Source organism: Enoplosus armatus, chromosome 4, assembly GCF_043641665.1.
Source record: "Enoplosus armatus isolate fEnoArm2 chromosome 4, fEnoArm2.hap1, whole genome shotgun sequence".
Classification (NCBI taxonomy): Eukaryota; Metazoa; Chordata; class Actinopteri; order Centrarchiformes; family Enoplosidae; genus Enoplosus; species Enoplosus armatus.
Genome location: NC_092183.1, coordinates 26,335,148 through 26,386,173, shown reverse-complemented (window position 1 = coordinate 26,386,173; position 51,026 = coordinate 26,335,148). Strand labels below are relative to the sequence as shown.

Below are 51,026 nucleotides of genomic sequence, written 5' to 3'. Positions count from 1 at the left end.
CTTATATGCGACTCTTTACCATATAGCCACGACCCCTGCGGCATCTGCCCCACCTGCCACTTGCAGTCCGAGCTGAGGGCCGTCAGTGTCATCATCAGCTGCCTGCCACCGACAGCCTCGTTCACCTTCATCGTGTTTCCTTTAGCCAGCTAAATTAAACAAAAGCACCACTACATTTGTATGAGGAGAAAGAAAAAAAAAGGTGGATTTTCTCTACAAATGAAGGGAAAGGACAGTAGACTTGCAGATAAGTATTAAACTCTGACAGGCGAGATGGATAATAAATTTGTCGACAAATGAATCAATCAAAGGGGGGGGGGATAATTCATATTCCCAAAAAAATTATATATAGCGGCAATTTAAACTCTACATTTTTCATTCCCAAAGATGCACTTCCTCATGGAGAAGCTGCAGCACTCCTCCTAACCAGCAACAGAAAACACCACCCACCCTCCCAACACATTTGTATATACAGTTTGTCTGAGCTCCGAGTTGCCATTATTGCCGTGCTGTGACACTGCAGTGAATTCAAGAGAATGAAAAAGGGCTTGAATGGTTTGTGGTACATTTCGTCTTGTCAAGGTGGGATAAGTGGAGAGTAATGAGAGTAAGGAAAGGGGCGGAAGAGAGGGGGGAGTGGAAAGCATTCACCTGCCGTGTGAAATGTGGGGTTGGTCTTAAAATTCAAATAGAAGCAGTTTTTCCTCGAGACGTTCCCGTGTAACGAGCCGTCGTTCAGGAATGAGCTGGTAGAGCTTCGGGTCTATGATGAAATCTTTCACTTACAGGACTCCCCAACTTTTATATGTAAAAATCATATAGCACCGTAAAAGTTGGACTGGCTGTTGACTCCAAGATCTGTGCGTTTATCTTAAAGTCTGAGTGTGCTGACAAAATTGTTACTTTCAAGGTTTTGATTGCTCTTACTGTGAGTATAGATCATCAACGGCACATTCACTGTTGCTCGTATGAGGAGACACCATCCCAAGCGTCAAACTCAAGGAAACTCTGTGACATCATGCTAGCTTTCTGCGCGTCTCTCTGCACTTGCGTGATGTACAATCATGACGACTCCTCTGCCATTGTGATAAATCTATTCCCTTCTAAAGCTCCTTCTTCGTCTAATAAAGGTTGTACCAATCACAGTAGGTGTGAGGCGTCTGGAGTGTGTGGAAGTGTGTGTGTTTGTGTGTGACAGAGATGACGTGAACAGGGACCAGAGCCAAATGTGACTGGTGGGATGAGGAATGTGTTATTGATAATGATGAAGATGATGATGTTGACACAAGCAGTTTAGCTCTTGCTGTTCTTGCCGGCGGGGCTCTCCTTCTTCTTCTCCTTCTCCTCCTTCTCTTTCGGCTTCTCCTCCTCTTCCTCCTCCTCCTCCTCTTCCTCCTCCTCTCCCTCACCCTCGCCCTCACCCTCGCCCTCCTCCTGGTCATCTCCCTCCTCTCCCTCTTCTCCCTCCTCTCCCTCGCCCTCGTTCTCCTCTCCCTCGTCCTCCTCCTCTTCTTCCGCCTCCTCTTCCTCCTCCTCGGGCTTGGCTCCGTACTTCCTGTAGGCTCCGAGGGTGTAGGTGCGGGCTGACATGTAGGAGAAGCCCGGGTAGCCGGACTGGACCATGGCCCCTCCAACGGAGCTGAGGCGGCACTCCTCGCCTTCCAGCAGCTTCCTGCACAGACAGGGAGAGAGGCAGACAAGAGATGACGTCGCCTCTAGTCTGGTTTCGTTGCTATTATTATCTCAGTGTATCTCTCCTGAGGGATCTAATGTCACCGGAGTATCAGTGGCAACACCTCTGCTGTCTGTTTTGGTATATTTGCCCAGAACATTATCACAGTTGCTGAGTTACATTATTTTAATGTTTCACATTGTGTCTCTTCCGTTCGTCTATCTCATTACAGTGGAAAAACAACTGAGCCATTTGCACGAAAGAGGGACTAACAGATTGTTAATGCAAGCATTTTAAACCACAGTTTCCAAGAGGAAAAGAGTTTGGTTAAATGAGACAGGAACTGTGGGGAAAGAGAGAGGGCTATGACATGCAACAATGGTCCCTTGCAGGAATCAAACCGGGAACATTGCGGTTATCGTGCACCTTAAAAACTAGGCCACCAGACGCCCCAGAAGAGTTTAACTCTAAAAATGCTTCGGAGGTGGCGCTCGTTGCAATATTGACAGTGTAAAAGCTAACACTTAAATTCAGGTGAGTTCAATCTCCCAAACTGATTCCTGCTGTCGTGTTTGTAACGTAGCCAACCTGTAGGCAGCGATCTCGATGTCCAGCGCCATCTTGACGTTCAGCAGGTCCTGGTATTCACGCAGGTGACGGGACATTTCTCCTTTGGTGCTGCGCAGGGCAGCCTCCAGCTGCTGAACGGTATCCTATACACACACACACACACACAGTCATATTATGAAATACTAATCATTTTCTCATGCTCTCTAGAATAGATAGATTGAAGATGTGCTGATGAAGATTTTCACTTTTGTCTTGTCACACTGAACAAGGAGTGTGCTCGATATTAATATTAGTGATTCACAAAAGACGCTCCTCTAATTGTCCTTCATCAGTGTCCACCATGCAGAGTGTCCTTGAGACTTTAATTGATGAGTCTGATATCTGTGTCACAATTCAACACCATTGTAATTTCTGTTGTAAATGACTCCATTGTAAATTGTCTCTGTTATTAGCTTTAGCCTTATGGCTTGTGTTATTTACTGTTTTTAGTATTGTTTTATCTGTTGCCTGATTTTGTTTTGTTTTGTCTGAAACTCTTTATGCTGCCATCTTGCTCAGGTCTCCCTAGCAAAGTAAATAAAGGTTAATCAAATCATAAAACAAAATTTAAAAAACGAAACAAAATCTCGCTACCCTGTGTCGTTTACGTACCTGCATCTCTCCCATTTCATTGTTATGGCGATCCTCCATCTCGGCAATCTGCCTCTCCAGGGCCTCGTTGTGGCCCCTGAGGGACTCGATCTCCAGGGTGCGGGCCTGCACCTGCCTGCGGTACTCACTCAGCTCCTCCTTTGAGTGCTTGATGGAGTCCTGGTTGCGGGCAGCCGCCTCGGTCACGCTGGCAAACTTGGAGCGGTACCAATCCTCTGCCTGGGCCTGGTTCCTGGCTGACAGGTTCTCATACTGAGCCCGGATGTCCTTCAGGGCAGCAGTCAGGTCCGGTTTGCTCATGTCCATCTCCACTGACACCTGGACGTGGGAGAGGGGAATAACGTACGGACGTATGGAAGTCAGATCTGAAACTAACTGCAGTACCATTTAAAACTTTAGTAATACACACTATATGTATACATTTACAGAACTGCACAATTGTTCACATTTTGTTTGAAATGCTTTATTGTCATTTCTTTCTTACTGCTTATACATTCTTTTGAGTTATGTAAGTAGATTTTAGCCCTGATAAGCGTTCATTTTGATTATGGAGCAATCGCATTTGCCAAGAAGAGCCAAGTGGCCTATGTAACGGGCAGGAAAAGTCACCAGTTTGAATCCCTGCTTCAGGTGGGAAAACTTTGTGCCCTGAATACATCTGTTCTACTGGGCTGTTGACTCTCGTAGTGTCTGTTCTTTGAACAGCGGTGTCTGTAATTTGAAGATACTTTAAGATACTGGTTTGCATTTCACCATGGGTGACAAAAAAGCTGGAAATGTTATTTTACTTATTTTTAAACGCTATTTTCTCTGTTGCTCACAGCTGGTTTCAATGCACATGACTGCATTTCTCCTGGTATACATATACATATATGTATAAGGTGAGCCGTGTGTTGACGAGCTGCTGCAGGGCTGATGAATCGACTGCTGACTCAGGACGCTCTGCTGGAGAGAGCTGTGCTGTCAATAGCTTACATGGCGATAATGTTCCCTGCAGGAAAGAGGAGAGCCCCTGGAGAAATCTACCCAGCAACCATCACTCCACTGCCTGACTTAACACCACTTCACATTCGATGGATTGATTTCTAGTTGCAGTGAAAGTTGCTGCAGCCCTTATTCACTTCAATGTCTTCGCTTTGCATCTTCTTTCGTTTAGCTCCATCTGCAACATGACGAGCTCTAACGCTGTTCCATACATCGTGACTCAGAGAGTCGATATTGGGCTATTGATGCATTTGAACCACAGCGTCTTCTGTTCTGTCCTAAACTTTTCTTTTTTTTTGTCAAACTGTGACTGCTGCTGCTGTTACAGCAGTCCAGCTTGAAATGCACACAAAAACAATTGTGTATCTCACGGGGTTGGCCCTGTCTGCCGCCCCCTGGGACGACCACACCCCTGGATTATGCGCTATTTCTCCGCATTTTACCTCCCTCCCCCCCTCCCCCTCTACTCGCCTCCTTTGATGGAAACATCGCCATTACCCCCCAAAATATTAGCTAGCTAATGGCGGGGTTTTGCTAAACTAAGCGTATTTATATTTTGAGGAGACACCCCTGTAACATGACACTCACATAACACCCCCACAGAGAATAACGTTACACTTCTACGACGCACTTTGTACAAATTGGCATCGACGGCCGGACCGGCACCGAGTGCTTCCGGGGAAAACACAGATACCGTCTTTTAGCCGTGACAGCTTAAAGTTTGCACGGGGGCGTGACGGAGCGCGTGGGACGCTGCGGGGGCGCTCGAGACCCCGAGAGGCGGAGGGAGGGGACAGCGCGCGGTGCCTGAAACGGAACTGCAGTGCCATCAATTACCCAGTGCCATCAATTACCCGGTGCCATCAATTATCCAGTGCGCAGTGAGAGGAGGACACAGCAGGCCACTGAACCACTGCAATATTGCCGGAAACTTGCGAATACACACACAGTTGTGGCGGAGCTGCGTGTGCGACTAACTTTGAATATCGCGTAGTGCGTATTTGACTTGGAGTACGTACTTGTATTATCATCGGTGTATGAGTAACCTGATACTATTATATTATAGGAAGGTTCTGGTCTAGTGAAGCCATGAAGGAATACAGTTTGATACGGTCACTGTAAAGTTAGTCAGTCCACACGCCTCAGTCCCTGTAGTTATATTATATATATATATATATAGTGATGACATTGAACACTGCAGGCTATGAGCACTGGGGGATATTAGAGTGTTAGTGGCAGTGTGACATTGAAACTAGTGGTAGATAATAAATCTGACAAGCGGACCTAAGTACCCCCTGTCAGTGCGTGGACCCACAGGTCGTCAGAACACAGTGGGGGGGGGGGGGGGGGGGGGGGTTTACCTGTGAAGCCTGCAGAGACGCCTGCAGCTCCTGCAGCTCCTCCTCGTGAACTTTCCTGAGGAAGGCGATCTCGTCCAGCAGAGACTCCACCTTCTTCTCCAGCTCCAGGCGCGCCAAGGTGGCGTCGTCCACGTCCTTACGGTAGCCCTTCAGGGTGTTCTCCGCCTCCTCGCGCAGCCTGCTCTCCTCCTCCAGCTTCTCCCTCACGCGCTCCAGCGTGTCGTTCATCTGCACGCAGTCCAGGTGCATCTGGCTCTTCTCGTGCGTCAGCTCTTCCACGCGCGCCCGCAGCTCGCGGATCTCCTGCTCGTACAGCTCGTGCAGGCGCGAGGGCTCGTTGTGGCGCTGCCGCAGCAGCGTGACCTCTGCCTCCAGGACCTTGTTCTGCTGCTCCAGGTTGTGCACTTTCTCAATGAAGGACACGAAGCGGTCGTTGAGGCCCTGCAGCTGCTCCTTCTCGTTGGTGCGGATGATCTTGAGCTCGTTGGTGACCGCGGTGGACTGGGTCAGGTCCATCATGGAGTCCGGCATGGAGGAGAAGACGCGGCCGGGCGCCGCTGTCCTGCGGTAGGTGGTGGAGGACATCACGGAGGGGGAACCATAGGTGCGGTGGGTGCTGCGGTATCCCGCAGAGTGCATGCGGGACGGGCTGCTGCTGCCCAGACCCACGCGGCCGGACCGGGGGGCATCTCCGAAGATCTTCCGATAGGAGCTGCTGCTGTAAATCTCGTTGGAGTAACTCATGTTTCCTTCACGTTGGTGGTGTCCGGTCCTGCTGCTCTGTACGGGGGAGAGAGAGAGAGTGTGTGTGTGTGGAGTTCAGGAGTGTGTGAGGGTGAGTGTGTGTGAGAGAGAGAGAGAAAGTGAGATGCGAGTGATGTCTGGCCAGAGCAGGTGCTTTTATAGTGAAGGCGCCGGCGCATCATTTGACGCAGGGACAACAGAAGACGGGGGGAAACCTGCAAGCTTTTGCAGAAAGCCTCCACCCCCCCTGGGGAGACACGAATTCACTCATGCAGCTCCTCTTTTCTGCCTTTTCTGCTCAGGCGTCAACACACAGCAACTCTCAGTGAAGATCAGGTTTTGTATAAGGGCTCTATAGTCGAGAGCGTCCGCATCTATTGAACTTGTCATTAAGTTATGAACTCATTAAGATGTCCTTTCATGTTCTGACTTGAAATAAACGTGTAATCCCATTCCCCCCCCCGTACATTTATTATCCCACTGGACTCTCTCACGTTACCCCGGTGCATCCTGCCCGCTGTCATTGCAGTTTTTCTTTGCTGTCCCAGCAGAATGGCAAATGGGATCGATGTGTAGAGCTGTGCGCCGGAGTGTGTTTTTGGTGCTGCAGTCTGCATCCAGCCGCCCACACACACACACACACACACACCTCCGCAATATCGGAATGCGGGATGAGGCTCATTATAGTGGCCCTGATTCTTGCACTCACACATCACATCATCGCAGTCTCACCTACGCTCCAGCGGTGGATTGTAAGTTAGTTATAACAATATTAAGTTATGATGTGTTTATTTTTCTCCACGCATAAACACTGCAGTCCTCATCATAAGTCAGCACAACCACCAAAGCCCCCCCCAATATAAACTCTACACAAACGCGTGTGACCCTGGTCTCCCAGATGTTTTGGTGCATTAACATCGTATCCATAATGTGTGCAGTTGTCCTGAGCCAGAGTGAGCTATCACCGCACGGTAGAAGAAAAAAGGCGTGTGCGGCCTGTGTGGCGTTTCGGTGCTGCGCAGAGCTGTCGCTGGCCTTGGTCCTGATCCAGACAGGAGGAGGAGGAGGAGGAGGAGGGCCACGCCCCTGCACACGAGAGAACAGCCGCCCACGGGACTGCAGCCTCACCACCTCCTAACACCACACAAGGCGCCCCCAGTGCTCCTTTTCTCACTGGCCGTCTGGAAAACAGCCCAAACAGTGGAAAGCCACTGCCAAGTCATTCTAAATCACATTAGACCATTTCGGATGGTGCTATTCTTGCAATGAGAATGAATCATAACAACATAATGCTTTTTTTTTTAGCGCAAAAGTGGAAAATAATCTTTACACTGCAAGTTAAATAGTTTTCTTCACACCAGCAGTCACCTACTTGACTTGGCCTTAAGTCAATAAACATAAAGCTCAGCAACAACATATCCTCAATGAATCTCTGGATCTGTTTTGAGTTCTTGTCTTTAAACACAGGCTTTTTAAAATCTTCTTTCATCAAGTGGGAGACGGTGTGTTTGCAGCTGCGTTTAATGTGTATTTATTTTATGTTGTGATAGACAGATAGACCACTAGGGGGTGCTAAAGCACCAGTGGTGCATCACATGTCCAGCAGACCATGGCTGATGCTGAGCACGTGTAAACAAAAAGCACATCATCACTCTTTTCACAGCACCTCTTGTCATCTTGTGACGTCTTCACACTGAGGTCACTGCCTTCCCTTGCATACACGCTCAGTTACCAGTTTATTAGGTGCGCCTATCTAAAAGTAATGCAGTCTATCACGACAATCTAAGTTAGGTTAAATACCTCTCTGTGTAACCTCAAACTGCGTCCTCCGAAAATGACTACGCAGTTGAACCAGCACCTCGCTGGAACTGTTATAACCTTCATGAAGGGGGGATTTATCGCAGGACTGTTGGATTAGACTGCATCAGTTTAAGATAGGTGTACCTAATAAACTGGCAACTGAGTGTCATACAATACAATGCGTTTAAGCCTCCCAGGCAGTGGCCAAGAAGACTGTGGGGTATTGGTCACTCAACTGGTCAGTTTCCAGGATGTAAAGCTGCAGGGCGGCGCTGAAGATACACAAACACACCCCATAATGACCGCTAGCTCCTCACAGCTCATATTTCAGCTTCACAGCGAGGTCGAAAGAACTCAGTGGACCACACGCAAGATTACAGGTCAGTTCATCTGACTGAGGACTCATCATTGAATACAGGCAGACATACTGTATGTCGTGTGTGTGTGTGTGTGTGTGTGTGTGTGTGTGAGAGAGAGAGACTGCAGCACTTTACCTTGGCCGCCCAGCCATTTTGACCGTCTTCGGCAACAAAAGGGCCCGTTGGAGAGGGGGGATGCCAGTGACTCAGCAGGAAATGACAGGTAGCCAGAAATGTCTGATTGTGATCATCATGTGTCTTGCAACCAAACAGCACAGCAATAGAACAGACGGCACCTTTATCTAATTTACTGAGAGCATCATATCACGCATGCCATCAGATCCACATTCACTCAGTCAACTGGTGTATCCCCTCAGCTGGAACACAAAACTGCAGTATCACGAAGCGGCTTACAGTTCAGCATACAGGTGCGACGTGCAGGGTTAGTCTGCATCGATAAACAACTGCCACATTAATACCAAGACAACAGCGCAATCGCTGCAAACAAACAAGACCACAGTTGGCAGCCTTGAGCGGCCTTCTGCATGCAGACGGTGCCACTGGTCAGATTTCACAGTAAACGTGCCGTGGTGTTTTACTGCAAAAGAACAGGAAGAGGGCGCTCTTGCTCCAGCCGGAGCAGAAAGAAAGCTTTCAGGGTTTGTGGCGACGGCAAATGGTGGAACAAGTGGAAGGCTGATGGAAAAAGCGCCTCTAAAAAGTATATTCGCTTGAGCGTAAAGAGGCAGAAAAAACAAAAACACAAAGACACATAGAGCAATGCAAGGTGATGAACCTTTGTGAGAAAAGCACAGGCTGATAATGTTGGCTGCAGTCCATTTATTTCAGTCAGATCCAGGGTCCCTTTTATTGTGCATACTGGTTCACTAGCATGGCTTACTGGGACAACAGAGCCATCATTAAAGTTACTTAGTACACCAGTGAAAAAGGCCTCCAGGGCGAGTAACAATGTCACTGTTGCACTGTGCTGCTGTAAATGAGAGAAGCACTACAGTATGAACCCTGGTGTGAGATAGTGACATCCAGTCATTTCCACTCTGGTCTCACGTCCACAGTTCTTATGTAAAAGAAGCACAGCTCATTTTACAGCCGCATTTGAGATCTTAAAAGGATAATTTGACGTTTTGGGAAGTACGCTTTTTTGCTTTCTTGCCTAGAGTAGAGAACACTGAACCAGCAGCCAGTTAGCTTAGCTTAGCATAAAGACTGGGAGGAGACGGCTTGACTGGCTCCGTCTAAAGGCAACAAAGTCCACCTACGAGCACTGCTAAAGACTGCTCAGAACGTTACATCTTGAACTTGTGGTTTTATGAGGGGGGCGGGGGGGTTCATTCAATGAGATGTGTTAATAAGTGAACTTTAAAGGTGCTGGTAGGTGAATGACAGAGCCCAGCTAGCTGTTTCCCCCACTACACAGTCTTTATGCTAAGCTAAGCGGTTGCTGGCTGTAGCTTCGTAATTTGCTTACAAACACGAGAATGGCATCAATCTTCTCATCTGACTCTCGGCAAGAATGCAAATACGTCTACGTCCCAAAATGTCAAAGCATTGCTTTAAAGTACTATATATAGCATCTGTTGGCGGGGGGGCACGCCGCATGCTGTAATTCCTTGTGCTGAAGGTGGGGGGGGAAGAATATTGTTTATTTACCCTGTCTCCCCACCTCCCCTGGTGGGATTCAAACATAGTAACCCCCCTCCTCCTCCCTCGACCAGCCTGCTACTCTAACCTTTCTCCCTCTGCTGCCCCAACCACTGCTGCTGCCAACACAGCCACGCGATCCTCACTGCGGCTTCATCTGATAGACCTGTAAACACTGTAAACACTGTAAACGCAGTTCCACAGGGCGGCTAGTACAGTTCAGCTGTTCAACCGCCAGACTTACTCTGCAGTGGGTTTTAAAACAGTTTGACTGATTGCATATTTGTTGCATTCAGTGCTGCAAGGGCCATCTGAGTATTTACTGACGCTATGGCGACGGACTGGAGATGTTATCTGAACACATGCGCTGTGTATTGTATCATCGAGTGGGATCATTTCTTACATACAGAATGGCATCCAGTAACTCAGACATTCCCAGATCTCCATGGAGGGCCCCCACCCCCCCCGACACAAACCGCTCTCCAGCAGCCCTGCTCCTTTGAAACTCCTTTCCCTTCGGTGCTTTGATATTCCAGGTGTTGCTCACGGGCTCTAAGCGAGGGAAGAGCTTTACTACGTGTCACGTACAGGCCACTCAGCTCCCTCGCTTTTTGTTCTACCTTGGATGCACTGATCTCGTCTGATGTGCACTCTTCACTCCAGTTCCCCCCGGGGACCCCTCCCTCTCCCCCGCACGCAGAAGATCTCTGTTTGCACATACACACACACACACATGCAAAGCACACGTATACACACTCAAATCTCAGCCTCTTGATCTGAGCTGTCAGCTGGGATGGAGGATGATGGTGTCACTTCCTGCACTGGCGTTAGGATCAGACATGGAGCCCTACTGTATCTGGCTTCTGCAGGATTTCTACTCAGGGGATGAAATCCAGGGAGGCTCAGACAAATTCATTCACTTTGGATGGAAACTGTCTTACTGAATGGTGACAGCGGATATGTAACGCGATATGTCCCATCTGCTATTCATTGATCAGTTTCCAGAGAGTCACCGTGGTCCACCGTCAAAAATGATGGATGATACAGTTTGACTGATTACGTATTTATTGCGTGATACATCACATTTGATTGTTATACAACTACCTTTTCACTTAATTGGAGGGTTTTTGTGTCCCATAGTCTAAAACCAGATTACAAATCTGACCAGTAAAACCTTAGAATACAGTCATGTGATGATCCAGAGCTACAAGAGACATTCACATGGTGGTAGTAAACCTTTTCCACAGCGCACTTTTTGACAATCTCCGAGCAATCTCGGACTGGCAATGGCAATGCAGCATTTCACTACACGTTGCTGCTGTTGATGATGCATGTGACAAATGAATAATAATAATGAGAATGTTTAAGCAAGCGTGTCAGCCAGATACAAAAATATACGGTCATCGTAGCAGGTGAGCCTTGTGTCTTTAGTCTGTAAAACCTCTTCATATTTTCCATTTGCACGACAGAAGGCAGTGGGAATCGTTGGTTACATCAAATACGGTCCATGTTCACGATGTTATTTCAAATGAAAGAGAATTAAAGCAGCGCTAGTTGATTTGTTGGGGGCAGCAGAAGCACGACATCCAGCAAACACTGAGCAGCGTTAGCATTCATTCAGCGTTGCAGTGTCCATGTCACTCTTCCTTTAACTCTGTTTTCGGTCCTCACCGAGAGGCGCATCTGACTCTGTAGCTGCTGAATGCTCTGCTATGTTCACCAGCTACTTGCTAACTTTGTCTGCCTGTCGCGTGGTGCTGGGCAGGTAGCATGCAGTCCCTTTTTTTCCAGTTAAAAACAGCTGCAAACGGGCGATGAGAGCCGCGAGTGTAAACCAACACTGTAAAACCAAAACAATGAGCTGAAAGATACTAAAACTACACTGTTCACTGACAACAGGTGGGAACTCATCATCACTAGGAGCGGCCCTCTCACATTACATCAAGCCATTCAATCCATTGCTAATGTAAAATGAACGATTGGTTCAGCTTTAAGCGCTGGCCGGATGGTGAGAAAACGTTTGCGCTTTCAATTGGGAGATGCAATTTTAAAAAGTTTGGGATCCACGGGGTGAACACAGTGAAAGTAATACAATACTGGGTATGAAAAAATCTATTCAACTGCAATTCAGACCTGCAAAAATAGTCATGCGATGATCCAGAGCGTCATTATGTGCTCTCCGTTGGTTACTTGATGCCTATAAGTGATTGAATCGCTGTGTACTCACTTAATTGTTCCCCAGGGCTTAGTGTTGGTGTGTGTTGCCATGGCACACCACATTTGTTGGTTTGATTGTGATGCTTTGGTGTGTGTCATGCGGGTGTGTTCCCTGCATTAGGTGTCTTTGCATGGAGTTTGAATGTGTGTGTGTGTGTGTGTGTAGATGTGTGTGTGCATGATTGGTCAGGGCAGTCCTGGGAGGCGAAGGTCAAAGTAAGCAGGGCGTGCAGGTCCCGGATAAGCCGCTGGATTTGACTAATCTGACAAGCGAGGGTGCGGAGAGGTGGGTCAGTAGGCCTGCCACTCTGACACACGCCCGCAAACAAACACGCTGGCTTACACAACTCTGTCAATAACATTTCTATACACACACACCTGCAGGTAGCTTATGTCAATACACTCAGCTGGAGCGCGTCGGGCTTGGCTCGGGCTAAACTGCATTGCGGCGTGTGTCTCCTGTTTCATGTGCAGATTAAACGTAAGGTGTGTCTTTTGGTGGATGCTTTTTAAGTGCTTTACACGGGACTGAAGGCTCATCTTATACAAAACACAGAGATAGATAGATAGATAGATAGATAGATAGATAGATAGGCCTGTCGCACCAACCGTTCAGAAGTTCAAACTAGTTATTAAAACTGGAAAACATGTTGTAACCCCTTTGTGGGCCCTGAGCCCCAGGTTGGGACCCACCGCTGTAAACAGCCAGAGTCGTGTTGCTCACTGAACGCTACACTGAATGTGAGATCAAAAATTGTGTTTATTGTTTGTTTATCACTTTAAAGTGGGGAACCCTGCCTGGCCGATATGTGATTTGTCAAAGACCAATAACCCGATACGTTGGCTTCCTTTACAGTGAAACGCTAGACTCCAAATGTGAAGACGTGAGCTTTCTACATGTCACCTACTGGAGCTCAGTCCTCAGGAAAGATTACCCGTCCAACCTACAGTATACTGAAATGGCTTTGGAGTCACAGGGCTGCCCATGGTGGGGAAAAAAATAAAATTAAATAAAAAAGTCTTTTCCTATGGCTCCCCTCCCCCTCCGCAGTCAGACAGCTCCAGAAGGGATGCAGGATGCTTTTCAAGATGCTCATCCCCTCCTCCTCCTCGTCCTTCTCCTCCTCCTCCTCTGCGCTTTGTGTGTGTGTGTGTTTTGCTTATGGAGCAGCAGTCAGAAGGCTGTGATCATACAAACCTGGGATCTGGCCAGCAGATTACTCCGAAACACAACTGGACGGCCTTGCGAGGATCGAGCCCCCGCGGAGGCTCCCTTTCATCTGCTGTGCGAAAACCTCCTCATTACTGTCTATTCATGCCTCCACGTGAAGTTTACTCATTGTATGAGAAACTGGTGGGCTGGCTTCCTCGGTTAAAGCCTTCATTTGTTCTTTGAATATAATTACTGGACAGGCTTTTGCGTCTTGAACCACAAATAAAGACACTGACAAGGTGATAGGTAGGTAAACAAGGGTCTCAAATGTTTTATTCCTTTAATATCAATGGCAAATATAAATTGCTGCTCCACAATTCATTTTCAAAGGTTTCTTTTTTTTTTTTCGCTTTTTTTTTCCCCCGCCCACATTTGAAGTGATTTCTTTAGAAGACAGTGTCCAAATTCTCCAATTCTTAAAAAGTAAGTGCACAAAACGCCCTCCTTTAAGTTATTGTTCAATACACACACATCTGAGCCTTTCTGAGGAGAAAGGCGGCGACGACGACGCTCATGAAGCTATGACGGGGTGTGTCTGTGTGTGTGTGTGTGTGTGAGTTGTGTAATGCATGAAAGCACCACGCTTGAGACCGTCACAATGAAAAGGAATGGCCTTTGTGATACAATATATATATATATAGTTCCTATTGTTTTTCGACATCATATACATATCAGATTACTTCTGTCAGGTCGTACATTTGTGTCTGTTTTAAGGCATTCTCAGCCACTTTGTATGCAGGGACAAAATGTGCAAAAACCAAAGTACACACATGGACATGAGTTTCCCCTGATGCTGAAACCTGTAGCTTAAACAACTGGTCTGACTGTATCGTCTTGTTCTTTGAGAGATTCCACACCTGCTTCTTAAGGCAGATGCTGAGAGCACCAGGGTCTTTTTAGAGGGGAGGAAAAAGAGGAGGGGGGCGGGCAATATTCGCATTGTGATCATTGACACATTAAAACTGCCCTACCACACACCCCTGCCTCGCCCACAACCACAGTGGTGCCAACGCAGCATGTGGGGGAGGGAGTCACACGCACACGCACACACACACACACACACACACACACACACACACACACACACACACACACACACACACACACACACACACACACACACACACACACACACAGATTGGCGAAAGACAGACAACGGGCCATGGATGGAGAAAAAAGAAAGAAAGGAGGAAGCAGGAGACTCCCGTAGACAGACATTAATGCTGAGGTTAATACATGAAGTCTTTGTCAAGTGGACTTTTTTTTCTTTCTTTTTTTTTTTGCATTTTACTGGTAAACAAATGAACAGAAAACCAGAACAGAAACATAGCCTTACAATTTTAGTTTTTTTAAATCCACCCACCCTCTACCACCCCAAAAATGTCTCTCTGAAGACAGTGACGAAATAAACACACACACACACACACACTCACATATTGTACACACATGCACGCACCAACAGACATTTCAGTGAACACACCTGCCCACTCACACCTAATTTTCAATACATTTCCCTGTTAGCCCCCCCCCACCCCCCGTAGCGTGGCTACATAGTCCCTCTCCGTTTGAAAAGGTTTCAATTTGACAAAAAAAGAGAAAAAAGCAGCATTCCACACTCAAAAAGACTAAACAATCCTATATCTAATTTTTCTGATTCATCTTCGTGCTTTGACTGAGATTTGCAAGTGGTGGTGGATGCAGGAGCAGGGAGGTTTCCTTTGGCACTGTGCTGCTACACTGCAGGGCAGAGGACATGTTACATTCAATAAAAAAAAAAAGCTGCAGTGTTCCTCTCCCTGCCCGGGATGATTTTGAACCAAAAAAACAATGGCTAAAATCTCACCAGGCGTGAGCAGCCATTTTGTTTGAGGTTCACAGGCATGGAGATGGGCGAACAGGCAACACAGCATGACCAGAGGAATCACCAGCACCACCACTCAACCTGGCCACCAGCGCCTCTCACTTTTATGCTTTTTCATTCACATTTTTATCAATTATTCTGATTTTTTTTGTCCTTTTATTCCCCCTGTTAAAGGGCAACGTGGCTTTGAAAAACAGCTAAAAAATATATATATATTGACGATCAACCACAAAGAAAACATTTCATTTTCTAGGAGCACCGTGTCGAATTCTGAACAGACACAAAAGCCTCGAGGCACAAGAAACATTTCTAAATATTCTATGGATTGACTAGGCTGTGCAAACAAACTACACATAGGAAACTCTCAATAAACCTCACAAGAAGAACATAGGCTATGACTAATTAAATAGATTTATATATATATTCATCTATATATTTAGTATATCTAATAAATACATTTGCTGATAGACATAGAGATCTTTCTGTAAACTATTTACATTAAAAGGTGTACATTTTTGCAGAAACAATAAATCGCTATGAAGGCAAGGCGAAGGAGAGAAAGTCTGTGGTTTTAACATTTTGGTGCTTTCCACATGTGAACACAGAGAAAGACTTTCTCAGCGTGTTCCCACTGCAAAGTTAAAGCCAGCCCTTCGGTTTCAGGGCGACTCGGCCCGTCTCAAACTGAACTCTCCCTTCATAAATAATTGGCAGGAACATCCACTCTCAAAAAAGAATGCTCTCAATCTCACCTGCCCGTCCTCTCTACATAATGGAATGTGCTCCAGTCTCTCGACTGCTCTCAGTGGATAGGCTCTTCCCTTCCTATTAATACCTGCTGAGTGGGGGCAGTGAAAGAGTAGTCTACCAAAAGAAAAAAGAAAAAAAGAATTGTACCAGCACCTGCCAAAATATACCAGCATTCGGCCTGGTGGCTGGTGTTTAAAGTTTCCAAACCTGCTAGTGACCCCTGTCGTCGCCAGGCTCAGACGTGACATACACACATTATGATAAAAGGATGCTGTAAAAACGCCACCGTCATCAGAGAGAGGCAGAAAACATCAAACCCACCCCCCAAAACCCTCCCTTATGCCCCGGCCCCTTCACAATCTCATGCTGCACGATTGTTTTTGTTTTTTGTTTGTTTGTTTTTGTGTTCCTCCTCTGAATGGCAGGTGTGGACAGAAAATTACAGGATAGTTATGAGGCTGCCTGCCAAAGCCCGGGTACTAAGGGACGTATTGCTGTCGGCCCCGACAGTTAAACGCCACACACGGCCTAGTTTATTGTCCACAAACTCCGCTGCGCCGTGCCGCGCAGGCAGACAACTGGCATGGTTTTCAAACACTTCATCTGACAAAATTACCGCAACAGCTGCAGTGGGGGGGCTTTAAGTTTTTAAAGAGACAGCATCTTTGTCTACAAAAGCAATTTTAAGTGCAAAACACCATGCACAGATGGTTGACTGGTGAGCAGGGCAGGAAAAAAAAAAGCCCCACATTATGTCAGTGTCACACCTTTGGGAGGACTCGGTCTCACTGGACAACTAGGAGTGATGGAGGGGTGTGTGTACGTGTGTCTAAGTACGTGTGAAGTAAAGGTGAAATCTCATAAGTGCTTCCCATGGCTCTTGAGGCATAGAAAAAGAGGCAGTGGGATATTGTGTGGTAACATTCTCTGGCTGAAAGTTGTGTTTCTGACGGACGGACGGACGGACGGACGGACGGACGGATGGAGGGGTGGAGTGTCTTTAAAATCCTCATTTGACTGGTGCAGAGCAGAGCAGATGGCACCCTAAAGACTGACCGCTGATGATGTGCTGGATGTGGGCGGCTGTCTCGGAGGTGTTGCAGTCTGAATGGAAGTCTCCGTGGGGACAGGAAGTCCGCGGAGGCCTGGCAGGCGGAGAGGCCTCAGACTTGGCCAGTCCTGGGAGGGAGGGAGAGAGGGAGGGAAGGGGGTGAGGTCTGAGCAGGGCCAGGGAGTGGTGGGACAATCTTAGGACGGGATTGGCTGAGGGGAGGAGGCGGGAGTTGGGTCAGTCAGCAGTGCTGTCTATAGGCTGCAGCCCAGCTGCTTGGCCGTCTCCTGAGTGTCCAGCAGGCGCTGCAGGCTGGCGCTGGAGTAGCCTTCGTCGCTACAGCTGCTGCGCAGGCTGCCTCGCTCGTCCCCTGAGTCGCTCACACTGCTGGTGCTCCATTCCAGGTCACCCAGCAGGTAGTCCGTCCCCTCCACATCCACGTCTAGGTCCTCTGTTGGAAAACAAAGGCAACACTGTTACGTGGCTGAATGATAATTCAACACTCATCATTTATCCATTCAAGTTTTTATATGTGTATATGTGTGTATATTTTGTATTTTCTATTTCTTATTTTTATATTTTGTGCAAACTTTTAGTTCTAAATTATGCTACTTTCTACTCTTGAATGGGAGCACCGGTACTGTACAATTTCCCCCCGGGGATCAATAAAGTATTTCTGATTCTGATTCTGATTTCTGATTTTAGCTCGTATTACTACTTCCATCTTTCCTGAGTAAACAAGGCGGGGTATGATCTCTTCAGTCATTTGCTGTGGCACCTGCACTGGTGAACTGTGGACACCAAGACCCTGGTCAGTCAGCTATATGCTGTATGCATATGTTACATCTGTATGTATGTGTACATGATACTGGATGCGTCACTCCTTCAGCACTATGAGGACACCCTGATAGTATTCTAAAGGTCAGTGTTTATACGTGCATTACATTAACGCGTAACTTTGACAGCCATTTTTTAAACTACAGCGGATCATTTTGTATAGTGATTTAGTTTTTGATTAGTTAGATCCAATATAGTCCTATAAGACACAGAATTGTGATGAAGGGATCACAGCCTGTCCGACCTGATCATAATACTTTCCTATTGTTTTACAGAGCAACAGGTTGACGCTTTATACTGTCTATTGTCATTAACATGGCGGACAGCAGTCCTGAGACATCTGTACTAATGACAGTGAAACTTCCTTGAAATCAGTAAAACACACTCTTGTGCTACTGTACCTACTGTACCTACTGTATCCTGCATTCTTCACATTCATTTACTGCAAATTACACTTACCTAAATAAAAAGTTGAAGTTGAAGAAAAAGAGAGTTGTTTTAGTTTAATGAAACTCAAGAACTTTAACTTAATTGCACATATTCAGCAATCTTTTCTAGAAGATAGCTGGCTCCACAGCGCTATAATTAATCCTTCTTGTTCGGTAAAACAGTTTCCCCCTGTGGCTTTTTCATTATTATTTTGCACATTTTGATTTATGGTAAGACAGCTGTTAACCACAAGACAAATGGCTCTGGGGTTCTCCGAGCTTCGTGCCACACTATGATGTCACTTACAATCTCTGAATAATTTCAAAAATAAAAATGACACGCCAAATGACCACAGTAACATATCATTTGTTACCAACTGGTGCAGAGTTTCTACATCCTTCACGGGAGTAGAAGCGCCGCCTTGTTCCCACCTGCTCCATCAACCGCTTCATGGAGGTGTAGTGAGCGTACCGTGTCTGTGTGCCCGTGCGGAGGCTCACCTTGGTCAGAGTCGGACTTGTCGGAGGACACAGCGGAGCCGGTGCTGTCCATGCGGGTCCTCTCCACCCCCAGCTGCTCCAGACGCCTCCTCAGGTGCCTCTGCTCCCGCTGTAGCTGCTCCACCGTGTGCTGGGCTCTCCTGTCGCTCTCCTCCAACCTCTGCAGGTTGGGAAGAGTTGTGAAAAATGTTGCCGTGCATTTGTGTTCCCTCAGTGGCTTATCTAAGACATTTTAGTCACTCAATCACACACTGCTAACTCACTTACCCTCCACAGCGCTCGACAAATTGACCTCTTCACACTGATTAGGTGAGTACCACACACACACACACACACACACACACACACACACACACACACACACACACACACACACACACACACACACACACACACACACACACACACACACACACACACACACACACACACACACCTTGATATGATCTTTGGCCTTCATCAGCAGGCTGAGGGTGGTGTGCCTGTTAGCATCTGGTCCTAAGGGAACGAGGGATTTCAAGCGCTCTAAACACAGCCGTAGATGTGCCCGTCTGAGGACAAAAGAGAGGAAACAAAGAGAGAAACTGTCACACATCGTCGTCAGACACAGAAAAAACGATGACAACTGAGACCATGAAAGCTTGCAGTTGAAAGCTTATGAAAAAAAAGCTAGTAAGTGGATCGTGAATTAAGATTTTCAATAGATACAGAAAATAAATAGCAGCCAAAATGGGGATATGGAGAATCATTCCCCAAACAATAGGGAAATTGTATTTGAATTGGATTGTATTTTCTCTATGGGCTCCTCTACATGTTGGCCCCTCTGCTTCTAGTTACTCACTCATATTAAGAGGCGGTGAGTAAAAGGTGTGCACATATGAAGTGCTGAGACTCTCCTGTGGATGTTTCACCAGCACTGTTACGTTATTACCTACTGTTGCTACACAGGATGTTTCAGTGAGCAACAGTGTACAAATCCTCCCTCAACAAGAAGAAACATATGTTCAGATCTGCACTCATCATTAATGTCACCTGTCCTATATCAACCCCCCCCCCCCCCCCTCCGTCGCACTCTCAGCCGCTCTAAGCTGGCAGCCTTGGCAGTTGCTACGGTCTGGTGGGCGTTTGTGACCACTTGACCCCGCTGTTACACAACACACACCTCCAGCTCCAGTGTGTACGTGTCTGTGTGGCTGTGTGCGCCTCAGCGAGTGGGCGTGTGTACGTCAGACTCTTCCTGAGAGTGAGTGAGTGTAAAAAAGAATTTTCGGCAGCTGGGGGCTAGCTGGGTGAGCTGTTCATTTATTGTCCGCTGCAGGTAATCCTGAAGCGAGCGTCACTGTCGGAAAGACTTTATTCAAATAGTACACGGGGAGAGGGGATAAGACTGATTTGACTGTGGGCAGAGGACGCACACAAATATATTCTCACCCCTTGCCCTTTTAAAAACACAGGGCACACACACACACACACGCACATATAAAAGCAGTAGTCACCGGCTGAAACCAAGTGCCTGTTTCTCAGCTGACTCAGCCCAAAGGGCATGCAGATCGCCATTACATAACATGGAAATGCCCTTGCCTGTGTTGTTCTGGCATAGTAAAAAGGGATCAGCGGGGCTAGCTAATGTTTGTTAAACAGCACTGACGAGCAGCAGACTCACATCTGTGTGTCTGGAGTGGGAGAAAAACACCGCGGGCGTGGCTGTAACACACGGCGCTCTTTCAGCGACAGGTTATTCTGGTTCAGCGTGGCTCCAGTGCAGTGTGTCAATAGGTGAGTATGTATGTGGAGCTACAGGCTTGTGTGCTTTCAGCCTAAGGCTAGAAACCTACATTTCGCTGCCCCAATTTCACACGTGTGTCCTTTTTAAATGCACACTACTGGTCCGAGTGCCCCAGATTGTGAGAGTCGCAACCGAGTCGTCCCTTGAAAACCCAGGACCAGCACTAAATCATCCCACTGTCTCGCCGTCGCCCTCTGACCCCCAACAGTAACTGCCCGTGACTAGCTGGGAGGTAACTCTCATGTAAAGAAAGGCGTGGTGGTGGCTGGAGTCCTGTTACGTGGACATAAACACGCACGCACACACACACACACACACATACACGCTCTTGGTTTTGTGTGCAACAACAGAGAGGGAGGGGAGTGGAGTTGTGCAAAATAGGACTTGTGTGTATGAAGATTTCACTGAGCCAATATTGCTGGGGGGGTGGGGGAGAGGGGACTCATTGCACTCCTCTGGCTTTGCTAGCAGTGGGTCGACATGAGTAATTTATCATCTGCCTATAACGGCCTTCTATCATCAAGCTACTGGTGGGAGAACCTGGCTAAAGGCTATGAATGTTCTCAAGTGTAATACGGGCGGGCTGTGGTCATAATTTTGACTTACTGCCGGGTATAAGGTGTCTCTGCACACACGCACATGCAGCGGGCTAAATCCCAGGCACAGGCCTCAGTGGACAGCCTGAATAATATATGGCACTGAGCTGCTGGTTTGGATCAACTAGCACAGGCAGGATGGAAGTACTACCAAAAAACAAAACAAAAAAAAGATTCATAGCAGCCGCATTTTTGTTTGGGTTCATTACAACCAAGTCACAGCCTGATGTTAAAACTGTGACATTGCCCAAGCCAAGAGATTGTAAAAATATGAAAATGGTGTTTAATAGCAGCTAAGAGTCTTCAGCCACGCTAGCTGCTCTGCGAGGCTGCACTTTGGCACAGCGGTGCTTTGAGCTAAATGCTAACATGCTGATGTTATGCAGGTTTTAATGTTTACCATGTGCACCAACTTAGTTTAGCATGCTAACCTTCGCTAATCAGCAATAAAAACAGTGCCCTGAGGCTGGTGGGAATGTCATTAGGTCACAAAACAAAGTTTTGGACAAATTAAATTTTTTTTTTAGCAACATCACTCAACTATGGAAGATAACTGGCAAGATAAGAGAATGGCAAATAAACTCTTTTTATATTTTAGTACTCAGGGTAGTCTAGCCATAATTCAATGTTAAAAACAGAAAGTAAACAGAAAAAACAAAGTGGATAATTGAAATAACTAATTGATATTGCGAAACAGCAATTTGAAAATGAAAAGTGAAATTTAAAACCCTGAAATTAATTCCTTCTTGATGAGTGAATTATGGCCTGATTATGCGAGTACTAGAATAATAATAATAATATTTTTTTTCACAATTTTCTGAATAAAATCACCCTCCATACTTTTCCATCGACAATTCACTAAGACACTCTCCATTGTGACAAATGGGGTGGTGTGAGCTGATATATTCTTAGGGTTTGACAAAGAGCAACAAGATAATTTTTACCTGTTCTTTTCCATTTCATTGTGCGTAGACCTGTGGAGAGAAAACACACATGAGAAACCACACATAATAAACAACAGAGCCTCAGATTAAACAGGTTTCCTCTCTGTGTGCCATCAGTGCAGTCCAAGGCCTTACTGCAGGGGAGGGAGAGAGAGAGAGAGAGAGAGACAAAAGGCTGTGTGGGAGTTTATGAGCAGTCAGAACGGCTGACAAAATGAGAATCGAGGAAATAAGAAGAACAGGCTGGGCTTGTTCTACGGACGAAACTTTAAGGACCACTCGCAGACACATGATGAGGAGGCCAAGGGTAAACATAGTAACAGTAACTAGAAACAGAAGGCAGGAGCAGGAGTAGACGGGGGACTATGCCCCCTTCATACACTCTGCATGTTCTACTGAGAGAGGTGGGGGTGGGGGAAGACACAGTGCTGAAGGTAAACTGAAAGATGGAGTGTGTGCTACTGGCCAGCATGACTCCTGCATTGCAGTGTTCAAGCGGAACACACACACACACACACACACACACACACACACACACACACACACACACACACACACACACACACACACACACACACACACACACACACACACACACACACACAGGGTGCAGAATCGGGTGAAGCTTTTCAAAGTAATGTGCTGGCCTGACCTGTGTTAAGAGAAGGGGGGGGGGCAGAAGGCAAAGAAGAAGATCCTCTCAGCATTCCTGACCTCTCATCTACCTCCACCTCACCTCCCGATCCCCCCACCCCAGGTTCCAAAAATAGCCTCTGCACCTTCAGCTCTGCTAGGCCCGACACTGTCACCATGCCATGGCCAAGATCCTCAAAGGACTCTCACTCACTCACTCACTCACTCACACACTCACACACACACACACACACACACACACACACACACACACACACTTACTCTCAAGACTAAGCTTAGAAATACTGTCATCCACTATCCTCAGTCACAAGCTCTGAACAGCAATGGGTGTGTGTGTGTGTGTGTGTGTGTGTGTGTGTGTGTGTGTGTGCGCGTGTGCGTCAGCTTTGGGTGCTCTCTATCTCACTTGGCCCCCTCCAGCCTAGTGTGCAGGGCAGACAGCCGCTGGTGACATAACAGTGCTAGCAGGGAAATGATCCCTCTAATTCCGGCTACATTTCAGGCTCTGGGATACCTCCCGCCTCCTGCCCTAGTCCCATTACCCTCGACCCCTTCAACTGATGCAGCCACGGCACAAGTAATACAGAGTTATTCATTTGTGAGCAATGTGGAATAATGTATGGCACATACTGTCTGCACATTAAATTGGATCCCAGGTCTGCCAAATATGCCCTGGGACCACACTGACTACATCATACTGGATTACATGATCTTACACCGAGTTACATTACTACCATAATATTACATAATGGCTATATTCTCCATATGCTATATGCTCCACCTAACCTTAGCCCATCTGGCAACATGGAGAAAACTGGGAACATAACATGCATTAAGCTCGGCTGTTGATGCAGCAAAAACCACGAGCAGTCACATGATCAGAGAGGTTGTAAAGAAGCCGACAGCATAGCCAGATTGTTTAAACCACAGGTAAAAAAAACCCTCTAAAAGTAGCACACCTGAAACGTTGCTCGCAATTTTTCTAAACTGTGAGGAATGTTTACGAGGGACATTTTGGATGATAATTTTACAGTTCCTTTTTCCCTCTAAATAAAGAGAAGAATGTTGAACTGTCGCCGCATTGCAAGATTTTAGCAAATCAGTTAAGTTGAGTTTTTTCTTTGTTTAAGAGGGTTCCAAGTGAGCCTGGTTCCAGACCTCTGAATCCTTGTAAGTCAACTTACAGGAGTACCAACTCTTAAATGGGCACATTTCTTCAATTATTGTGAAAGATGTTAAGTTAACTGCTCCTGGCAGCTACTAACGCAGCGTCCATGCCAACTGAAAATGACGCTGATGGGATGGATAAGTCGCTTGGTACTGACTGGTCAGGGCAGCGTCAAGAAAATGAATGACTATTCTTATAATACGTTTCAGTCCTATAACTCCACATACAGTGCTGACCTGCGATCCAGCCTTCAATCTTCCCATACTGATCCCTAGACACCGTCTTGCTACATGGGGTCCACGGGCTACCAGATCAGATTATACTGGATCAATGAATTGTATCAAGATGATTCACCAGATGCACCTTTCATTCGGCTCGGTCAACAAGAAGATTCTCCTACATTCATCTACCATTAACCTGTATTTTCACTTCTGCAGCCGTGCTGCAGTCTCACCCAAGTCAGCCACATTAGCATGAACAACAACAACACTGGGTGGTGAGCATGGGTAGACTCCATTTGCCTGCTCAACAAGGATGGAAAGATCATTGTATGATTTCCATAGTGCACTGAAGTTGTGTGTGTGTGTGTGTGTGTGTGTGCAGGGTGGGGGAGGACTCTCTATCTATGTAATGGAGGAGCTGGTGCTCTCCGCTGCCTGCCAAGAGTGAGAACAGAGCAGGAAAGACTCAGAGGGGTGGAGGGGGTGAGGAGAGAGAGAGAGAGAGAGAGAGAGCGAGAAAACTGAAGAGGGAGAGATGAGGGGGAGGGGGGAGTCACTACTACTGACACACATGCACACACACATACATGGCAGAAACACGGTGACTCCCCTCCCCCACTACTCACACATCCATGCCGTGGAGAAACAACAGAAACTGGAGGGGCTGTGTTGAATGACTTCACATACAGACATGGCTGCCTGCTCTACATTTCACCAAGTCTCAACAGCAAAGAAAATCAATTAATGATCAGGCATGATCACAAATCAACCCTCCATTCATTCAGTCATAGTGCTGCGCTGCCTGCTAATGATGAGGAGCCAACATCATACCAGAGCATATCAAATCATCTAGACTGAGCAGAAACCCTCATCAATAAGAAGTGGGGCTCTGCTGCCCTTAAATGAGATGAAGTGCTCATAGCTGATGAGGGTGTTGCTGCAGCAGCTTCACATTGCACTTAAAACAACAACAATAAATGGTGAAAGTAAATGCTGGTAAGCTAAATTATGACTGGAAACAAGGACAGACCCGCAGCAGCCAGGAGTGTATTTGACACACAAAGCTAGTCCCACATTTTCTTCACTGAGCGGGTCTAAAAATAAAGTGCCACCTAAGCATGTTTAGGCATGATCTGAGCTGGAAGCGTGCACATTCTTACAGCACTCCCACATCCTGCATCGTTCAGCGCACGGCAGCAAATGGAAGAACACTAGAAATGTGTCACCGTCATTGACGAAGCCCAACGGACACAATCCTGGCCAACAGGCTAAACTAAATATTTGAGCAACACAGAGTTCCTTTCAAAGAGCGGTATATTCTGCTTACATATGTATATACACAATGAATGAAAAACGCCTTCCTGTTTACAGACTACACGAATGGGGTAAACACGGGTAATTATTCGGATTTCTTAAATCCAATTTTGACCGTTGACTAGAGCTGAAACGATTAGGAGATTGACAGGAAACTAATCGGCAACAATTGTGATAATCTAATAATCGCTTGGCATTTTGTCTTGATAAATGACCTAAACATGGTTGTTTACATCATTGGATTTTGGACTGTTGGTCGAGACAAAACCTAGACATTTGAAGACGTCACCTTGGACTCTGGGACCCTATTCACTAAAGTTAAAGTTAACATCGCGCTCCTTTGACAGAGCAGTACTTTCTGCGTGTGTAAAATGTCTTCCTGGTCTGACCGATGAGGTGAAAGGCAGGCGCTTCTGTTTTTGCTTTTCAAAAGCTACGCAAAAGGCAAGTTCAAGCATTTTGATGGTTTGAGACACTGAAATGTACATTTTGCAAACAAGAAGGGTGCGACTGAAATGGCGGTATAGCAGTCTCATAGCTTGAGTTCCACAGCTATGAAAGCTGGATATACACTGTGTTACACAAGGTAAGAGGCCTATATATAAAAACCTATTTGCATGCTTCACCTCATGTGCTCTGCATGCTCGCTTCCACACATCAGGTTGGCAGAGGAAGACATTCAATCCAGTGGAGGGTGGATGATGACAGTGTGGACTGGCGTAATGGCCGACAGACCTACAATTAATCTGAATGGGTTGACGTGCATTATATGACCTGGCTGCCGCTCTACTCTTCTGTAACTCGGCCACATCATTTCATTGCTGCTTCACACCCAATATGGCATTTATTGTATATTCTAATCAATTGCCTCTCTGCACACTGGGAAGTGTTTCTGTCAGTCACCTTTTTTTTTTTTTTTTTTTTTATCTTCCTGATGAAAAGGAGGCACGCAACGGTGGGTGGCAGCAATATGCCATTGTTGTGTCTACTGAAGAGGCAGGTCCCCCCAATGGCACTCTACATCTGAAAAATCTATTTTCATCAGCCATTAATACTTCTCTGTATTGGGTTGCCAACTTTTCCACCTCAGCCAAGCATAAAACGCTCTTTTCTGCACTAATTAGGTGTTTTTTTTTTCCCCCTGGTGTTTCCATTCAGCGCTGTTCGTGTGCATATGTGCATAAATACAGGTGGATACAAACATATTATTTCATCCTCTCCACCGGAACAATCAATGCCCGCAGAAGCTTTATGTTCAAAATAGCAACATTTCGCAATTGCCTTACCAGTGTACATTCTTTACCGGCTCTAACTCACTATACGGACTGGGCATACTGTACATCCTCCTGCATCTAATCACGGAGCACACATTGATCTGTGGGGAGTGAATGCAACACAAATCTGTCCCGATATGACTGATTTATGGAATTTCAGTTACCGACACTGAATGTACGCTATGTGTGTGCGCGCAGTAGTTTCCATTGACTGGAGCTGTCATGGCATGCCCCCCCTCACCCTCACTGAAATGTCTTCTGCAGTCACCTTGACTGACCCAGTTTGCCTTACCGAGTGGCCATTCACTTTAAGCCCAACTGATGTTTGCTGCTGTCAGTCACACGCTTTAAAGAAGACAAGGGAGAGTCAAAACGTGGCATTAACCCAACAGAGTCACACACACATGCTGCCACAGCCTGCAATATGGTGTGTACGCCAGTGATTATCTGTCACACATAACTGGTTCATCTTGGCAATATTAGTCTGAAAAAAACAAAACAAAACAAAAAAAAACACAGTTACCTGTGCTGTCTAAATACATAAATGGGCTATGCATGTACACAGCATTTATTGTTGACAGATTTTGATGCTATATTGCCCCTGACTTTGGGTGGAGCAAGCACTGTCTTTTGGTCACTAACTCATACAGCTATATTTTCTCCCAAACAAATGGTTAGGGTTGTACCAAATATTGGTGTTACCGGCTTTCAAATGGCTTCCCTAGCTCAGCGCCATGGCAAAAATAATCTCTGTATTTTTTAGGCATCATGATTATATACAATATATATCTCAATAATGATTTGGCTACCTTCTTTAAACCCTTTAACCCCCCCCCCCTCCATATAAGAGGATGGTGAGTTGAATTTCATGTTACTTTGGGTTAAAATATGTATTTCTAAGTGCAGCACCAAAAAAGGCTAAACAAAATGGATTAATCCTGCTGTCACACTTGGAGTGGGGATATTATGAGTGCCTTGTTGCAGAGCTGAAAAACAATACAGTATGTATTCTCTGGCCACAAGCAGTTGAATGACCTTTACCTGCTACTTGTGTTTTTCTTGCTTTTGCTTTTCCTTTTCAAGCTTTCCCTCTCTCGGCTGCTGATGAAGGGTGGCATGGAGGCATAGCCGTGCTCAGCTTCTGCGGGGCAAACAAACAACATAGTGGTCACATGTCCAGATATCTGGCAACGCAAAATATAGCCACAGTGAAAAGACGCCAGACTGGGAATAGGAACGACTGCAAAAATGTGCCACATCTGATCTCGAGCCTTTTGGAACTCAGTAGCAGAGTCTCGTGTTGAAGTGCAGACATGCGATGAATGGATTTCATGCAGTATCTTTATACAGTATTTTCTCCCCTCAGCCTGGACAATGATGTCATCTTGAACTGGAATAAACCCCACCAGCAAACCACAACAGAGGGAAAGGAGGGGCCTCCATGAAAACAATGTCTCCCTGCACATCTGACTGCATCTGCCACATATGCATTCATTCTTTCATTATCAGAAAGGCAAATGCACGTGTTTATTTTTTAACATTTGCAGTATGTCCCAAAAATGTCTGAATATTGACGTGCATCTATTTAGGGTAGGCGATGCATTCTGCTGTAATGTTGTGCAAAATCCGATAACGCTCCTGCATTTAATGCATGGCCCGATTACTTCATGTAAAAAAAAAAAAAATAATAATAATAATAAAGGGATAACAGGATTTTAGGTAGCTTTAAAATGACAGGTGCATAAATTAGCGTGCTTCGGAGGGGGAGGGGTGTCATTGTAATTTTTCAGGAATATGATAGATCGTGGAAAACAATACAATTACACTTTACCTCGTTCCCTGCGATCAAGGTACTCGGCTGCTTCGATCAACATCTGCACCAGTCCGATAGCCGCCATTTTCAACAATAACTCTGATAAAAATATAACAATCCGATGAGGGATTCCGTGGCTGTACACAACCTGCTTCAGTTGCTACCACTGGCTGTCCTTCTGACGCTCAGGTGGCTTGCTGTTCTGACAATTGTTTTTTGTTTTCTTTCAAAGGCGAGAGGTAACGTTAAAGAGTTCCTCCTGCAGTGTATCAAACGGGCTATTTAAAAGTTAAAGGTCGTGAATACAGCACCAATCAGTTTTAAAAGTCGAACTAGCCTCTTCCTTTATGACCGTTCAAATGGTTCAGGTAACGGTAAGGGTTTAATGTTAGCTGGCTAGTCACGGCTGACGCTAACACTTCTCCAACAGCTAACGGCTGCTTTGCCCTCTTTATTAAACAAAGTGTTGGCTGAATATTGTTGGTTTTCTAGGTAGTTCTTCGGGTAAAAGCGGCTTGTTGACAAAAACAAAACGAAGGGTTGCTTGACTTATAAAATGTTGTTCTGTTTAGCAAAAAAAAACCCAGAACCGCGCTAGTGACAAGTTACCAAATGAACGATGAAAAGTTCTTGCTAGCTCGGTTGTATATTGTAAATTTTCAGCCAATGAAAAAAACAAGAACGTTGGCTTGTTCAGTTCTTACAGACCTGCCTGATGTGAAATGGATAGAAAAACGAGTTAGCTGTCTTAAAGTTCAACCCGCGATGTCATCCAACCTTATCGGTTCAGGGCTATGTGGCTGGCTAGTTTTGTGCTGGTTTATCGCTGGTCACGCGTGATACGTCTCGCTGGAAGCGCAGATAGAGACTGACATCAACAGAGGAACAGTGAGTGTTTATCAAACTGCTTCCAAAATAGTGGCTTGTTGATCCGGACGACAGCTAACTACTGTACGTTACCACAAAGCTTCTGTTTGCTGCGATATGATTGGGTACTGGACATGACAACTCAAGCTACTATTGGGCCTTTACGCCGTCAATCGTCGAGGGGGTCGGCACCAACTGCCACTGAGGCCCTGGTTCAGCCATTTTGGTTCTAATTCACATTGGCTGAGGCACACAGTCTCGAGCCACAATGGACTGTTTCTGCGCTACACACTCGTGCACCGTGATTGGTTGCTTTCTGATAAACTTGTTAGCTATTGGCCGCAATGCCCACGAGCTAAAGTGACAACGCCCGCTTCTGACAGAAGACACGCCTCTCTGCCATGCTGTTTCGCGGTGTATGGCAATGATTGGCTGCCGTGGTGTTGTCTTATTTCTTGTGCAGAGATTGGCCAGATTCACATGCTGTCTTACTATTGGGCTCTTGCCTCTCCTATCACAACACACATATCCGCGCAGGCGCACGCGCACTGCTTTCCGAAACGTGATAATTGTTAAAATCTGCCTCAGACTGAGACGGATGCCCCTTTTAAAGCAGGAAAAGACCCTGGACCTACAGTAACAACATGTAATGGGTTTCTCTGCGGAAAAACGTCATTCGCCTAGGACTAAATCCTCGAATGAGAAACCAGCCCATGGCATACACTTGTAAAAACACACCAAATTACATTAAATTTGGTGAAACCAAAACAACATACAAGCCACACAAGAATGCATACCAAAGTAATACCTCTGAGTGAAGTCAAAGTTAGATTTAGAAAGTCTGTTGGACAGGATTCTGTAATACTACGATCATATACATCAATTTACAAATGTTAAATGTGATAGTTTGACAATGTTCCTGCACATCATGGCAGATGCAAGAGGGAAAATTGGGTTGGTTTGTTTGTATATATATATATATATATATATATATATATTTTTTTTTTTTTTTTCTTTTCCCCTCCATAGTCAGGAGTGCAGCCATACATTTTTAAAATGCTTTTATTTCCAACTAAAACCACATACACTTCAACAACACAAAGCTCCACGCATTGTGTCCACAGTGGGTCTCCTATCAATACTCAGCTGTGGCTTACTTCAAGCAGTATTATTTACATTTATGTGTTTACTAAAAAAAAAGGTATGTATATATATATATATAACAAAACAGGTTTGAAATAACAGGAAATAGCACAATATCATCCACTATTGTGAGGGGAGAATGGAGGTAAGCTTCTTGGGTATCACAATGAGTTGTTGATACTTTCAAGCGATGAAGTCCAGTGGTCTGTTGAATCCACCTTTTCTGTTCATGTACTGCCTAAAAAATAAAAAAAAAATATATATATATGAAAACATTACATCACTGTTACCCTCGCAACACTTGCAGATTACATCATCGAGCACCAATGGGAGAGCCGGGATGTCTGCATAGAAACACCTGCAGAGGGGATTGGCTACAATAACAGCGGTTGATGCTGAAAGTGCTCACTGCACTGTGAGGGGACTGAAAAGTTGACGTTTCAACTCAGCATCCTGACCAACAACTGGGGCTCAAATAATAAAAACAAAAATCACTATATATAAAAAAAACAAACAAACAAACAAGGGCTTATGAAACATTTCCAAAAAGTCTGTGGATATGTGCAGCACTGTTGTGATGCTGCTAGGATCAACAAACAGCTGTATGCATTTAGAAACATTAGTATTTCTTGACGTTGACGTACCTGTATTTTCTCTTCATGGACACGTTGATAGCATGTGCATTGGCTGATCCATCACTTTTCTTCCCCTGTTTGAAAACAAGGTTACTGCCTCTCGCATACAAAACATCACATATTACAGTTCAAGTTCAATAGTGACACATTACTAATTAACAAAATGTAGAAGTCTCTGCTTCCATTGCTTCCTTTTATTCACAAAACTAATCTGTGAGGATAATTTGGAAGATAAACCGTTGCAAATTTAAAAAATCTATTCCAAACTACAGTAAATTTACAACTATTGATCCACTGAAAAGAGTACCAAGAAATTCAGTCAACATTTCTATCAACAAAAAGGAGTTACATCTCAGTGGCTGACTCAACATTTCATGCAACGTCACATGGATGCAGTGGATGGATACTTCCCAGTCAAACACTTCCAGCTGCTGAGAATGTGATGAAAAGCATGAAACAAGGGAAGCCTCTGGAGCAGTTGCATTTATAGCATATGATGCAAATTAAGCGTGAAGTTAGCTTGCTGCCCGGTAAAAGTTTTTCTAAATTTAGACTTGTACAATTTTCAGCACTTTTTTTGTCAATAGATAATCAATATTGCAATAGAGGCATGCCCATTATCATCCCTTCAAAAAAAAAAAGGCATAGGGTAAAGAGAAAAACACACGAGTAGTGACCATGTGTAATCAGGAGCTACCAACCCTGTGAATCTCGGCTGCTCTGACGCTGTAGGTATTCAACGTGTCTTTGTGGAAATTCAGACTACAATGGCGATAAATAGGTACATCGAGCAGGCCCACTGAAATGAATGCAATCAACAGTATGCCTCTCTTCAGTTTAGCTGTAGAATGCAATGAACTTTATTTCAAAGAAACTGCACCTCCTTGTGGCCACACAACATAGGGCACCCTTGTGCTCTCACCTTGGTGCTGTCAAATGAACCAAACCCCATCAGTTTCATCATCTCTATTTCCTCTTCTGTTTTGCCCTGCATGTCCTCCTCTGTCAAAAAATGATGGGATTGAATTTGGGCAAAAACACTTGACATTGAAACACAATGTTGCACTGGGAAATGTCATAAGCACTGGGAAAAGCCAAATTTCTTCCTTAATTTATGTGAATATAATAAGAAGAGACGCATATTATTCATCTAATACCTGAGATCTGAATGGGCTTCGCTGGCTTGTCCTTGCCTTCTTTGCGGTCATCGTCACGTCTGTCTTTTTGTCTCGTAGGAGAGAGGGAGGAGGAGCGATGACGTCTAGGAGGAGACCTGCAGAGGGAAAACAGCTATGACTGCAGGACGGGTGACCACGACTACTGAGGGCAGACACTTCTGCAGCTTGAAGTGATTAACATTGTTCGTGGTTTGTTTAAGTCTGTTTAGGTGTCAGATAAATGTGCTTGTTCTCAAGAGGCAAAGAGTACCATGAATGCAGTGCAAACAATAAGAAAGACGAGCCTTTTCTATGACAACTCAATAGGCACTATATGAATTGCAGATCAGTGGAGATGGGTAATTGTAGTTTGACACTGATATTTGGTGACACACATACATATACATTTTTACAAAGGCCAAAATCTTAAATGGCCCACTGCAAGCACGAAAGAAAAAAAGGATCAACAAAAGGACTGGCTACTAAAAACGGTGGCAAAGAGAAACACCATCCAGCGTTCCCTTACCTTGAACGCCTCCTGTGAGGAGATCGTGAGCGACTTCTGCGCCGGTCCCGGTCCCGATCTCGAGAACGAGAGCGATCCCGCTCCCTCCGCCTCCGCTCACGGTCCCGTGAAGTTGAGCGAGAACGCCTTCTCTCTGCAGGGAAGGAGGAAACGAGATCATGGCCTCGGCAGCGAACTACTTTTTATCATTACACTCATTATTGTTGATATAATTACATATACTACAGCACTGTCGAGATGCACTTCAGACGAGGACACGTTTGTGGCTGAGAGGTACGACAAGAATGTTGCTGTGGTACACACACACACACACGTATAACTTAAGACACCTTATCTCAGTATAATTAACCCCCACCTATCACCACCAGTCTTTACTGTCAGACAACATGATGTTAATCAGTGAACAGGGGTGCTCTACTCAGATGGATTGAAACAGATAATAGCTGATACTTTACCACAGGCCTCACGTTATACAGAGTCTTAATACAACTGCAAGGGGCCAAACAGGTTAAGCTCCAGCTAATTTGACACTTATATTGGGTGACTTACTCAGAAAAGTACACCCAGTGTTAAAGAAAGGGAAGACAGCGTTAACGTTAGCTAACGTTGAGTTAGCTAATGCTAGCTACCGCTAGTTTCTTACCTCGTCTTGGAGGAGTTCGACTCCTGCTCCTGCCCATTTTCCTAACCGATCAACTTTGACCCTTGCAGGTCAACGGTACTAAATGGGAAAACAATTTATGCTGAAAAATGTGGACAAACCGTGGGCTGTTTCTACACCCTTAATGTTACTGGGGCTACTTCAGAGCAGGCTCTTCCGTTGTCTCTTGCGGTTTATAAGGCGCTTCCGGTGACCTTTATGCAATAGAGCGCCCCCCAGCGACCCGGAGGAGAGTCTTGTTTGTGCTGTTTTACAGCGGCGGGCAACGTCACAGTGTGACACACAGAGAAAACCCCTGTTGATGCCATACTCGAGTACTCAGACTACTGTTAGGACTTTCAAAAAACCTGACCCTAAACAAATACTGTGCATTAGTTGTTAAATTAATAGCTGGAATAATACTTTAATGAAGAAAAAGGTTTATGTGGGTGTAAGCAACTGTACCTGGTTGGCTCCCAGTTGCTGTTCATTTGTTTGTGAAGTCATTGAATTAGAAATTAGTAAGAAAATCACTATACTGTCCAACGTCCAGTGTCAATTTGCCTTTTGCTATCACACTTCTGTGGCATTCCAAAGTGTTTTCACTCTACTTTATTTATTGTTGTTTATTGTTATTGTTAAGGCTACTTTAACGTTTGATCAAGTGGTATAAAAAAAAACAAAAAAGCATAATAAGCCCAAGACAACCAAGCAGAGACAGACAGACATGAACTAGATGTGCAGTTGGTTTTAAATCAAACTTGATCTTTAATGACTGATACATGGTAACCTTGCAACACTCACTTGTACATTCTAATAATATAAAATAAATTAAAACAATGAGCAAACACCACACGTCAGCGTCTTTGATAACAGCTACTGGTTAAAACAGAAAACAATCACAACTGTTAAGAGGTATTTTGCACACAAACATTTGAAAGAAAACGAGAAAAGTGGAATGTTTAGTACCTTCAGTATCTTCTATTACTGGGTTTTCAAACTGCATCGGCAAGCAACAAATACTGCTTTATCCTTTTTTTGGGGGGTCATAGCGGCATTTATAGCGGCTTGTGTTTTGTTGCGAGCCAGTATATTTCCCCCGCTTTTCTTTGTCCTTGTCCGTCCCTGCTGTAACAATGTCAACAAGCTGATTGCACAAACACCAGCATTCAGAGGAGCACAATCAGTAGCTATCAGTATATTTCTACACGTACTGCACCTGGGCTCACGTAGGTTACCTGCAACATCTATCGGATAATTAGAACCAAATCATGACTTGAAGATGCCTATGATGATGAACAGATGCAACATACTAGAAGGTCAATATACATGTGTCAAGTGCCTATATGTGGATAAGGGGTGCATAATTCAAGGGGACCTACATTTCCACCGTGTCTTGCAAAGTTGTGGATACAAAAAAAAAACAATGGTATGAAACAAATTCTGAGCAGTAAGTGCACACAGGATCACACTGGTAATCCCAGTTTTATTAGAAAGGAACATGTTCGACTGCCTATACAGTGAAGTTAAGTAATGGTTTGAGAGCACAGCAGGTGAAAATAAGACGTGTGTAATACAGGGACTGTGTGTGTGTGTGTGTGTGTGTGTGTGGGTGTGTGTGTGAGACAAGAAGGACTGCGTCAAAATGTTGTATCCGACCTGGGTCAAATAGTATGTGAAAATAATTATCAGTGTTTTTTTAAACCTGCTCAAGATGAATCACCACATAGATCAAATCAGCGAGTACCAGTGTTACAGTAAAGTATTTGAGAGTCGATAGTAGTACACCATGTCTGTGACTGACATCTTAACTGACTGTTTGAATGGGTCTGATGTGGTGAACTCATCTGCTACTCCGTCATACACTAAGAAATGTTTCACAGTAGTATTTCACCCGAGGTCTGGCGTGTCGGAGCGCCTCAGGTTTCCGCCTTCTCCTTCTGCTTCTTGCTCTTTTTCAGGAACTTGAACTTCTTCTTCTTCTTGGACGGGGACTTGGAAGGCGAGCCCTCTGGGGTGCCGCCTTGTGGTTTGGCGGGCGGAGCAGCGGGTGTGGAGGAGGTGTCGTTGGTCGAGAGCGCCTTCATCCCTTTCTCCAGTTCCTCCGTCGTCTGCTTCTCCTCCTCGCCTCCGTTCTGTATGGCTGGAGAGCCGGTCTTTGCTTCTTCTGCTCAAAGTATTGTTAAAAAACAAAACGTAGAACATTCAGCAAACCAGACAGAAAGATTTGAGTGGGGCGGAGCTGCAAAGCCACATGCTGGACGTGTCACTGCAGATGAACATGCTTGCTTAATGAGAAGTGGGTTGTCGTACTGTTTCTCTGTACTTGGTAGTGAGACAAGACCAAAGCACCAGACGTGTGCCCTATGAATCAGTGAGAAGTAACACAGAAAAGGACAGACAGACGGACAGATACAGAGGGAGAGAGTACAACAGATACAGTATGGATGACAAATGGATGTCCCTACAATGGGCTGAAATGTGGTAAATGTAAGTCAAACAGTAACGGCTAACACAACAGACATTTTGACTTCCACAGGTGTAACTAATAGCAGAAACAACGTCTGCATTCCATTCACTTTGAGCCATTCCCAGGCTGACCCACTGGCAGAGCTACATGTACCAGAGCCATTCATAATGCTATAAGTTGAGCCTGTGTTTTTCCCGCTGCCTCGAGTCAAAATGTCTTTCCCGAGGAACATCAATTACACATGCCAACAAAACCTGACACCCCATGTTACGCTTTTAGGTATCGAACATGTCTGGGACCACCAGAGGTGAATGAGTTCACTCGTGCACAGAATGCACAGAATATGCCATTACCCAGAGGTCCTCTTGACCAGGGCTTTTTTTTACCATTCCTATTTGGTAAAATATATATATATATATATTCTTTTTTAGGTCCGGGGCTATTCATAAAACATTTTGGGCTGTAGCCTCGGACGCCGAGACCTAATGATGCTGCCGCTCTTATAGATAGCTATATGTCTGTACTGGGAATTTTACATTTATGTAGAATGAAACTAATAATGTGAAATGTAAAATAATAATCTACAGGGCAAGTCATTCGTGATTCAATCGTCTGTGTGAATACACAAAAAACTGGCATTAGATGGCCTAGTCGTTTCGGAATGTGTGTTCTAACTAAACAGAGACGGCACCAACTGCGTATGCGGAGGTGTAACACGGTTGTCAGTGAGCATTTGAAGCAGGAGATGGCAGAAGCAGAGTCCATGTAAGACTTGGAGCAGGCTGCTGGCCAGACAGGCAGGCCGCAAAGCAAGCAGGGCAGACGAGTCAGCGCGCTGCCACGCCTCACCTGAGAGAGGAGGGTGGCTGGGCGGAGGGCCCTTTGTGGGGGAGGTAGCGGGGGGAGACTCCTCGTCATTTGCCACCTCCTCCCCTACTTACACAAAAAGACGGACACACACACACACACAGTGAAGGACAGTGAGGGTTCTGCTGTGCAGGAAGTTAGATTTGTGAGGCAAAGAGAAGTGAACAGAGATTACATGACAGAGTGAAAACAAGTTTGCTTAAGGGTGCTGTGTGAAGCGAGGACCTTTTCAAACATCAGTTAAGGAGAGTCTATCAGCAGCTGTACAGCATTTTACATTTTATAACATGCAGGAAATCTGCTGCATGACTTACAGCACAAAATGGAGGAGAGCAAAAGAGCACAAACGGAGCAAAAGATTTCAGTTTCTTTCTTCTTTCTATAATGATAGATGGTGTCGATAGCCTGTATTAGTATCTGAATAAACACAGCACCTTTAAGAGGGTCAGAAGAAAGTGTGCAACGCATTAACGGTGAAAGTGAGGGGGCTGCCTTTACTACACATTATAGCCAAAGGTATGCTACACAGTACAAGGTTATCAGATGAATCAAAAATACATTAAGATAATACAGTTGAGTGTAAATAGATATATTAAGGTCTGTGGTTTCCCCTCCAGTCAGTTGGTAAAAAAAGGAGAAAAGCATCAGTTGATAAAATGTGTTTTTCTTTTCTTTGGATTTAGCACACATTTAAATCATTTATCTATTCCCACATTTCCATTGTGTGTGTGTGTGTGTGTGTGTGTGTGTGCGTGTAACTTCAGTGGTAAATACAGGCTCGGGCAATGAGGGGACTGTGTGACGAGCTAGCCTACCTCAAAGCATTGTCGCAGCTAACTTTCTTGCTAACGCGTTGAGCACCAGCCTTTCCAGTTAGCTACCTAGCCGAAGCTAACTTTCGCCATGAAACCACGGTCAGATTCATTGCAGTGCCCACTCTGAGGCAGGTCTCATCGCCCCGACCTCAGCGGCCCGGCCTCACTAACGCTCTTGAGGCCGAATGTGAGCAAAAGCCCTGCAGCCAGGTTCCAAACATCTGGTGGAGAACCGTCCCAGAAGAGTGGAGGCTGTTATAGCAGCAGATTCATGCACATGGTACAACTATCATGGGTGTAATGTTCGCCAACATACTTTTTGCCATATATATATATATATATATATATATATATACACACGACAATAACTTTGAATCTGTATTCTAGCCGTGTTCTAATACTGCTTTAAGAATAAATCTAAACTTAAGAATAAACAGACGTCTTCTTCATACAGTGACTATTATAGTACTGCAGGAGAAACTAAATAGAGTTAATAGTCACTGTGTCAGCCGAGTTGAATTAATCATACCATTGGTCCCCCCATCCTGTTTCCTCTGCACCTCCTTGCGGTACTCCTCCAGCTCCTGGTCTGTCAGCTGGTTGAAGGGGTTGGGAGGTTCTGGCTCTGCTGGGACTTCAGGTGGGCTGACTGGAGACTAACAGACAAGCAGAGAAACCAAATCACAGCTTTTAACTCTGCAGCTCAAGAGGCGGACTTGGAAGGGAAAAAGAGGCAGATGTTTGGCAAGAGGCGATGCTGTAGCTTACCGGGGGACTGTCAACTGTTATAACGCTGGCGAGGACCTGAGACTGCGGCCCTGCTGTCTTCATGTCCTGACGATTCTGCTGTCGGATCTGAGGGGAAAGAAAAATGTCTTGCGTTACATTTGTGTTTCATGCGACAGGATGCAGAAGGCCAACATAGGAACCGTGGGGCACAGAAAAGGACAGACACGAGGAAACCTTGTTTCGTGTCTCGATCACTTCTTGAGGGTTGGTGAAAAGAGGCACAAACTGGTTTGGGTTCTCCATCTTGATGGATGTGCTGCCAGCTTGTGTGATCTCTTCTGACTTCAACCACTAAGGGCAAGAAAACAAACGTGAAAACAATATCTCATAATCCACTATAAAAATAAACAGCAGAATTTTATGACTCTATATGTAGCAGATCCTGTCTGTCAGACATGGGCTTCTTATGAAGTGTGTTTTTATCATGCAGCTTTGACAATATGGGTGTTTGTCCACCAGAGGGCAGACTCTGCACTGCAGTAGTCATCAGAGCTGTGGGCTTTCCCCTGCAATGCAGAGGAGAAGAGAGAGAGAGGAGGGTGGGAGGGGCCGAGGGAGCCAAGCTCCTCCCACTGATGTAAGACTACCAGCCTCATATTGTTTTTGTCTCTACAAGGACTCGCCACCGCAGCTCTGCTCCATCTTTTCTCTAAGGTAAAGAAATAAAAACAAACGCTCCACAGTGTACATCAACCTCCACGAATCAGAGGGAAAACAGAAGTACTCTTGGTTGAGTGTCAAATATAACCAATTTCTTTCTACATCATCAGAAAGATGGTGATTTAATTACACACTTTAATCTCCTGGTTCTGACCTCTCTGCTCTCCGGCGTCTATATGTGTATTTTCTTTTTATACCCACGTATCCCTTTTTGAGGAGGAAACATTACACAACTTTTATGCCCACAATGTAGCATAGTCTGTACAACGCTGTGGATGTTTCAATGAACAGAGTGCAGATAGATTTTGGACTACAGTGGGGACCATCGCAATGTGTGGTCTGTTCAATGAATGAAAAAGGATTGATTCCCGGAGCCTCACAGTGCTGCGCTGGTGTCCCGGGCTGGCTTGCTCCTGGCTCACTTTTTGGTAGGTATTGGGGGTGTTGAGCCATCGAGTCCTCTCCTGCTGCTGGCGCTGGGCAAAGGGGTGCTGCCTCAGAGCCGGGTGGATCCCATCGTCATCAAACTGGTGGAAAGCGGTGGCGGTGGCAGGTACCTCCACCTCTCTCCGTGTCCGCGATCGCTCCAGCAGCACAGGGAAACGGTAGGCGTAGCCCGTACGGTAGCCCTGGAAACAACGGAAGAAAGGGGTTTCAGGGTGTATACACGCTGCAGACAAAATCATCTCACCCTTTGGAGGACAGAATGGTGCAGAAAGCAGGCACTTTTCCACTGGTTTGCTACAGCACACTTGCTGCACCATGTCATGTCAAATTGTAACCGTATGCATTTCCTTTATGGCCTCTTAACCGAGTTTAATCCATACCATAACCAAAGTGTGAAGACAATTTGTGGGACTATATCTTGGCTGGGAGCAGTGACTTTCTGCCAGGCAACCACGAAAGACTCTTAAAACCACAACTTGATGTTTTTACATTTCTGTTTTTGTACCGATATAAGATATAATCACTGAGCTTAAGAGGAGCTGGTAGGTGGATTTTGTTACCTTCGGACAGAGCGAGGCTAGCCGTTTCCCTCCGTTTTCAGTCTTTATGCTAAGCTAAGCTAACTGGTTGTTAACTGTAGCCTTATGTTGAACGGACAGATGTGAGAGTGGTATCATTCTTTAACTGATGTCCGTGATTGTGTAGGTGACCAGAGAGAAAGCAACATTTTCAAAAGTCTCACTATGTTTAGCTCTCAGTACTTTAGTAGAACTTCGTATCTGCAACTGTATCTGCTGTTTAGTTACCGCTGATGCAAACTGATCGGCTGCTTTACGCTTTCCACTGGAAACCGCAGGAAGGCTTTTAGGCTTTTATTGTGAAGCAGCAACAGGAAACGGAGCGGTGTCTGTCACAGAGATTATGCTGCATTCACATGATATAGGATAGATGGTAGAGAGAGGACAGATTCCCACGTTTTTACGACTGGCAAGCGCTCACATCATCAGACAACTCGAGACAGGTGGAGGATTTGAAAGTTTGCCGTGTGAGGGTTAAAAATACTGTGCAGTAACGATGAAGCACTCTATCCATTAAATATGGGTTGAATTACTCTGAAGCACTTCGGCTAATGTGAGGCATTAATATTTGGTCTGTGCAGCAATATATGGACATTTCCTGTGCTTTTTGTTAGGGGATCAGGTTTTAATATTGCATGGGAGGAGTGTTCAAGGAGCAGCCGCCACAGTGAGCTGGTGGATGCAGAGCTGCAGCTGACAGACCTCCTGCAGTCTGTGTGAATCAGCGAACCTCCCACACACACCAAGGTAAAACCTTTTAGCGTGCCACCCTTATAATTCAAGGACACCTTAAACTGGGGAAATCTAGCAAATTAGCATCGCACTGCCACGACGGGAGACTTGCAAGAGACACATTAACAAATGTTTAAAATCAGTGCAGCAGAGACTGAGATATCCTGACTTGCATGCCTTTCAAATTCCACGCTCCATATTTTAGTAGTGTTTCTGTTGCCTACCAAGTTATCCAGAGTTCTCATGAGGGCTTCAAACTCGTGCTCGCCGATGCGGCTCTTGTGCAGGGGTCCAAAGGTTGAGCCAGCCCAGCCCACGGTGCCGGCTACGTTGGGTTTATGGGTGGTCCGGTCCAGCAGAATCAGGTTCTGTTCGCCACCTGCACAGCACAAAGCTGACACCTGGCAAAAAAAACAAAACAAAAAAAATCTGATTTAGAACCAGCTGCAGCTTCTCTTTAAGGCTGTTTTTTAATTATTCAGGAGAAAGTTAATGAGCTCATTTTCTCTTTTCCAGCAAAGTTCTACTTCACACACACACACACACACACACACACACATACACATTTAAATTCAAGCCAGCAGCCCAAAAGCATGAGAGGGGGGAATATAACACATCAGCCCCCATAGATTTGAAGGATCAATGATGGGGTCCTCTGCTGGTCCTGTAGGATTACTGCAGTGTGTCTTTGGCACGCGACAGTGTATGATAGTGTATTATACTGCAGTGCAGAGCTGCTGGCTGTATTACAGTGAAAGGGTACCAAGAGAAGGGCAACTGCCCAGGGGTAGAATCTGTTGCATCTACTTTATGTACACAGGTCAGCTCACTCTCCCACTCTCACACACACACACACACACACACACACACACACATGCAGTGGCAGCACTTTGCCTCCAGTACTTCAGCTGTTAGTCAGGATAATGTGTGTGTGTGTGTGTGTGTACCTGTATCTGGCAGGCAGCCTGGATGTGGTAGATGGTGTAGAAGGCCTCCTCCACAGACTCCCCCAGAGCCACGATGCCATGATTCCTCAGCACCAGAACCTACACATCATGACATCACACGGTTTACACAAAAAAACACCTTCCTTATCTTAGAACAGCTGCAGGTTTATTGAGAAACGTCGCTGCGGAGTGACAAGGCACGCTAACACCAACTCCCAAGTTTAGTGTCCGAGCAGCCAGCTACCAGAATGAATCCAGCATGAGACCACATCACCTTATGTCTTTTCTTTCCTCATTCATAAAGCTGCAGCGACCCACACGGGAGCAGTGAATGACTTAAACAGGCCATGATAGTCCGCTCACCTTACAGGTCGGCCCCAGGCTCTTCTGCAGCTCCACTCTGTCCTCCTCCTCCTCCATGACTCCATTGTAGTCGTAATAAGCCACATCACCGACCAGCAGAGCCTCGTGGGACAGTGGCAGGAGGCCGCACTTCATAGCTGACACCTGGAGACAGTGTCAGCAAAAGGTCATGAAACCGTTCTTTTCATAGTCACAATGTTGAGGACACAATGTGCTTCACAAGCAAATCCATGCTGGACAATGACACCATGTTATCAGACAGAAACGGAACAAGGTGACACTGCAGCCGCTGCAACTATGAAATAATATCCAACATACCATATCACCAATGATCTAAAATGTGTTATTACTAAATCGTCCATGTGCATCTGGAGGTGTTCTGGCGTCTCCTCTAAACAGCGCAGGACAAAGCTGTGAACTTAAAGCTCTCGTTGGCACGGGCCCAGGCTGACTCACCGCGGCCGTGGCCGGTGTGTGGAGGTGAAGAAGACAGCGGACATCCGGCCGGGCCGAGTAGATGGCCGAGTGCAGGCTGAACTTCTCTGTGTCCACGCCCAGGTTGGTGCTGCCCTTCTCCACCACCTCACCCAGGATGTTCACCTTCACCTAGAAACCGCCAACAGCACCGTAGCAAAGCAAAGACATCATCGATTCTATAACATGCTTACACCAGTGATATTCTTCTGGAACAAATTGTAACATAAGCAGCATTTGCCGTAAAAAGCAGTTTAAAAACTCATGTGCATCATGCAACCCTGTCCCCGCCCCTGAAGACTAAATGATTAATCATTTAATTGAAGAAGAAAAAAAAGCATGAGAGGGCTAAAAGCACCTTTTCATAAACAGCCAAGTCAACATACACTCAGTGGCCACTTTATTAGGTACACCTGTACAGTCTACTGCGATCCAAAACAACTGTCCTGCCATTAAGTCTACTTTTATGATGCCTCTCATGTTCAATGTTTAATTCTATCATATGTTTTCACATTGACGTCATAGTTAGTGACGTCACAGGTGTTTCTAATATTTCTGAGAATGTCAACAAACTGAACGTTATAAACTTCGTAAAAGGTGGAATTTATGGCATTGTATTGGATCGCAGTGGATTGTACAGGTGTGTCTAAAAGAAGTGGCCACTGGGTGTATGTGTGGCATTAGTCTTTACTCACCAGACTGGATCCGGTCACCTCGCTGTAGGCCAGGCCGTCTGGAAGCACCAGGAAGTGTTCCTGTTCTTTACTAACACGCAGCTGTCGGGGAGGAAGAGGGAAATCAGTACAGACAGACAGACAGACAGATAGACAGACAGACAGATGGCGGAGGTCAAGCTGAACAATATGTTGTTGTGTGAAAACCTGTCCCTTGAATTCTGCTGTAAATTTGCACTTCAAATATATGGAAACAGCAAAGAAACACAGACGTTAGATAAGATATCTTCCAGTTAAAACAGCCCGTTCCTTCAGTATCTACTAAGTTCACTCCTACCTCCCTCCATTACTTTGAGTTGACAGTGCCTTAAAACTACATCAACAACTTACAAGAAGCCCAGTCTATCCCTTCTTGTATACCTTGCATCAAACCAGTCCGCTCGACTCAGTTCATTCCACATGAGCTCAATGTCCACAGAAAACAGCTGACCGAAGCCGATCTTAAGGTGGACCTCTGACCACCAACAGCCACTCAAACTACATTTCCGTACCCACCACTGGCATGATAAAGACTCAGTTCAATAAGCATGTGTTCTGCTTCATAACAAAAGGAAAAGGTTAAGTCAGGGACGCAATGTGAAAAGATAGCGAAACTAACGGTGAGGCGGGTGCGGCTGATCTGGGCCCAGCCGAAGAGGTCGAACAGGCGGTGGACGCTGGCCAGCTTGCAGCGCATCAGCCTCTCCCCCTTCACCATGCTGCCAGGCTCCCAGCCGTGCAGGTCATTGATGGGTGTCACCATCATCATGTCTGTGGAACGAAGAGAGAAAATCGGGGGGGGGGGGGCGGAGAGAGTGCAGTGAAGATGATGTTCTGCAGACAACAAAATGAAGATGGCAGTGGGGTGGAAGCTGATTACGTCTTATCTTTACTTTTATTTATACGATCAAAAGGGAGAGGGAGTTCCTGTTAAGTTCTGAGATCAGCCAGAGGCTGAGCCGTTAACACACAAAGACGTAACAACAGAGAGAGCTAACAACAGAACATTGTTGCTAATAATAACGAAACACCGGGCCACATATTGGAATAACGAATGTTAAAGTATATGCAGTATGTTAGAGGTTTATTTCAAAGTGTGCACGTACTGGAAGGGGAGACAGGCAGGGCGGCTGGAGAGCCATGTGAGGCCATGAAATCAGCCAGCTGTCTCAGTGCCCATAGGTTGGATGAGCTGCCGCCCTTCTTCATTTGTTCCTGGATCAGCACATCCAGCTCCTCCCTGAATGACTACACACACACAGACAAACCCAGATATTAATATATTATCACACATACATGTACAACCAGACCACACATTACAAATGATTTCAGTGTCATGATAATACTGAATTAAAGCCTCTATGTGTAAGACTTGAACATTTCTGTGTCTCAGAGGCTATAATCACATAAAAATCCATGGGGGCTTTGAACACATGCGCTGATTAACAAACACTCCTACTCTACAGGGGCGAGGGTGAGTAAACATATTTAATGAGCCCGTCGGTCCTTTCACTTCACGATCACCCTCTCCACTTTCACACACACACACACACCCTCATCAGCGTCACTGTTGCCCTCCCACATGCACAAACACACACAGTCGTGCGCTCAGAATGGGCTCCAAGCTGTCAAGTGGCAATTGAGAACAGATTTAGCGTAATGTGAGGAGATAACCACGTGTAGAGCAGAGGAGACAGAGGAAGAGGAAAGAGATCGTACACACTTAGACAGACAGCCATCTCACCGGACTCTGAAGGAGGCTGGAGATGCGCTTCTTCTGCTGGGGTCCAGAGCCAGGTGTGGAATGCTGAGGAGACTGGAGGCCCTCAGGGACCCCATCACTGGGGCTGCGCTGCACCGGGGTGCCTTTGGGGGTTGGGGACTTGCTCATCTTCTACTGTTTTGCAGTGGGTGCACAACCAGGGATGGGTGGGGAGAACTGGAAAGAAAGAGTTTCGATATTATAAATGCTGCTTAAATAGCTCTTGTTAGAGAATTACCACAACAATGAGATAAGAGTTAACATTCTGATTAGATACAGAGAGGCTGTGCTAACTTAATTTACACATCATAGACTGGAAATGGCAGCAAGAGGTAACTACTTTATGGAATTGTTTGACTGTTCTGGTGTTTTCCGAGTGACATGGAGAACGCTGGGTGTGGCTGGGTACGCTGGCAAAAAATCACCACTTTTCACAGACTCCCACTCCCTTAGACATCTCCCTAATTTACTTTACAGCATCGAGTGACAACTACAGCTACATTTTACCAAATGACATCCTTTGTGCAACAACGGCAGGTACAGGTAACCTGCAGCCAGCATTTAGCCAAGTCCAAGTCATCCATATACTGTGCAATTTGTGGCTTAAATAGGGCAGTAAATATGACAAAGATACTGATACAGATACATTTACAAATACAGTAAATTCAGCTTGAGAACAGTCTGGAGATCAGCCTGAAGGCACATCAAGACGCATCATAAAACAGAAGCACATTATAAATCGCACACGCACCAACTTATGGGAATAACGGAGCAATTCACAGCAGCTGGACCGGCCTCTCCTTATGGCAGGAGCTTCAGACAGGATGAGTGTGAGGTGCCTGAGGACGGCCAACAACCCTCCTGATGATGCTAACACAGCACACTGACAATGAAGCAAGTGTTGAGAGTTGCTTCGTCATGGATTGGGACACAGGGTTTGTTTGGTTTTTTTAAGGACACAGTTTGTATTTCAATTCATCACTTCCTGTTCAGACCCAAAATGAAGTTAACAAACGAGGTCAATGTACAGTACAACAGGGCCCATCCCCGTTATACTGTACAGTATATGATTTTAAGATTAAAGAAGGAAAAAGATTTTTTAGATTTTACATACAAAAAGCAAATCTATTTAAGAAAACAACTATTCTAATTACACTAGCCACATGCTCCTAAAGCAGCAGCCATAATCCTGGACGACAAAGTAATTGGCTTATCCTAACAAATGTGCAAATGGGAGAAGTGCAGTGAGCAGAATATGTTCTAATCTTCCTGAGCGTATGCTCTAAAGAGTCCACAAAAGCCCTGCCTACGGATCCAGTGGTGCACATCAGCCCAGAGGGAGTTAAAAACTATGAAGAGATCCAGCAAAGACGATCAAATATTAAGTAATTGTCAGTTCAATCAATACGCTCATTTGTGTACAATTCAACCTCGAGCAAATCCTTTTGTATCTTGCATTAACATGAAAGAGTCTCCTGTTGGCAAATAGAAAAGTAAACAGTATAGCATATAGACTGCACATTAAGCAAATTAAGCCTCGATTTCTTTGTATTTTCAAACGGCAGCATTAAGATGAAAAACCTACCCTCACGTTAACGAGGCTGTATTCCTCGGGGCACCGGCCAGTGGGAGTGCAGAGCTATCGAAAATGCAGCATTAGCAGTAAGAGCTCACATGCAGGCAGGAGCGTCAGAACCGCTAACAGGAAGTGAGCTGGTGATACGGCTCGGTAATTAGAGAAAGGGTAAAAGAGTTACCGTAAGGATGTTCAGAAAAGGGCTGGCCACTCCCCGAATGAAACATAGTCAGCTCACACACACACACACACACACACACACACACACACACACACACACACACACACACACACACACACACACACACACACACACACACACACACACACACACACACACACACTGCTGCAGGGAGCAGATAAGGTCCCAAACACACCACACCCTCTCTCTCTCCTGTGCTACATCTCACTAACTGGCTCACTTATTGACTTTAGTTGCATCACTGTAACCACTGCGATATTTGTGCATCCCTGCTCACATGCATTGTCAATCCTGCCCCTCACGTCTCCAGCATCCAGGGCAAGCTTTCAAGATGCTCATTGCAACAGCAGAGAGGAAAATGACATCAGGTCCGTGTGCATTACTAAATCTCGTTGCATTGCACACGTGAAACTCTGACAGATGACTAAACCTTTAATGGACTTTCTGGATGAACTGTGCACTTTATCCCGACAACGCTCTGAAACATTAAAATAGCCATCGCAAAACATTCACGAAAGCACTAACTCAACTCCCTGACCACACGCTGACATACAAGCATTATGTTGTTTGTAGCCAAACTGCTCCCAGATCAGAGCAACCATCTTTTAATAATTGAGGAAAAACTGCTCCGTTCAACTTGCTATTGAATCTGCAGCATTTACTTTTCAAATAGAAGGTCGGTTTTTGGTTTTAAGCAAATGACATATATACATACATATATACACACACACATATATTATCTCTCTCACTCTCTCTCACTCTCTCTCTCTCTCTCTCTCTCTCTCACTCTCACTCTCTCTCACTCTCTCTCACTCTCTCTCACTCTCTCTCACTCTCTCTCACTCTCTGGGCCCAGCTGCTGACAGGCAGCAGACAGAAAGCCTCTCTCCCCAGGGAGGGTCCTAATGAGTAAGGGGAGACGTGGAGATGTGGCTGCAGGCCCACCATCGCTGCTTGCCTCCTCCTCTTATCCTCAGTCACACTGTGATTGCCGACCATGCTGCACCATCACCTCACTTCTGTTTCATGAAATCAAAAAAAAGAAAAAGGAAGATACTCTGGAGAGCTTTGGCCTAATCCCTACCTTTAAAAAAGAGGTGAACTAAACCGTCAGTTGTCTTTGGTGTATACACACGTGCCTGTATTGACTGCTGTAAACTGGAGTGGGTTTTAGGAGGTCTGTGTCTGAGCGCTGACGTTCAGCAGCAGGATAGGGGTATCATTACCTAAGTAGCTCTGGATTGATTTTCTACGGCTTCGCTTTAATTAGGTTTACGTCGTAATGGCCGGTCAGTGGATCCCAACCAGTTTTGTAACTAGTTTCAAACAAACCAGCGCTTTTACTAACAGTTTTTCAAAATAAGATAAAGCTGAATACTTGTGATCATCCTTTGGTTTTATTAGCTGAAATAAGCACGTTTTTACTTTCCGCGCTCACTGCAACTCATCATATTTACCAGTTAATTGTATGCTAAACGACTCATTATAATCCAGCGTCCCATATTAGCTTGTTTGAGAATGAATGAGAAAGTCCTCACTACTTGGCTATCCAGCCGTACTTATAAATTACATACACCTTAAACCTAATTTATTTTCACACTAAACAAGACTCAGGTAAGCCTACACTAAACTAAATTATTATGGCATGTTTACATAACTTACAAGGGCGACACTGCTGTATTCAACCCCCAAATAAGTGAACTCATTAACTCTAAACATCTGAGCAGACTGAGTGCTTTACAGAAAGGCAGCATACACAAGATGGAAACGCATTAATGCATTAATGATGCAGAGGTATAATACATTTTGTTGACTCTGTGCGGGAGGACACGTCAGTCTGCAGCCTCTAATGAGACATTTGGCTGCCGCCTTGGCAAACCGCACTGAATGTAAATAAACAATACCAAAATACACCAATCACTTAAGAAAGGAGCAAATGGAAACGCAGCTGAGGGCACAGGCAAGTGATGCAGTCCATTACAGACAAGGGAGTTTTAAAGTTGTTGCAATTTTTTTTTATTAACTAAGTACTACTGGATTATTATTGCTTATGTGACAGAAACTGCATATACATGCTTAACTAACAGACCTTACAGTGTCTTCTTGTCAGAGTGGTTGTTTACTTGCCCCTCAAAATCTTGTTCATGTTGGATTTTCAATTACTACAAACTTGATATTAAGGTTCTCCACTAAAGAAAAAAAGCATTTGCATGACCGCAGTTTCTACAACTAGATCATTTCAGTGGGAAGAAAAGAAAAGGCCTGATTTATGTAAAACCCTACTCACCTGACATATTGAATAGAGAGGGACAGTTACTGGAGATCAGCAGGTTAATAATAGAAACACACTGACTTTAACATCCACCTCTACACTGCTGATGAATCCATCCTCGGTTCAGTGTCTGCCATTGTGGTGTGGGGGATAAAGGTACCCCTCTCCCGGAGACCCTGAGCCACATGAGGACGGGCTCGTGGATCAGAGTCGTGGGAGTGCAGGGTACCATGTTGTGCATACACAGCGCCGCATTTCAGCGTGAACGCAAAACGGCGTCTCGTGCGTTTTTAGCGTCCTCAGCTCCACCACCCGCTGACGGCCCGCGCTCTGCATGGCTGCCTAGCAACACTCGCACGCGCCGCAGCCTCAGCACCAGTGGAGCGGAGGATCCGCTGTAATGGCCACCCGCAAAAACGCAGAGGCCAGCAGCGACGGCACAACACGACTCTCCCCCGCGGAGAACCGAGCGACCGCGCGTTATAAACCGTCACATTTCAAACGCGCAAAATGGCTACATGTCCCGCATATTAACCCTGACATCGTCCGGAACGCAGAGAGGCTGAGCTGCTGCAAAAACAGAAATAAATGAATAAAACAAATAAAAGCCAGCACACGCTAATGAGCGAGACTAGACGCTGCGTGTCTGCAGCACAGGGCCGGGTCACTGTGAGCAGGCTACAGGCACTCAACTGCTCATATGGGACCGTGCACTCACCGCGGGCCTTCATCTGCAGAGCACAATGAGCAACTGAACGCTCCGGCCGACCCGTGCGGGGGGAGCGGGGCGCAGCGCATGGCCGACAACAACAACACGGTAAACATCAGGCGGCGAGGACGGCACCGTGTCAGGCATCGTCGGTGAAATGAGCGCACAGCACTTCGCCCAGTCGCTTCAAGCACGATCGCCTTGTCGGACACACCAAAACACAACAAATAAGAGCAGGCTGCATACTCACCTCAGTGCATCCCCGGGACCGCGTCTTCTGTGTGGGTGCGGCACACCCACAGCCGTCCCCAGAACAGCCAGATGTGGTTAATGGCAAGAGATGTGTCAGCTGCGGCTTGCGACACCAGCTTTCCTTTGTCAGACTGTTTCAGGGCCTCAGCTGATACCAAGTCAATGGACCCTGGTGCTTCTCATCGCTCAGTGCGCCTGGACCAGCCCACTGCCACGCCTGTCCACAGTCTGACACCCAAGGGCTCCCACTTACGCAACTACAGAGGGAATAACTCTCAGCAGCGCACTTGCTTATTGTGTTTGTAAAGCCTCCTACAGCCCAGGTGCGTTTTCTAATGCCGCCTCCTGCAACGATGTTTGGTTGGCTAGGCCCAGTTCAAGTGGGGCAAGATATATCACATCCAGCAGGCGCCACCTTCTGTCCTGATGGAGAAGAGCCTGCACACGTCGCACATGGTTTTGTCAGAGTTGAACCAGAATAACACCCACAAATAAACTGCGGCCACAAGTCACATTTTCATAAGTACTCTTCTTGTACTGTAGATATAAAACCAAATACTCGTCTGGACATGTGTCTTAAACGACGCGACGGATTTAATGATTGGATTCAATATTAACCATTGATTTCTCATGCATTTTGATTTTTCCAGTTGTTACGGGAGGTGCCTGGTGCCCATATTGCAGAGAGTGAGGTCTCCATGTCTTGTCTGACTATGAAGCAGCTCTAGGTGCTGTAAACATACTGTGAAAGGATCAAAACAAGTCCACGGAGAAAAGCACACAGTATTCAGGAACTGTGCCTTTAAACGAGCCGTCAGGACTTCCGTAAGGTTGTGATGTCACAACTATACAGTCACCGCACTCAGCCACGCCCCCCAGCAGGTCATCTGATCCAGGCGCAGCACCGCCCACCAAGTACAGGGACGCTCATCCACCCGCTCAGTCTGTCTTAAGTTATAAGTTAAGTTATAAAGGACTTTCCTGAACTGTGGGTCATGT

General features: G+C 45.7%; 4 protein-coding genes across 5 annotated transcripts; all 4 read right to left on the bottom strand.

Annotated features, from left to right (window-relative positions):
- Nucleotides 1-1,293: 1,293 nt before the first annotated feature.
- On the bottom strand, nucleotides 1,294-5,982 carry neff1 (neuronal intermediate filament family member 1). Its single transcript, XM_070903909.1, has 4 exons — nucleotides 5,239-5,982; nucleotides 2,894-3,211; nucleotides 2,261-2,385; nucleotides 1,294-1,672 (listed from the first exon to the last, which is right to left on the bottom strand). Exons 1-4 carry the CDS (start codon nucleotides 5,980-5,982, stop codon nucleotides 1,294-1,296), a joined length of 1,566 nt encoding a protein of 521 aa, XP_070760010.1.
- An 11,057-nt stretch (nucleotides 5,983-17,039) lies between these two features.
- mxd1 (MAX dimerization protein 1) lies at nucleotides 17,040-28,516 on the bottom strand. The gene is made up of 6 exons (XM_070904451.1): nucleotides 28,450-28,516; nucleotides 27,660-27,759; nucleotides 21,988-22,017; nucleotides 19,098-19,212; nucleotides 18,662-18,821; nucleotides 17,040-17,346 (listed from the first exon to the last, which is right to left on the bottom strand). Exons 1-6 carry the CDS (start codon nucleotides 28,514-28,516, stop codon nucleotides 17,150-17,152), a joined length of 669 nt encoding a protein of 222 aa, XP_070760552.1. The 3' UTR covers nucleotides 17,040-17,149.
- A 1,828-nt stretch (nucleotides 28,517-30,344) lies between these two features.
- On the bottom strand, nucleotides 30,345-33,572 carry snrnp27 (small nuclear ribonucleoprotein 27 (U4/U6.U5)). Its single transcript, XM_070904768.1, has 6 exons — nucleotides 33,403-33,572; nucleotides 32,760-32,892; nucleotides 32,234-32,349; nucleotides 31,999-32,078; nucleotides 31,086-31,150; nucleotides 30,345-30,679 (listed from the first exon to the last, which is right to left on the bottom strand). The coding sequence occupies exons 1-6, from the start codon at nucleotides 33,437-33,439 to the stop codon at nucleotides 30,625-30,627; spliced, it is 486 nt and encodes a 161-aa protein (XP_070760869.1). The 5' UTR covers nucleotides 33,440-33,572; the 3' UTR covers nucleotides 30,345-30,624.
- A 571-nt stretch (nucleotides 33,573-34,143) lies between these two features.
- Nucleotides 34,144-50,067, bottom strand: add2 (adducin 2 (beta)). Of its 2 annotated transcripts, XM_070903631.1 has the most exons (15): nucleotides 50,026-50,067; nucleotides 44,999-45,193; nucleotides 44,361-44,502; nucleotides 43,874-44,025; nucleotides 43,237-43,317; nucleotides 42,524-42,673; nucleotides 42,068-42,211; nucleotides 41,705-41,803; nucleotides 40,982-41,158; nucleotides 39,381-39,629; nucleotides 38,515-38,631; nucleotides 38,320-38,406; nucleotides 38,081-38,207; nucleotides 36,719-36,802; nucleotides 34,144-35,566 (listed from the first exon to the last, which is right to left on the bottom strand). In XM_070903631.1, exons 2-15 carry the CDS (start codon nucleotides 45,143-45,145, stop codon nucleotides 35,319-35,321), a joined length of 2,004 nt encoding a protein of 667 aa, XP_070759732.1. In that variant the 5' UTR covers nucleotides 45,146-45,193; nucleotides 50,026-50,067; the 3' UTR covers nucleotides 34,144-35,318. The 2 variants fall into 2 exon arrangements, with proteins under 2 accessions (XP_070759732.1, XP_070759733.1); XM_070903632.1 differs by lacking the exons at nucleotides 36,719-36,802; nucleotides 50,026-50,067 and adding an exon at nucleotides 46,602-46,639 and having other exon boundaries at nucleotides 34,144-35,563.
- Nucleotides 50,068-51,026: the final 959 nt, after the last annotated feature.

Bases quoted from the DNA above. Each gene is read 5' to 3' on its own strand.
- neff1 (XM_070903909.1), bottom strand. From the start codon at position 5,982: ATGAGTTACTCCAACGAGATTTACAGCAGCAGCTCCTATCGGAAGATC. The intron at 3,212-5,238 runs GTAAACCCCCCC...TCCCACGTCCAG, and splicing joins CGTCTCTGCAGGCTTCACAG to GTGTCAGTGGAGATGGACAT. The intron at 2,386-2,893 runs GTACGTAAACGA...GTGTGTGTATAG, and splicing joins ATGAAATGGGAGAGATGCAG to GATACCGTTCAGCAGCTGGA.
- mxd1 (XM_070904451.1), bottom strand. From the start codon at position 28,516: ATGGCGGCTATCGGACTGGTGCAGATGTTGATCGAAGCAGCCGAGTAC. The intron at 27,760-28,449 runs GTAAAGTGTAAT...TTTGCCCCGCAG, and splicing joins CCTTGATCGCAGGGAACGAG to AAGCTGAGCACGGCTATGCC. The intron at 18,822-19,097 runs GTGTGTGTGTGT...CCCAACCTGCAG, and splicing joins AGGCCAAAGATCATATCAAG to AGGTTGGAGGAGAGCGACAG.
- snrnp27 (XM_070904768.1), bottom strand. From the start codon at position 33,439: ATGGGCAGGAGCAGGAGTCGAACTCCTCCAAGACGAG. The intron at 32,350-32,759 runs GTAAGGGAACGC...TTCCCTCTGCAG, and splicing joins CCTCACAGGAGGCGTTCAAG to GTCTCCTCCTAGACGTCATC. The intron at 31,151-31,998 runs GTGAGAGCACAA...GTTTTCAAACAG, and splicing joins GTTCATTTGACAGCACCAAG to GGGAAGAAAAGTGATGGATC.
- add2 (XM_070903631.1), bottom strand. From the start codon at position 45,145: ATGAGCAAGTCCCCAACCCCCAAAGGCACCCCGGTGCAGCGCAGCCCC. The intron at 44,026-44,360 runs GTACGTGCACAC...TTCGTTCCACAG, and splicing joins CCTGCCTGTCTCCCCTTCCA to ACATGATGATGGTGACACCC. The intron at 38,407-38,514 runs GTTTCCTCGTGT...CTTTCCCCTCAG, and splicing joins TGATCGAGACACGAAACAAG to ATCCGACAGCAGAATCGTCA.